The sequence below is a fragment of the Petromyzon marinus genome, chromosome 67, assembly GCF_048934315.1.
Source record: "Petromyzon marinus isolate PM22_M1 ecotype Great Lakes invasive population chromosome 67, UKy_Petmar_22M1.pri1.0, whole genome shotgun sequence".
NCBI classification, from domain to species: Eukaryota; Metazoa; Chordata; class Hyperoartia; order Petromyzontiformes; family Petromyzontidae; genus Petromyzon; species Petromyzon marinus.
This window is the reverse complement of record NC_133733.1, coordinates 456,686-528,774: the sequence shown is the minus strand read 5'-3', so window position 1 is coordinate 528,774 and position 72,089 is coordinate 456,686.

Below are 72,089 nucleotides of genomic sequence, written 5' to 3'. Positions count from 1 at the left end.
GGAAGTTTCATGCCGTTCGTATGCAATGTGGCAACACGAAAATGACCCGTTTTCCCATTCCGAGGGATTTCTGTGCGACCCTAACAGCCCCGTGACCCACAATAGAGACATCCCTGCCAATTTCTAGCGTTTGACGGGGTCTATCCGTGAAAAATATTCAATTTTTTTAGTTCACATGCATTTCTGCTGCAAATGCCTCTGGAAGTTTCATGCCGTTCGTATGCAATGTGGCAACACGAAAATGACCCGTTTTCCCATTCCGAGGGATTTCTGTGCGATCCTAACAGCCCCGTGACCCACAAGAGAGACATCCCCTCCAATTTCTAGCGTTTGACGGTGTCTATCCGTGACAAATATTAAATTGTTTGAATGCACATGCATTTCTGCTGCAAATGCCTCTGGAAGTTTCATGCCGTTCGTATGCAATGTGGCAACACGAAAATGACCCGTTTTCCCATTCCGAGGGATTTCTGTGCGACACTAATAGCCCCGTGACCCACAAGAGAGACATCCCCACCAATTTCTAGCGTTTGACGGGGTCTATCCGTGAAAAATATTAAATTTTTTGAGTGCACATGCATTTCTACTGCAAATGCCTCTGGAAGTTTCATGCCGTTCGTATGCAATGTGGCAACACGAAAATGACCCGTTTTCCCATTCCGAGGGATTTCTGTGCGACCCTAACAGCCCCGTGACCCACAAGAGAGACATCCCCGTCAATTTCTAGCGTTTGACGGGGTCTATCCGTGAAAAATATTAATTTGTTTGAGTGGACATGCATTTCTGCTGCAAATGCTTCTGGAAGTTTCATGCCGTTCGTATGCAATGTAGCAACACGAAAATGACCCGTTTTCTCATTCCTAGGGATTTCTGTGTGACCCTAACAGCCTCGTGACCCACAAGAGAGACATCCCCGCCAATTTCTAGAGTTTGACGGGGTCTATCCGTGAAAAATATTACATTTTTTGAGTGCACATGCATTTCTGCTGCAAATGCCTCTGGAAGTTTCACGCCATTCGTATGAAATGTGGCAACACGAAAATGACCCGTTTTCCCATTCTGAGGGATTTCTGTGCGACCCTAACAGCCCCGTGACCCACAAGAGAGACGTCCCCGCCAATTTCTAACGTTTGACGGGGTCTATCCGTGAAAAATATTTAATTTTTTGAGTGCACATGCATTTCTACTGCAAATGCCTCTGGAAGTTTCATACCGTTCGTATGCAATGTGGCAACACGAAAATGACCCGTTTTCCCATTCCGAGGGATTTCTGTGCGACCCTAACAGCCCCGTGACCCACAAGAGAGACATCCCCGTCAATTTCTAGTGTTTGACGGGGTCTATCCGTGAAAAATATTAATTTGTTTGAGTGGACATGCATTTCTGCTGCAAATGCTTCTGGAAGTTTCATGCCGTTCGTATGCAATGTGGCAACACGAAAATGACCCGTTTTCCCATTCCGAGGGATTTCTGTGCGACCCTAACAGCCCCGTGACCCACAAGAGAGACATCCCCGTCAATTTCTAGCGTTTGACGGGGTCTATCCGTGAAAAATATTAATTTGATTGAATGGACATGCATTTCTGCTGCAAATGCTTCTGGAAGTTTCATGCCGTTCGTATGCAATGTGGCAACACGAAAATGACCCGTTTTCCCATTCCGAGGGATTTCTGTGCGACCCTAACAGCCCCGTGACCCACAAGAGAGACATCCCCGCCAATTTCTAGCGTTTCACGGGGTCTATCCGTGAAAAATATTCAATTTTTTGAGTGCACATGCATTTCTGCTGCAAATGCCTCTGGAAGTTTCATGCCATTCATATGCAATGTGGCAACACGAAAATTTACCCGTTTTCCCATTCCGAGGGATTTCTGTGCGACCCTAACAGCCCCGTGACCCACAATAGAGACATCCCCGCCAATTTCTAGCGTTTGACGGGGTCTATCCGTGAAAAATATTCAATTTTTTTAGTTCACATGCATTTCTGCTGCAAATGCCTCTAGAAGTTTCATGCCGTTCGTATGCAATGTGGCAACACGAAAATGACCCGTTTTCCCATTCCGAGGGATTTCTGTGCAACCCTAACAGCCCCGTGACCCACAAGAGAGACATCCCCGCCAATTTCTAGTGTTTGACGGTGTCTATCCGTGAAAAATATTACATTTTTTGAGTGCACATGCATTTCTACTGCAAATGCCTCTGGAAGTTTCATGCCGTTCGTATGCAATGTGGCAACACGAAAATGACCCGTTTTCCCATTGCGAGGGATTTCTGTGCGACCCTAACAGCCCCGTGACCCACAAGAGAGACATCCCCGTCAATTTCTAGCGTTTGACGGGGTCTATCCGTGAAAAATATTAATTTGATTGAGTGGACATGCATTTCTGCTGCAAATGCTTCTGGAAGTTTCATGCCGTTCGTATGCAATGTGGCAACACGAAAATGACCCGTTTTCCCATTCCGAGGGATTTCTGTGCGACCCTAACAGCCCCGTGACCCACAAGAGAGACATCCCCGCCAATTTCTAGCGTTTCACGGGGTCTATCCGTGAAAAATATTCAATTTTTTGAGTGCACATGCATTTCTGCTGCAAATGCCTCTGGAAGTTTCATGCCGTTCATATGCAATGTGGCAACACGAAAATTTACCCGTTTTCCCATTCCGAGGGATTTCTGTGCGACCCTAACAGCCCCGTGACCCACAATAGAGACATCTCCGCCAATTTCTAGCGTTTGACGGGGTCTATCCGTGAAAAATATTCAATTTTTTTAGTTCACATGCATTTCTGCTGCAAATGCCTCTAGAAGTTTCATGCCGTTCGTATGCAATGTGGCAACACGAAAATGACCCGTTTTCCCATTCCGAGGGATTTCTGTGCAACCCTAACAGCCCCGTGACCCACAAGAGAGACATCCCCGCCAATTTCTAGTGTTTGACGGTGTCTATCCGTGAAAAATATTACATTTTTTGAGTGCACATGCATTTCTACTGCAAATGCCTCTGGAAGTTTCATGCCGTTCGTATGCAATGTGGCAACACGAAAATGACCCGTTTTCCCATTACGAGCGATTTCTGTGCGATCCTAACAGCCCCGTGACCCACAAGAGAGACATCCCCGCCAATTTCTAGCGTTTGACGGTGTCTATCCGTGACAAATATTAAATTTTTTGAGTGCACATGCATTTCTGCTGCAAATGCCTCTGGAAGTTTCATGCCGTTCGTATGCAATGTTGCAACACGAAAATGACCCGTTTTCCCATTCCGAGGGATTTCTGTGCGACCCTAATAGCCCCGTGACCCACAAGAGAGACATCCCCCCAATTTCTAGCGTTTGACGGGGTCTATCCGTGAAAAATATTAAATTTTTTGAGTGCACATGCATTTCTACTGCAAATGCCTCTGGAAGTTTCATGCCGTTCGTATGCAATGTGGCAACACAAAAATGACCCGTTTTCCCATTCCGAGGGATTTCTGTGCGACCCTAACAGCCCCGTGACCCACAAGAGAGACATCCCCGCCAATTTCTAGCGTTTGACGGGGTCTATCCGTGAAAAATATAAAATTTTTTGAATGCACATGCATTTCTGCTGCAAATGCCTCTGGAAGTTTCATGCCGTTCGTATGCAATGTGGCAACACGAAAATGACCCGTTTTCCCATTCCGAGGGATTTCTGTCCGACCCTAACAGCCCCGTGACCCAGAAGAGAGACATCCCCGTCAATTTCTAGCGTTTGACGGGGTCTATCCGTGAATAATATTAAATTTGTTTGAGTGGACATGCATTTCTGCTGCAAATGCCTCTGGAAGTTTCATGCCGTTCGTGTGCAATGTGGCAACACGAAAATGACCCGTTTTCCCATTCCGAGGGATTTCTGTGCGACCCTAACAGCCCCGTGACCCACAAGAGAGACATCCCCTCCAATTTCTAGCGTTTGACGGGGTCTATCCGTGAAAAATATTAAATTTTTTGAATGCACATGCATTTCTCTGCAAATGCCTCTGGAACTTTCATGCGGTTCGTATGCAATGTGGCAACACGAAAAGGACCCGTTTTCCCATTCCGAGGGATTTCTGTCCGACCCTAACAGCCCCGTGACCCAGAAGAGAGACATCCCCTTCAATTTCTAGCGTTTGACGGGGTCTATCCGTGAAAAATATTAATTTGTTTGAGTGGACATGCATTTCTGCTGCAAATGCCTCTGGAAGTTTCATGCCGTTCGTGTGCAATGTGGCAACACGAAAATGACCCGTTTTCCCATTCCGAGGGATTTCTGTGCGACCCTAACAGCCCCGTGACCCACAATAGAGACATCCCCGCCAATTTCTAGCGTTTGACGGGGTCTATCCGTGAAAAATATTCAATTTTTTTAGTTCACATGCATTTCTGCTGCAAATGCCTCTGGAAGTTTCATGCCGTTCGTATGCAATGTGGCAACACGAAAATGACCCGTTTTCCCATTCCGAGGGATTTCTGTGCAACCCTAACAGCCCCGTGACCAACAAGAGAGACATCCCCGCCAATTTCTAGTGTTTGACGGGGTCTATCCGTGAAAAATATTACATTTTTTGAGTGCACATGCATTTCTACTGCAAATGCCTCTGGAAGTTTCATGCCATTCGTATGCAATGTGGCAACACGAAAATGACCCGTTTTCCCATTCCGAGGGATTTCTGTGCGATCCTAACAGCCCCGTGACCCACAAGAGAGACATCCCCGCCAATTTCTAGCGTTTGACGGTGTCTATCCGTGACAAATATTAAATTTTTTGAGTGCACATGCATTTCTGTTGCAAATGCCTCTGGAAGTTTCATGCCGTTCGTATGCAATGTGGCAACACGAAAATGACCCGTTTTCCCATTCCGAGGGATTTCTGTGCGACCCTAATAGCCCCGTGACCCACAAGAGAGACATCCCCGCCAATTTCTAGCGTTTGACGGGGTCTATCCGTGAAAAATATTAAATTTTTTGAATGGACATGCATTTCTCTGCAAATGCCTCTGGAACTTTCATGCGGTTCGTATGCAATGTGGCAACACGAAAATGACCCGTTTTCCCATTCTGAGGGATTTCTGTGCGACCCTAACAGCCCCGTGACCCACAATAGAGACATCCCCACAAATTTCTAGCGTTTGACGGGGTCTATCCGTGAAAAATATTCAATTTTTTGAGTGCACATGCATTTCTGCTGCAAATGCCTCTGGAAGTTTCATGCCGTTCGTATGCAATGTGGCAACACGAAAATGAACCGTTTTCCCATTCCGAGGGATTTCTGTGCGACCCTAACAGCCCCGTGACCCACAAGAGAGACATCCCCGCCAATTTCTAGCGTTTGACGGGGTCTATCCGTGAAAAATATAAAAAATTTTGAGTGCACATGCATTTCTGCTGCAAATGCCTCAGGAAGTTACATGCCGTTCCTATGCAATGTGGCAACAACAAAATGACCCGTTTTCCCATTCCGAGGGATTTCTGTGCGACCCTAACAGCCCCGTGACCCACAATAGAGACATCCCCACCAATTTATAGCGTTTGACAGGGTCTATCCGTGAAAAATATTAATTTTTTTGAGTGCACATGAATTTCTGCTGCAAATGCCTCTGGAAGTTTCATGCCGTTCGTATGCAATGTGGCAACACGAAAATTTACCCGTTTTCCCATTCCGAGGGATTTCTGTGCGACCCTAACAGCCCCGTGACCCACAAGAGAGACATCCCCGCCAATTTCTAGCGTTTGACGGGGTCTATCCGTGACAAATATTCAATTTTTTAAGTGCACATGCATTTCTGCTGAAAATACCTCTGCAAGTTTCATGCCGTTCGTATGCAATGTGGTAACACGAAAATTACCCGTTTTCCCATTCCGAGGGATTTCTGTGCGACCCTAACAACCCCGTGACCCACAAGAGAGACATCACCCCCAATTTCTAGCGTTTGACGGGGTCTATCCGTGAAAAATATTAAATTTTTTGAGTGCACATGCATTTCTGCTGCAAATGCCTCTGGAAGTTTCATGCCGTTCGTATGCAATGTGGCAACACGAAAATGACCCGTTTTCCCATTCCGAGGGATTTCTGTGCGACCCTAACAGCCCCGTGACCCACAAGAGAGACATCCCCTTCAAGTTCTAGCGTTTGACGGGGTCTATCCCTGAAAAATATTAATTTGTTTGAGTGGACATGCATTTCTGCTGCAAATGCCTCTGGAAGTTTCATGCCGTTCGTATGCAATGTGGCAACACGAAAATGACCCGTTTTCCCATTCCGAGGGATTTCTGTGCGACCCTAACAGCCCCGTGACCCACAATAGAGACATCCCCGCCAATTTCTAGCGTTTGACGGGGTCTATCCGTGAAAAATATTCAATTTTTTTAGTTCACATGCATTTCTGCTGCAAATGCCTCTGGAAGTTTCATGCCGTTCGTATGCAATGTGGCAACACGAAAATGACCCGTTTTCCCATTCCGAGGGATTTCTGTGCGACCCTAACAGCCCCGTGACCCACAAGAGAGACATCCCCCCCAATTTATAGCATTTGACGGGGTCTATCCGTGAATAATATTCAATTTTTTGAGTGCACATGCAAATGCCTCTGGAAGTTTCATGCCGTTCGTATGCAATGTGGCAACACGAAAATTACCCGTTTTCCCATTCCGAGGGATTTCTGTGCGACCCTAACAAACCCCGTGACCCACAAGAGAGACATCACCGCCAATTTCTAGCGTTTGACGGGGTCTATCCGTGAAAAATATTAATTTGTTTGAGTGGACATGCATTTCTGCTGCAAATGCCTCTGGAAGTTTCATGCCGTTCGTATGCAATGTGGCAACACGAAAATGACCCGTTTTCCCATTCCGAGGGATTTCTGTGCGACCCTAACAGCCCCGTGACCCACAATAGAGACATCTCCGCCAATTTCTAGCGTTTGACGGGGTCTATCCGTGAAAAATATTCAATTTTTTTAGTTCACATGCATTTCTGCTGCAAATGCCTCTGGAAGTTTCATGCCGTTCGTATGCAATGTGGCAACACGAAAATGACCCGTTTTCCCATTCCGAGGGATTTCTGTGCGACCCTAACAGCCCCGTGACCCACAATAGAGACATCTCCGCCAATTTCTAGCGTTTGACGGGGTCTATCCGTGAAAAATATTCAATTTTTTTAGTTCACATGCATTTCTGCTGCAAATGCCTCTGGAAGTTTCATGCCGTTCGTATGCAATGTGGCAACACGAAAATGACCCGTTTTCCCATTCCGAGGGATTTCTGTGCGACCCTAACAGCCCCGTGACCCACAAGAGAGACATCCCCCCCAATTTCTAGCATTTGACGGGGTCTATCCGTGAAAAATATTAAATTTTTTGAGTGCACATGCATTTCTGCTGCAAATGCCTCTGGAAGTTTCATGCCGTTCGTATGCAATGTGGCAACACGAAAATGACCCGTTTTCCCATTCCGAGGGATTTCTGTGCAACCCTAACAGCCCCGTGACCCACAAGAGAGACATCCCCGCAAATTTCTAGTGTTTGACGGGGTCTATCCGTGAAAAATATTACATTTTTTGAGTGCACATGCATTTCTACTGCAAATGCCTCTGGAAGTTTCATGCCGTTCGTATGCAATGTGGCAACACGAAAATGACCCGTTTTCCCATTCCGAGGGATTTCTGTGCGATCCTAACAGCCCTGTGACCCACAAGAGAGACATCCCCGCCAATTTCTAGCGTTTGACGGTGTCTATCCATGACAAATATTAAATTTTTTGAGTGCACATGCATTTCTGCTGCAAATGCCTCTGGAAGTTTCATGCCGTTCGTATGCAATGTGGCAACACGAAAATGACCCGTTTTCCCATTCCGAGGGATTTCTGTGCGACCCTAATAGCCCCGTGACCCACAAGAGAGACATCCCCGCCAATTTCTAGCGTTTGACGGGATCTATCCGTGAAAAATATTAAATTTTTTGAGTGCACACGCATTTCTACTGCAAATGCCTCTGGAAGTTTCATGCCGTTCGTATGCAATGTGGCAACACAAAAATGACCCGTTTTCCCATTCCGAGGGATTTCTGTGTGACCCTAACAGCCCCGTGACCCAGAAGAGAGACATCCCCGTCAATTTCTAGCGTTTGACGGGGTCTATCCGTGAAAAATATTAATTTGTTTGAGTGGACATGCATTTCTGCTGCAAATGCCTCTGGAACTTTCATGCGGTTCGTATGCAATGTGGCAACACGAAAATGACCCGTTTTCTCATTCCGAGGGATTTCTGTGCGACCCTAACAGCCTCGTGACCCACAAGAGAGACATCCCCGCCAATTTCTAGAGTTTGACGGGGTCTATCCGTGAAAAATATTAATTTTTTTGAGTGCACATGCATTTCTACTGCAAATGCCTCTGGAAGTTTCATGCCGTTCGTATGCAATGTGGCAACACAAAAATGACCCGTTTTCCCATTCCGAGGGATTTCTGTGCGACCCTAACAGCCCCGTGACCCACAAGAGAGACATCCCCGCCAATTTCTAGCGTTTGACGGGGTCTATCCGTGAAAAATATTAAATTTTTTGAATGCACATGCATTTCTGCTGCAAATGCCTCTGGAAGTTTCATGCCGTTCGTATGCAATGTGGCAACACAAAAATGACCCGTTTTCCCATTCCGAGGGATTTCTGTGCGACCCTAACAGCCCCGTGACCCAGAAGAGAGACATCCCCGTCAATTTCTAGCGTTTGACGGGGTCTATCCGTGAAAAATATTCAATTTTTTTAGTTCACATGCATTTCTGCTGCAAATGCCTCTGGAAGTTTCATGCCGTTCGTATGCAATGTGGCAACACGAAAATGACCCGTTTTCCCATTCCGAGGGATTTCTGTGCGACCCTAACAGCCCCGTGACCCACAAGAGAGACATCCCCCCCAATTTCTAGCATTTGACGGGGTCTATCCGTGAATAATATTCAATTTTTTGAGTGCACATGCAAATGCCTCTGGAAGTTTCATGCCGTTCGTATGCAATGTGGCAACACGAAAATTACCCGTTTTCCCATTCCGAGGGATTTCTGTGCGACCCTAACAAACCCCGTGACCCACAAGAGAGACATCACCGCCAATTTCTAGCGTTTGACGGGGTCTATCCGTGAAAAATATTAATTTGTTTGAGTGGACATGCATTTCTGCTGCAAATGCCTCTGGAAGTTTCATGCCGTTCGTATGCAATGTGGCAACACGAAAATGACCCGTTTTCCCATTCCGAGGGATTTCTGTGCGACCCTAACAGCCCCGTGACCCACAATAGAGACATCTCCGCCAATTTCTAGCGTTTGACGGGGTCTATCCGTGAAAAATATTCAATTTTTTTAGTTCACATGCATTTCTGCTGCAAATGCCTCTGGAAGTTTCATGCCGTTCGTATGCAATGTGGCAACACGAAAATGACCCGTTTTCCCATTCCGAGGGATTTCTGTGCGACCCTAACAGCCCCGTGACCCACAATAGAGACATGTCCGCCAATTTCTAGCGTTTGACGGGGTCTATCCGTGAAAAATATTCAATTTTTTTAGTTCACATGCATTTCTGCTGCAAATGCCTCTGGAAGTTTCATGCCGTTCGTATGCAATGTGGCAACACGAAAATGACCCGTTTTCCCATTCCGAGGGATTTCTGTGTGACCCTAACAGCCCCGTGACCCACAAGAGAGACATCCCCCCCAATTTCTAGCATTTGACGGGGTCTATCCGTGAAAAATATTAAATTTTTTGAGTGCACATGCATTTCTGCTGCAAATGCCTCTGGAAGTTTCATGCCGTTCGTATGCAATGTGGCAACACGAAAATGACCCGTTTTCCCATTCCGAGGGATTTCTGTGCAACCCTAACAGCCCCGTGACCCACAAGAGAGACATCCCCGCAAATTTCTAGTGTTTGACGGGGTCTATCCGTGAAAAATATTACATTTTTTGAGTGCACATGCATTTCTACTGCAAATGCCTCTGGAAGTTTCATGCCGTTCGTATGCAATGTGGCAACACGAAAATGACCCGTTTTCCCATTCCGAGGGATTTCTGTGCGATCCTAACAGCCCTGTGACCCACAAGAGAGACATCCCCGCCAATTTCTAGCGTTTGACGGTGTCTATCCATGACAAATATTAAATTTTTTGAGTGCACATGCATTTCTGCTGCAAATGCCTCTGGAAGTTTCATGCCATTCGTATGCAATGTGGCAACACGAAAATGACTCGTTTTCCCATTCCGAGGGATTTCTGTGCGACCCTAATAGCCCCGTGACCCACAAGAGAGACATCCCCGCCAATTTCTAGCGTTTGACGGGATCTATCCGTGAAAAATATTAAATTTTTTGAGTGCACACGCATTTCTACTGCAAATGCCTCTGGAAGTTTCATGCCGTTCGTATGCAATGTGGCAACACAAAAATGACCCGTTTTCCCATTCCGAGGGATTTCTGTGTGACCCTAACAGCCCCGTGACCCAGAAGAGAGACATCCCCGTCAATTTCTAGCGTTTGACGGGGTCTATCCGTGAAAAATATTCAATTTTTTTAGTTCACATGCATTTCTGCTGCAAATGCCTCTGGAAGTTTCATGCCGTTCGTATGCAATGTGGCAACACGAAAATGACCCGTTTTCCCATTCCGAGGGATTTCTGTGCGACCCTAACAGCCCCGTGACCCACAAGAGAGACATCCCCCCCAATTTCTAGCATTTGACGGGGTCTATCCGTGAATAATATTCAATTTTTTGAGTGCACATGCAAATGCCTCTGGAAGTTTCATGCCGTTCGTATGCAATGTGGCAACACGAAAATTACCCGTTTTCCCATTCCGAGGGATTTCTGTGCGACCCTAACAAACCCCGTGACCCACAAGAGAGACATCACCCCCAATTTCTAGCGTTTGACGGGGTCTATCCGTGAAAAATATTAATTTGTTTGAGTGGACATGCATTTCTGCTGCAAATGCCTCTGGAAGTTTCATGCCGTTCGTATGCAATGTGGCAACACGAAAATGACCCGTTTTCCCATTCCGAGGGATTTCTGTGCGACCCTAACAGCCCCGTGACCCACAATAGAGACATCTCCGCCAATTTCTAGCGTTTGACGGGGTCTATCCGTGAAAAATATTCAATTTTTTTAGTTCACATGCATTTCTGCTGCAAATGCCTCTGGAAGTTTCATGCCGTTCGTATGCAATGTGGCAACACGAAAATGACCCGTTTTCCCATTCCGAGGGATTTCTGTGCGACCCTAACAGCCCCGTGACCCACAATAGAGACATCTCCGCCAATTTCTAGCGTTTGACGGGGTCTATCCGTGAAAAATATTCAATTTTTTTAGTTCACATGCATTTCTGCTGCAAATGCCTCTGGAAGTTTCATGCCGTTCGTATGCAATGTGGCAACACGAAAATGACCCGTTTTCCCATTCCGAGGGATTTCTGTGCGACCCTAACAGCCCCGTGACCCACAAGAGAGACATCCCCCCCAATTTCTAGCATTTGACGGGGTCTATCCGTGAAAAATATTAAATTTTTTGAGTGCACATGCATTTCTGCTGCAAATGCCTCTGGAAGTTTCATGCCGTTCGTATGCAATGTGGCAACACGAAAATGACCCGTTTTCCCATTCCGAGGGATTTCTGTGCAACCCTAACAGCCCCGTGACCCACAAGAGAGACATCCCCGCAAATTTCTAGTGTTTGACGGGGTCTATCCGTGAAAAATATTACATTTTTTGAGTGCACATGCATTTCTACTGCAAATGCCTCTGGAAGTTTCATGCCGTTCGTATGCAATGTGGCAACACGAAAATGACCCGTTTTCCCATTCCGAGGGATTTCTGTGCGATCCTAACAGCCCTGTGACCCACAAGAGAGACATCCCCGCCAATTTCTAGCGTTTGACGGTGTCTATCCATGACAAATATTAAATTTTTTGAGTGCACATGCATTTCTGCTGCAAATGCCTCTGGAAGTTTCATGCCGTTCGTATGCAATGTGGCAACACGAAAATGACCCGTTTTCCCATTCCGAGGGATTTCTGTGCGACCCTAATAGCCCCGTGACCCACAAGAGAGACATCCCCGCCAATTTCTAGCGTTTGACGGGATCTATCCGTGAAAAATATTAAATTTTTTGAGTGCACACGCATTTCTACTGCAAATGCCTCTGGAAGTTTCATGCCGTTCGTATGCAATGTGGCAACACAAAAATGACCCGTTTTCCCATTCCGAGGGATTTCTGTGTGACCCTAACAGCCCCGTGACCCAGAAGAGAGACATCCCCGTCAATTTCTAGCGTTTGACGGGGTCTATCCGTGAAAAATATTAATTTGTTTGAGTGGACATGCATTTCTGCTGCAAATGCCTCTGGAACTTTCATGCGGTTCGTATGCAATGTGGCAACACGAAAATGACCCGTTTTCTCATTCCGAGGGATTTCTGTGCGACCCTAACAGCCTCGTGACCCACAAGAGAGACATCCCCGCCAATTTCTAGAGTTTGACGGGGTCTATCCATGAAAAATATTAATTTTTTTGAGTGCACATGCATTTCTACTGCAAATGCCTCTGGAAGTTTCATGCCGTTCGTATGCAATGTGGCAACACAAAAATGACCCGTTTTCCCATTCCGAGGGATTTCTGTGCGACCCTAACAGCCCCGTGACCCACAAGAGAGACATCCCCGCCAATTTCTAGCGTTTGACGGGGTCTATCCGTGAAAAATATTAAATTTTTTGAGTGCACATGCATTTCTGCTGCAAATGCCTCAGGAAGTTACATGCCGTTCCTATGCAATGTGGCAACACCAAAATGACCCGTTTTCCCATTCCGAGGGATTTCTGTGCGACCCTAACAGCCCCGTGACCCACAATAGAGACATCCCCACCAATTTCTAGCGTTTGACGGGGTCTATCCGTGAAAAATATTAAATTTTTTGAGTGCACATGCGTTTCTGCTGCAAATGCCTCTGGAAGTTTCATGCCGTTCGTATGCAATGTGGCAACACGAAAATTTACCCGTTTTCCCATTCCGAGGGATTTCTGTGCGACCCTAACAGCCCCGTGACCCACAAGAGAGACATCCCCGCCAATTTCTAGCGTTTGACGGGGTCTATCCGTGAAAAATATTAAATTTTTTGAGTGCACATGCATTTCTACTGCAAATGCCTCTGGAAGTTTCATGCCGTTCGTATGCAATGTGGCAGCACAAAAATGAACCGTTTTCCCATTCCGAGGGATTTCTGTGAGACCCTAATAGCCCCGTGACCCACAAGAGAGACATCCCCGCCAATTTCTAGCGTTTGACGGGGTCTATCCGTGAAAAATATTAAATTTTTTGAATGCACATGCATTTCTGCTGCAAATGCCTCTGGAAGTTTCATGCCGTTCGTATGCAATGTGGCAACACGAAAATGACCCGTTTTCCCATTCCGAGGGATTTCTGTGCGACCCTAACAGCCCCGTGACCCACAAGAGAGACATCCCCGCCAATTTCTAGAGTTTGACGGGGTCTATCCGTGAAAAATATTAAAATTTTTGAGTGCACATGCATTTCTGCTGTAAATGCCTCTGGAAGTTTCATGCCGTTCGTATGCAATGTGGCAACACGAAAATGAACCATTTTCCCATTCCGAGGGATTTCTGTGCGACCCTAACAGCCCCGTGACCCACAAGAGAGACATCCCCGCCAATTTCTAGCGTTTGACGGGGTCTATCCGTGAAAAATATTAAATTTTTTGAGTGCACATGCATTTCTGCTGCAAATGCCTCACGAAGTTACATGCCGTTCCTATGCAATGTGGCAACACCAAAATGACCCGTTTTCCCATTCCGAGGGATTTCTGTGCGACCCTAACAGCCCCGTGACACTTAATAGAGACATCCCCACCAATTTCTAGCGTTTGACGGGGTCTATCCGTGAAAAATATTAATTTTTTTGAGTGCACATGCATTTCTGCTGCAAATGCCTCTGGAAGTTTCATGCCGTTCGTATGCAATGTGGCAACACGAAAATTTACCCGTTTTCCCATTCCGAGGGATTTCTGTGCGACCCTAACAGCCCCGTGATCCACAAGAGAGACATCCCCGCCAATTTCTAGCGTTTGACGGGGTCTATCCGTGACAAATATTAAATTTTTTGAGTGCACATGCATTTCTACTGCAAATGCCTCTGGAAGTTTCATGCCGTTCGTATGCAATGTGGCAACACAATAATGACCCGTTTTCCCATTCCGAGGGATTTCTGTGCGACCCTAACAGCCCCGTGACCCACAAGAGAGACATCCCCGCCAATTTCTAGCGTTTGACGGGGTCTATCCGTGAAAAATATTAAATTTTTTGAATGCACATGCATTTCTGCTGCAAATGCCTCTGGAAGTTTCATGCCGTTCGTATGCAATGTGGCAACACGAAAATGACCCGTTTTCCCATTCCGAGGGATTTCTGTGCGACCCTAACAGCCCCGTGACCCACAAGAGAGACATCCCCGCCAATTTCTAGCGTTTGACGGGGTCTATCCGTGACAAATATTAATTTTTTTGAGTGCACATGCATTTCTCTGCAAATGCCTCTGGAACTTTCATGCGGTTCGTATGCAATGTGGCAACACGAAAATGACCCGTTTTCCCATTCTGAGTGATTTCTGTGCGACCCTAACAGCCTCGTGACCCACAAGAGAGACATCCCCGCCAATTTCTAGAGTTTGACGGGGTCTATCCGTGAAAAATATAAAATTTTTTGAGTGCACATAAATTTCTGCTGCAAATGCCTCTGGAAGTTTCATGCCGTTCGTATGCAATGTGGCAACACGAAAATGACCCGTTTTCCCATTCCGAGGGATTTCTGTGCGACCCTAACAGCCCCGTGACCCACAAGAGAGACATCCCCGCCAATTTCTAGCGTTTGACGGGGTCTATCCGTGAAAAATGTTAAATTTTTTGAGTGCACATGCATTTGTGCTGCAAATGCCTCTGGAAGTTTCATGCCGTTCGTATGCAATGTGGCAACACGAAAATGACCCGTTTTCCCATTCCGAGGGATTTCTGTGCGACCCTAACAGCCCCGTGACCCACAAGAGAGACATCCCCGCCAATTTCTAGCGTTTGACGGGGTCTATCCGTGAAAAATATTAAATTTTTTGAGTGCACATGCATTTCTGCTGCAAATGCCTCAGGAAGTTACATGCCGTTCCTATGCAATGTGGCAACACCAAAATGACCCGTTTTCCCATTCCGAGGGATTTCTGTGCGACCCTAACAGCACCGTAACCCACAATAGAGACATCCCCACCAGATTCTAGCGTTTGACGGGGTCTATCCGTGAAAAATATTAATTTTTTTGAGTGCACATGCATTTTTGCTGCAAATGCCTCTGGAAGTTTCATGCCGTTCGTATGCAATGTGGCAACACGAAAATTTACCCGTTTTCCCATTCCGAGGGATTTCTGTGCGACCCTAACAGCCCCGTGACCCACAAGAGAGACATCCCCACAAATTTCTAGCGTTTGACGGGGTCTATCCGTGAAAAATATTCAATTTTTTGAGTGCACATGCATTTCTGCTGCAAATGCCTCTGGAAGTTTCATGCCGTTCGTATGCAATGTGATAACACGAAAATTACCCGTTTTCCCATTCCGAGGGATTTCTGTGCGACCCTAACAACCCCGTGACCCACAAGAGAGACATCACCGCCAATTTCTAGCGTTTGACGGGGTCTATCCGTGAAAAATATTAAATTTTTTGAGTGCACATGCATTTCTGCTGCAAATGCCTCTGGAAGTTTCATGCCGTTCGTATGCAATGTGGCAACACGAAAATGACCCGTTTTCCCATTCCGAGGGATTTCTGTGCGACCCTAACAGCCCCGTGACCCACAAGAGAGACATCCCCGTCAAGTTCTAGCGTTTGACGGGGTCTATCCGTGAAAAATATTAATTTGTTTGAGTGGACATGCATTTCTGCTGCAAATGCCTCTGGAAGTTTCATGCCATTCGTATGCAATGTGGCAACACGAAAATGACCCGTTTTCCCATTCTGAGGGATTTCTGTCCGACCCTAACAGCCCCGTGACCTACAATAGAGACATCCCCGCCAATTTCTAGCGTTTGACGGGGTCTATCCGTGAAAAATATTCATTTTTTTTAGTTCACATGCATTTCTGCTGCAAATGCCTTTGGAAGTTTCATGCCGTTCGTATGCAATGTGGCAACACGAAAATGACCCGTTTTCCCATTCCGAGGGATTTCTGTGCGACCCTAACAGCCCCGTGACCCACAAGAGAGACATCCCCCCCAATTTCTAGCATTTGACGGGGTCTATCCGTGAAAAATATTCAATTTTTTGAGTGAACATGCATTTCTGCTGCAAATGCCTCTGGAAGTTTCATGCCGTTCGTATGCAATGTGGCAACACGAAAATTACCCGTTTTCCCATTCTGAGGGATTTCTGTGCGACCCTAACAACCCCGTGACCCACAAGAGAGACATCACCGCCAATTTCTAGCGTTTGACGGGGTCTATCCGTGAAAAATGTTAAATTTTTTGAGTGCACATGCATTTCTGCTGCAAATGCCTCTGGAAGTTTCATGCCGTTCGTATGCAATGTGGCAACACGAAAATGACCCGTTTTCCCATTCCGAGGGATTTCTGTGCGACCCTAACAGCCCCGTGACCCACAAGAGAGACATCCCCGTCAAGTTCTAGCGTTTGACGGGGTCTATCCGTGAAAAATATTAATTTGTTTGAGTGGACATGCATTTCTGCTGCAAATGCCTCTGGAAGTTTCATGCCATTCGTATGCAATGTGGCAACACGAAAATGACCCGTTTTCCCATTCTGAGGGATTTCTGTGCGACCCTAACAGCCCCGTGACCCACAATAGAGACATCCCCACAAATTTCTAGCGTTTGACGGGGTCTATCCGTGAAAAATATTCAATTTTTTGAGTGCACATGCATTTCTGCTGCAAATGCCTCTGGAAGTTTCATGCGGTTCGTATGCAATGTGGCAACACGAAAATGACCCGTTTTCCCATTCCGAGGGATTTCTGTGCGACCCTAACAGCCCCGTGACCCACAAGAGAGACATCCCCACAAATTTCTAGCGTTTGACGGGGTCTATCCATGAAAAATATTCAATTTTTTGAGTGCACATGCATTTCTGCTGCAAATGCCTCTGGAAGTTTCATGCCGTTCGTATGCAATGTGGTAACACGAAAATGAACCGTTTTCCCATTCCGAGGGATTTCTGTGCGACCCTAACAACCCCGTGACCCACAAGAGAGATATCACCGCCAATTTCTAGCGTTTGACGGGGTCTATCCGTGAAAAATATTAAATTTTTTGAGTGCACATGCATTTCTGCTGCAAATGCCTCTGGAAGTTTCATGCCGTTCGCATGCAATGTGGCAACACGAAAATGACCCGTTTTCCCATTCCGAGGGATATCTGTGCGACCCTAACAGCCCCGTGACCCACAAGAGAGACATCCCCGTCAAGTTCTAGCGTTTGACGGGGTCTATCCGTGAAAAATATTAATTTGTTTGAGTGGACATGCATTTCTGCTGCAAATGCCTCTGGAAGTTTCATGCCGTTCGTATGCAATGTGGCAACACGAAAATGACCCGTTTTCCCATTCCGAGGGATTTCTGTGCGACCCTAACAGCCCCGTGACCCACAATAGAGACATCCCCGCCAATTTCTAGCGTTTGACGGGGTCTATCCGTGGAAAATATTCAATTTTTTTAGTTCACATGCATTTCTGCTGCAAATGCCTTTGGAAGTTTCATGCCGTTCGTATGCAATGTGGCAACACGAAAATGACCCGTTTTCCCATTCCGAGGGATTTCTGTGCGACCCTAACAGCCCCGTGACCCACAAGAGAGACATCCCCCCCAATTTCTAGCATTTGACGGGGTCTATCCGTGAAAAATATTCAATTTTTTGAGTGAACATGCATTTCTGCTGCAAATGCCTCTGGAAGTTTCATGCCGTTCGTATGCAATGTGGCAACACGAAAATTACCCGTTTTCCCATTCTGAGGGATTTCTGTGCGACCCTAACAACCCCGTGACCCACAAGAGAGACATCACCGCCAATTTCTAGCGTTTGACGGGGTCTATCCGTGAAAAATGTTAAATTTTTTGAGTGCACATGCATTTCTGCTGCAAATGCCTCTGGAAGTTTCATGCCGTTCGTATGCAATGTGGCAACACGAAAATGACCCGTTTTCCCATTCCGAGGGATTTCTGTCCGACCCTAACAGCCCCGTGACCCAGAAGAGAGACATCCCCGTCAATTTCTAGCGTTTGACGGGGTCTATCCGTGAAAAATATTAATTTGTTTGAGTGGACATGCATTTCTGCTGCAAATGCCTCTGGAAGTTTCATGCCGTTCGTATGCAATGTGGCAACACGAAAATGACCCGTTTTCCCATTCCGAGGGATTTCTGTGCGACCCTAACAGCCCCGTGACCCACAAGAGAGACATCCCCGCCAATTTCTAGCGTTTGACGGGGTCTATCCGTGAAAAATATTAAATTTTTTGAGTGCACATGCATTTCTGCTGCAAATGCCTCTGGAAGTTTCATGCCGTTCGTATGCAATGTGGCAACACGAAAATGACCCGTTTTCCCATTCCGAGGGATTTCTGTGCGACCCTAACAGCCCCGTGACCCACAAGAGAGACATCCCCGTCAAGTTCTAGCGTTTGACGGGGTCTATCCGTGAAAAATATTAATTTGTTTGAGTGGACATGCATTTCTGCTGCAAATGCCTCTGGAAGTTTCATGCCATTCGTATGCAATGTGGCAACACGAAAATGACCCGTTTTCCCATTCTGAGGGATTTCTGTGCGACCCTAACAGCCCCGTGACCCACAATAGAGACATCCCCACAAATTTCTAGCGTTTGACGGGGTCTATCCGTGAAAAATATTCAATTTTTTGAGTGCACATGCATTTCTGCTGCAAATGCCTCTGGAAGTTTCATGCGGTTCGTATGCAATGTGGCAACACGAAAATGACCCGTTTTCCCATTCCGAGGGATTTCTGTGCGACCCTAACAGCCCCGTGACCCACAAGAGAGACATCCCCACAAATTTCTAGCGTTTGACGGGGTCTATCCATGAAAAATATTCAATTTTTTGAGTGCACATGCATTTCTGCTGCAAATGCCTCTGGAAGTTTCATGCCGTTCGTATGCAATGTGGTAACACGAAAATGAACCGTTTTCCCATTCCGAGGGATTTCTGTGCGACCCTAACAACCCCGTGACCCACAAGAGAGATATCACCGCCAATTTCTAGCGTTTGACGGGGTCTATCCGTGAAAAATATTAAATTTTTTGAGTGCACATGCATTTCTGCTGCAAATGCCTCTGGAAGTTTCATGCCGTTCGCATGCAATGTGGCAACACGAAAATGACCCGTTTTCCCATTCCGAGGGATATCTGTGCGACCCTAACAGCCCCGTGACCCACAAGAGAGACATCCCCGTCAAGTTCTAGCGTTTGACGGGGTCTATCCGTGAAAAATATTAATTTGTTTGAGTGGACATGCATTTCTGCTGCAAATGCCTCTGGAAGTTTCATGCCGTTCGTATGCAATGTGGCAACACGAAAATGACCCGTTTTCCCATTCCGAGGGATTTCTGTGCGACCCTAACAGCCCCGTGACCCACAATAGAGACATCCCCGCCAATTTCTAGCGTTTGACGGGGTCTATCCGTGGAAAATATTCAATTTTTTTAGTTCACATGCATTTCTGCTGCAAATGCCTCTGGAAGTTTCATGCCGTTCGTATGCAATGTGGCAACACGAAAATGACCCGTTTTCCCATTCCGAGGGATTTCTGTCCGACCCTATCAGCCCCGTGACCCAGAAGAGAGACATCCCCGTCAATTTCTAGCGTTTGACGGGGTCTATCCGTGAAAAATATTAATTTGTTTGAGTGGACATGCATTTCTGCTGCAAATGCCTCTGGAAGTTTCATGCCGTTCGTATGCAATGTGGCAACACGAAAATGACCCGTATTCCCATTCCGAGGGATTTCTGTGCGACCCTAACAACCCCGTGACCCACAAGAGAGACATCACCGCCAATTTCTAGCGTTTGACGGGGTCTATCCGTGAAAAATATTAAATTTTTTGAGTGCACATGCATTTCTGCTGCAAATGCCTCTGGAAGTTTCATGCCGTTCGTATGCAATGTGGCAACACGAAAATTACCCGTTTTCCCATTCTGAGGGATTTCTGTGCGACCCTAACAACCCCGTGACCCACAAGAGAGACATCACCGCCAATTTCTAGCGTTTGACGGGGTCTATCCGTGAAAAATGTTAAATTTTTTGAGTGCACATGCATTTCTGCTGCAAATGCCTCTGGAAGTTTCATGCCGTTCGTATGCAATGTGGCAACACGAAAATGACCCGTTTTCCCATTCCGAGGGATTTCTGTCCGACCCTAACAGCCCCGTGACCCAGAAGAGAGACATCCCCGTCAATTTCTAGCGTTTGACGGGGTCTATCCGTGAAAAATATTAATTTGTTTGAGTGGACATGCATTTCTGCTGCAAATGCCTCTGGAAGTTTCATGCCGTTCGTATGCAATGTGGCAACACGAAAATGACCCGTTTTCCCATTCCGAGGGATTTCTGTGCGACCCTAACAGCCCCGTGACCCACAAGAGAGACATCCCCGCCAATTTCTAGCGTTTGACGGGGTCTATCCGTGAAAAATATTAAATTTTTTAAGTGCACATGCATTTCTGCTGCAAATGCCTCTGGAAGTTTCATGCCGTTCGTATGCAATGTGGCAACACGAAAATGACCCGTTTTCCCATTCCGAGGGATTTCTGTGCGACCCTAACAGCCCCGTGACCCACAAGAGAGACATCCCCGTCAAGTTCTAGCGTTTGACGGGGTCTATCCGTGAAAAATATTAATTTGTTTGAGTGGACATGCATTTCTGCTGCAAATGCCTCTGGAAGTTTCATGCCATTCGTATGCAATGTGGCAACACGAAAATGACCCGTTTTCCCATTCTGAGGGATTTCTGTGCGACCCTAACAGCCCCGTGACCCACAATAGAGACATCCCCACAAATTTCTAGCGTTTGACGGGGTCTATCCGTGAAAAATATTCAATTTTTTGAGTGCACATGCATTTCTGCTGCAAATGCCTCTGGAAGTTTCATGCGGTTCGTATGCAATGTGGCAACACGAAAATGACCCGTTTTCCCATTCCGAGGGATTTCTGTGCGACCCTAACAGCCCCGTGACCCACAAGAGAGACATCCCCACAAATTTCTAGCGTTTGACGGGGTCTATCCATGAAAAATATTCAATTTTTTGAGTGCACATGCATTTCTGCTGCAAATGCCTCTGGAAGTTTCATGCCGTTCGTATGCAATGTGGTAACACGAAAATGAACCGTTTTCCCATTCCGAGGGATTTCTGTGCGACCCTAACAACCCCGTGACCCACAAGAGAGATATCACCGCCAATTTCTAGCGTTTGACGGGGTCTATCCGTGAAAAATATTCAATTTTTTGAGTGCACATGCATTTCTGCTGCAAATGCCTCTGGAAGTTTCATGCCGTTCGCATGCAATGTGGCAACACGAAAATGACCCGTTTTCCCATTCCGAGGGATATCTGTGCGACCCTAACAGCCCCGTGACCCACAAGAGAGACATCCCCGTCAAGTTCTAGCGTTTGACGGGGTCTATCCGTGAAAAATATTAATTTGTTTGAGTGGACATGCATTTCTGCTGCAAATGCCTCTGGAAGTTTCATGCCGTTCGTATGCAATGTGGCAACACGAAAATGACCCGTTTTCCCATTCCGAGGGATTTCTGTGCGACCCTAACAGCCCCGTGACCCACAATAGAGACATCCCTGCCAATTTCTAGCGTTTGACGGGGTCTATCCGTGGAAAATATTCAATTTTTTTAGTTCACATGCATTTCTGCTGCAAATGCCTCTGGAAGTTTCATGCCGTTCGTATGCAATGTGGCAACACGAAAATGACCCGTTTTCCCATTCCGAGGGATTTCTGTCCGACCCTATCAGCCCCGTGACCCAGAAGAGAGACATCCCCGTCAATTTCTAGCGTTTGACGGGGTCTATCCGTGAAAAATATTAATTTGTTTGAGTGGACATGCATTTCTGCTGCAAATGCCTCTGGAAGTTTCATGCCGTTCGTATGCAATGTGGCAACACGAAAATGACCCGTATTCCCATTCCGAGGGATTTCTGTGCGACCCTAACAACCCCGTGACCCACAAGAGAGACATCACCGCCAATTTCTAGCGTTTGACGGGGTCTATCCGTGAAAAATATTAAATTTTTTGAGTGCACATGCATTTCTGCTGCAAATGCCTCTGGAAGTTTCATGCCGTTCGTATGCAATGTGGCAACACGAAAATGACCCGTTTTCCCATTCCGAGGGATTTCTGTGCGACCCTAACAGCCCCGTGACCCACAAGAGAGACATCCCTGTCAAGTTCTAGCGTTTGACGGGGTCTATCCGTGAAAAATATTAATTTGTTTGAGTGGACATGCATTTCTGCTGCAAATGCCTCTGGAAGTTTCATGCCGTTCGTATGCAATGTGGCAACACGAAAATGACCCGTTTTCCCATTCCGAGGGATTTCTGTGCGACCCTAACAGCCCCGTGACCCACAATAGAGACATCCCCGCCAATTTCTAGCGTTTGACGGGGTCTATCCGTGATAAATATTCAATTTTTTTAGTTCACATGCATTTCTGCTGCAAATGCCTCTGGAAGTTTCATGCCGTTCGTATGCAATGTGGCAACACGAAAATGACCCGTTTTCACATTCCGAGGGATTTCTGTCCGACCCTAACAGCCCCGTGACCCACAGTAGAGACATCCCCGCCAATTTCTAGTGTTTGACGGGGTCTATCCGTGAAAAATATTACATTTTTTGAGTGCACATGCATTTCTACTGCAAATGCCTCTGGAGGTTTCATGCCGTTCGTATGCAATGTGGCAACACGAAAATGACCCGTTTTCCCATTCCGAGGGATTTCTGTGCGATCCTAACAGCCCCGTGACCCACAAGAGAGACATCCCCGCCAATTTCTAGCGTTTGACGGTGTCTATCCGTGACAAATATAAAATTTTATGAGTGCACATGCATTTCTGCTGCAAATGCCTCTGGAAGTTTCATGCCGTTCGTATGCAATGTGGCAACACGAAAATGACCCGTTTTCCCATTCCGAGGGATTTCTGTGAGACCCTAATAGCCCCGTGACCCACAAGAGAGACATCCCCGCCAACTTCTAGCGTTTGACGGGGTCTATCTGTGAAAAATATTAAATTTTTTGAGTGCACATGCATTTCTACTGCAAATGCCTCTGGAAGTTTCATGCCGTTCGTATGCAATGTGGCAACACAAAAATGACCCGTTTTCCCATTCCGAGGGATTTCTGTGCGACCCTAACAGCCCCGTGACCCACAAGAGAGACATCCCCGCCAATTTCTAGCGTTTGACGGGGTCTATCCGTGAAAAATATTAAATTTTTTGAATGCACATGCATTTCTGCTGCAAATGCCTCTGGAAGTTTCATGCCGTTCGTATGCAATGTGGCAACACGAAAATGACCCGTTTTCCCATTCCGAGGGATTTCTGTGCGACCCTAATAGCCCCGTCACCCACAAGAGAGACATCCCCGCCAATTTCTAGCGTTTGACGGTGTCTATCCGTGACAAATATTTAATTTTTTGAGTGCACATGCATTTCTGCTGCAAATGCCTCTGGAAGTTTCATGCCGTTCGTATGCAATGTGGCAACACGAAAATGACCCGTTTTCCCATTCCGAGGGATTTCTATGAGACCCTAACAGCCCCGTGACCCACAAGAGAGACATCCCCGCCAATTTCTAGCGTTTGACGGGGTCTATCTGTGAAAATTTTTAAATTTTTTGAGTGCACATGCATTTCTACTGCAAATGCCTCTGGAAGTTTCATGCCGTTCGTATGCAATGTGGCAACACGAAAATGACCCGTTTTCCCATTCCGAGGGATTTCTGTGCGACCCTAACAGCCCCGTGACCCACAAGAGAGACATCCCCGCCAATTTCTAGCGTTTGACGGGGTCTATCCGTGAAAAATATTACATTTTTTGAATGCACATGCATTTCTCTGCAAATGCCTCTGGAACTTTCATGCGGTTCGTATGCAATGTGGCAACACGAAAATGACCCGTTTTCCCATTCTGAGGGATTTCTGTGCGACCCTAACAGCCCCGTGACCCACAATAGAGACATCCCCACAAATTTCTAGCGTTTGACGGGGTCTATCCGTGAAAAATATTCAATTTTTTGAGTGCACATGCATTTCTGCTGCAAATGCTTCAGGAAGTTACATGCCGTTCCTATGCAATGTGGCAACACCAAAATGACCCGTTTTCCCATTCCGAGGGATTTCTGTGCGACCCTAACAGCCCCGTGACCCGCAATAGAGACATCCCCACCAATTTCTAGCGTTTGACGGGGTCTATCCGTGAAAAATATTAAATTTTTTGAGTGCACATGCATTTCTGCTGCAAATGCCTCTGGAAGTTTCATGCCGTTCGTATGCAATGTGGCAACACGAAAATTTACCCGTTTTCCCATTCCGAGGGATTTCTGTGCGACCCTAACAGCCCCGTGTCCCACAAGAGAGACATCCCCGCCAATTTCTAGCGTTTGACGGGGTCTATGCGTGACAAATATTCAATTTTTTGAGTGCACATGCATTTTTGCTGCAAATGCCTCTGGAAGTTTCATGCCATTCGTATGCAATGTGGTAACACGAAAATTACCCGTTTTCCCATTCCGAGGGATTTCTGTGCGACCCTAACAACCCCGAGACCCACAAGAGAGACATCACCGCCAATTTCTAGCGTTTGACGGGGTCTATCCGTGAAAAATATTAAATTTTTTGAGTGGACATGCATTTCTGCTGCAAATGCCTCTGGAAGTTTCATGCCGTTCGTATGCAATGTGGCAACACGAAAATGACCCGTATTCCCATTCCGAGGGATTTCTGTGCGACCCTAACAACCCCGTGACCCACAAGAGAGACATCACCGCCAATTTCTAGCGTTTGACGGGGTCTATCCGTGAAAAATATTAAATTTTTTGAGTGCACATGCATTTCTGCTGCAAATGCCTCTGGAAGTTTCATGCCGTTCGTATGCAATGTGGCAACACGAAAATGACCCGTTTTCCCATTCCGAGGGATTTCTGTGCGACCCTAACAGCCCCGTGACCCACAAGAGAGACATCCCTGTCAAGTTCTAGCGTTTGACGGGGTCTATCCGTGAAAAATATTAATTTGTTTGAGTGGACATGCATTTCTGCTGCAAATGCCTCTGGAAGTTTCATGCCGTTCGTATGCAATGTGGCAACACGAAAATGACCCGTTTTCCCATTCCGAGGGATTTCTGTGCGACCCTAACAGCCCCGTGACCCACAATAGAGACATCCCCGCCAATTTCTAGCGTTTGACGGGGTCTATCCGTGATAAATATTCAATTTTTTTAGTTCACATGCATTTCTGCTGCAAATGCCTCTGGAAGTTTCATGCCGTTCGTATGCAATGTGGCAACACGAAAATGACCCGTTTTCACATTCCGAGGGATTTCTGTCCGACCCTAACAGCCCCGTGAACCACAGTAGAGACATCCCCGCCAATTTCTAGTGTTTGACGGGGTCTATCCGTGAAAAATATTACATTTTTTGAGTGCACATGCATTTCTACTGCAAATGCCTCTGGAGGTTTCATGCCGTTCGTATGCAATGTGGCAACACGAAAATGACCCGTTTTCCCATTCCGAGGGATTTCTGTGCGATCCTAACAGCCCCGTGACCCACAAGAGAGACATCCCCGCCAATTTCTAGCGTTTGACGGTGTCTATCCGTGACAAATATAAAATTTTTTGAGTGCACATGCATTTCTGCTGCAAATGCCTCTGGAAGTTTCATGCCGTTCGTATGCAATGTGGCAACACGAAAATGACCCGTTTTCCCATTCCGAGGGATTTCTGTGAGACCCTAATAGCCCCGTGACCCACAAGAGAGACATCCCCGCCAACTTCTAGCGTTTGACGGGGTCTATCTGTGAAAAATATTAAATTTTTTGAGTGCACATGCATTTCTACTGCAAATGCCTCTGGAAGTTTCATGCCGTTCGTATGCAATGTGGCAACACAAAAATGACCCGTTTTCCCATTCCGAGGGATTTCTGTGCGACCCTAACAGCCCCGTGACCCACAAGAGAGACATCCCCGCCAATTTCTAGCGTTTGACGCGGTCTATCCGTGAAAAATATTAAATTTTTTGAATGCACATGCATTTCTGCTGCAAATGCCTCTGGAAGTTTCATGCCGTTCGTATGCAATGTGGCAACACGAAAATGACCCGTTTTCCCATTCCGAGGGATTTCTGTGCGACCCTAATAGCCCCGTCACCCACAAGAGAGACATCCCCGCCAATTTCTAGCGTTTGACGGTGTCTATCCGTGACAAATATTTAATTTTTTGAGTGCACATGCATTTCTGCTGCAAATGCCTCTGGAAGTTTCATGCCGTTCGTATGCAATGTGGCAACACGAAAATGACCCGTTTTCCCATTCCGAGGGATTTCTGTGAGACCCTAACAGCCCCGTGATCCACAAGAGAGACATCCCCGCCAATTTCTAGCGTTTGACGGGGTCTATCTGTGAAAATTTTTAAATTTTTTGAGTGCACATGCATTTCTACTGCAAATGCCTCTGGAAGTTTCATGCCGTTCGTATGCAATGTGGCAACACGAAAATGACCCGTTTTCCCATTCCGAGGGATTTCTGTGCGACCCTAACAGCCCCGTGACCCACAAGAGAGACATCGCCGCCAATTTCTAGCGTTTGACGGGGTCTATCCGTGAAAAATATTACATTTTTTGAATGCACATGCATTTCTCTGCAAATGCCTCTGGAACTTTCATGCGGTTCGTATGCAATGTGGCAACACGAAAATGACCCGTTTTCCCATTCTGAGGGATTTCTGTGCGACCCTAACAGCCCCGTGACCCACAATAGAGACATCCCCACAAATTTCTAGCGTTTGACGGGGTCTATCCGTGAAAAATATTCAATTTTTTGAGTGCACATGCATTTCTGCTGCAAATGCTTCAGGAAGTTACATGCCGTTCCTATGCAATGTGGCAACACCAAAATGACCCGTTTTCTTATTCCGAGGGATTTCTGTGCGACCCTAACAGCCCCGTGACCCGCAATAGAGACATCCCCACCAATTTCTAGCGTTTGACGGGGTCTATCCGTGAAAAATATTAAATTTTTTGAGTGCACATGCATTTCTGCTGCAAATGCCTCTGGAAGTTTCATGCCGTTCGTATGCAATGTGGCAACACGAAAATTTACCCGTTTTCCCATTCCGAGGGATTTCTGTGCGACCCTAACAGCCCCGTGTCCCACAAGAGAGACATCCCCGCCAATTTCTAGCGTTTGACGGGGTCTATGCGTGACAAATATTCAATTTTTTGAGTGCACATGCATTTTTGCTGCAAATGCCTCTGGAAGTTTCATGCCATTCGTATGCAATGTGGTAACACGAAAATTACCCGTTTTCCCATTCCGAGGGATTTCTGTGCGACCCTAACAACCCCGAGACCCACAAGAGAGACATCACCGCCAATTTCTAGCGTTTGACGGGGTCTATCCGTGAAAAATATTAAATTTTTTGAGTGCACATGCATTTCTGCTGCAAATGCCTCTGGAAGTTTCATGCCATTCGTATGCAATGTGGCAACACAAAAATGACCCGTTTTCCCATTCCGAGGGATTTCTGTGCGACCCTAACAGCCCCGTGACCCACAAGAGAGACATCCCCGTCAAGTTCTAGCGTTTGACTGTGTCTATCCGTGACAAATATTAATTTTTTGAGTGCACATGCATTTCTGCTGCAAATGCCTCTGGAAGTTTCATGCCGTTCGTATGCAATGTGGCAACACGAAAATGACCCGTTTTCCCATTCCGAGGGATTTCTGTGAGACCCTAATAGCCCCGTGACCCACAAGAGAGACATCCCCGCCAATTTCTAGCGTTTGACGGGGTCTATCTGTGAAAAATTTTAAATTTTTTGAGTGCACATGCATTTCTACTGCAAATGCCTCTGGAAGTTTCATCCCGTTCGTATACAATGTGGCAACACGAAAATGACCCGTTTTCCCATTCCGAGGGATTTCTGTGCGACCCTAACAGCCCCGTGACCCACAAGAGAGACATCCCCGCCAATTTCTAGCGTTTGACGGGGTCTATCCGTGAAAAATATTACATTTTTTGAATGCACATGCATTTCTCTGCAAATGCCTCTGGAACTTTCATGCGGTTCGTATGCAATGTGGCAACACGAAAATGACCCGTTTTCTCATTCCGAGGTATTTCTGTGCGACCCTAACAGCCTCGTGACCCACAAGAGAGACATCCCCGCCAATTTCTAGAGTTTGACAGGGTCTATCCGTGAAAAATATTAAATTTTTTGAGTGCACATGCATTTCTGCTGCAAATGCCTCTGGAAGTTTCATGCTGTTCGTATGCAATGTGGCAACACGAAAATGACCCGTTTTCCCATTCTGAGGGATTTCTGTGCGACCCTAACAGCCCCGTGACTCACAATAGAGACATCCCCACAAATTTCTAGCGTTTGACGGGGTCTATCCGTGAAAAATATTCAATTTTTTGAGTGCACATGCATTTCTGCTGCAAATGCTTCAGGAAGTTACATGCCGTTCCTATGCAATGTGGCAACACCAAAATGACCCGTTTTCCCATTCCGAGGGATTTCTGTGCGACCCTAACAGCCCCGTGACCCACAATAGAGACATCCCCACCAATTTCTAGTGTTTGACGGGGTCTATCCGTGAAAAATATTCAATTTTTTGAGTGCACATGCATTTCTGCTGCAAATGCCTCTGGAAGTTTCATGCCATTCGTATGCAATGTGGTAACACGAAAATTACCCGTTTTCCCATTCCGAGGGATTTCTGTGCGACCCTAACAACCCCGTGACCCACAAGAGAGACATCACCGCCAATTTCTAGCGTTTGACGGGGTCTATCCGTGAAAAATATTAAATTTTTTGAGTGCACATGCATTTCTGCTGCAAATGCCTCTGGAAGTTTCATGCCATTCGTATGCAATGTGGCAACACAAAAATGACCCGTTTTCCCATTCCGAGGGATTTCTGTGCGACCCTAACAGCCCCGTGACCCACAAGAGAGACATCCCCGTCAAGTTCTAGCGTTTGACGATGTCTATCCGTGACAAATATTAAATTTTTTGAGTGCACATGCATTTCTGCTGCAAATGCCTCTGGAAGTTTCATGCTGTTCGTATGCAATGTGGCAACACGAAAATGACCCGTTTTCCCATTCCGAGGGATTTCTGTGAGACCCTAATAGACCCGTGACCCACAAGAGAGACATCCCCGCCAATTTCTAGCGTTTGACGGGGTCTATCTGTGAAAATTTTTAAATTTTTTGAGTGCACATGCATTTCTACTGCAAATGCCTCTGGAAGTTTCATGCCATTCGTATGCAATGTGGCAACACGAAAATGACCCGTTTTCCCATTCCGAGGGATTTCTGTGCGACCCTAACAGCCCCGTGACCCACAAGAGAGACATCCCCGCCAATTTCTAGCGTTTGACGGGGTCTATCCGTGAAAAATATTACATTTTTTGAATGCACATGCATTTCTCTGCAAATGCCTCTGGAACTTTCATGCGGTTCGTATGCAATGTGGCAACACGAAAATGACCCGTTTTCTCATTCCGAGGGATTTGTGTGCGACCCTAACAGCCTCGTGACCCACAAGAGAGACATCCCCGCCAATTTCTAGAGTTTGACAGGGTCTATCCGTGAAAAATATTAAATTTTTTGAGTGCACATGCATTTCTGCTGCAAATGCCTCTGGAAGTTTCATGCTGTTCGTATGCAATGTGGCAACACGAAAATGACCCGTTTTCCCATTCTGAGGGATTTCTGTGCGACCCTAACAGCCCCGTGACTCACAATAGAGACATCCCCACAAATTTCTAGCGTTTGACGGGGTCTATCCGTGAAAAATATTCAATTTTTTGAGTGCACATGCATTTCTGCTGCAAATGCTTCAGGAAGTTACATGCCGTTCCTATGCAATGTGGCAACACCAAAATGACCCGTTTTCCCATTCCGAGGGATTTCTGTGCGACCCTAACAGCCCCGTGACCCACAATAGAGACATCCCCACCAATTTCTAGCGTTTGACGGGGTCTATCCGTGAAAAATATTAAATTTTTTGAGTGCACATGCATTTCTGCTGCAAATGCCTCTGGAAGTTTCATGCCGTTCGTATGCAATGTGGCAACACGAAAATTTACCCGTTTTCCCATTCCGAGGGATTTCTGTGCGACCCTAACAGCCCCGTGTCCCACAAGAGAGACATCCCCGCCAATTTCTAGCGTTTGACGGGGTCTATCCGTGACAAATATTCAATTTTTTGAGTGCACATGCATTTCTGCTGCAAATGCCTCTGGAAGTTTCATGCCATTCGTATGCAATGTGGTAACACGAAAATTACCCGTTTTCCCATTCCGAGGGATTTCTGTGCGACCCTAACAACCCCGTGACCCACAAGAGAGACATCACCGCCAATTTCTAGCGTTTGACGGGGTCTATCCGTGAAAAATATTAAATTTTTTGAGTGCACATGCATTTCTGCTGCAAATGCCTCTGGAAGTTTCATGCCATTCGTATGCAATGTGGCAACACAAAAATGACCCGTTTTCCCATTCCGAGGGATTTCTGTGCGACCCTAACAGCCCCGTGACCCACAAGAGAGACATCCCCGTCAAGTTCTAGCGTTTGACGGGGTCTATCCGTGAAAAATATTAATTTGTTTGAGTGGACATGCATTTCTGCTGCAAATGCCTCTGGAAGTTTCATGCCATTCGAATGCAATGTGGCAACACGAAAATGACCCGTTTTCCCATTCCGAGGGATTTCTGTGAGACCCTAATAGCCCCGTGACCCACAAGAGAGACATCCCCACCAATTTCTAGCGTTTGACGGGGTCTATCTGTGAAAAATTTAAAATTTTTTGAGTGCACATGCATTTTTACTGCAAATGCCTCTGGAAGTTTCATGCCGTTCGTATGCAATGTGGCAACACGAAAATGACCCGTTTTCCCATTCCGAGGGATTTCTGTGCGACCCTAACAGCCCCGTGACCCACAAGAGAGACATCCCCGCCAATTTCTAGCGTTTGACGGGGTCTATCCGTGAAAAATATTACATTTTTTGAATGCACATGCATTTCTCTGCAAATGCCTCTGGAACTTTCATGCGGTTCGTATGCAATGTGGCAACACGAAAATGACCCGTTTTCTCATTCCGAGGGATTTCTGTGCGACCCTAACAGCCTCGTGACCCACAAGAGAGACATCCCCGCCAATTTCTAGAGTTTGACAGGGTCTATCCGTGAAAAATATTAAATTTTTTGAGTGCACATGCATTTCTGCTGCAAATGCCTCTGGAAGTTTCATGCTGTTCGTATGCAATGTGGCAACACGAAAATGACCCGGTTTCCCATTCTGAGGGATTTCTGTGCGACCCTAACAGCCCCGTGACCCACAATAGAGACATCCCCACAAATTTCTAGCGTTTGACGGGGTCTATCCGTGAAAAATATTCAATTTTTTGAGTGCACATGCATTTCTGCTGCAAATGCTTCAGGAAGTTACATGCCGTTCCTATGCAATGTGGCAACACCAAAATGACCCGTTTTCCCATTCCGAGGGATTTCTGTGCGACCCTAACAGCCCCGTGACCCACAATAGAGACATCCCCACCAATTTCTAGCGTTTGACGGGGTCTATCCGTGACAAATATTACATTTTTTGAGTGCACATGCATTTCTGCTGCAAATGCCTCTGGAAGTTTCATGCCGTTCGTATGCAATGTGGCAACACGAAAATTTACCCGTTTTCCCATTCCGAGGGATTTCTGTGCGACCCTAACAGCCCCGTGTCCCACAAGAGAGACATCCCCGCCAATTTCTAGCGTTTGACGGGGTCTATCCGTGACAAATATTCAATTTTTTGAGTGCACATGCATTTCTGCTGCAAATGCCTCTGGAAGTTTCATGCCATTCGTATGCAATGTGGTAACACGAAAATTACCCGTTTTCCCATTCCGAGGGATTTCTGTGCGACCCTAACAACCCCGTGACCCACAAGAGAGACATCACCGCCAATTTCTAGTGTTTGACGGGGTCTATCCGTGAAAAATATTAAATTTTTTGAGTGCACATGCATTTCTGCTGCAAATGCCTCTGGAAGTTTCATGCCATTCGTATGCAATGTGGCAACACAAAAATGACCCGTTTTCCCATTCCGAGGGATTTCTGTGCGACCCTAACAGCCCCGTGACCCACAAGAGAGACATCCCCGTCAAGTTCTAGCGTTTGACGGGGTCTATCCGTGAAAAATATTAATTTGTTTGAGTGGACATGCATTTCTGCTGCAAATGCCTCTGGAAGTTTCATGCCGTTCGTATGCAATGTGGCAACACGAAAATGACCCGTTTTCCCATTCCGAGAGATTTCTGTGAGACCCTAATAGCCCCGTGACCCACAAGAGAGACATCCCCGCCAATTTCTAGCGTTTGACGGGGTCTATCTGTGAAAAATTTTAAATTTTTTGAGTGCACATGCATTTCTACTGCAAATCCTTCTGGAAGTTTCATGCCGTTCGTATGCAATGTGGCAACACGAAAATGACCCGTTTTCCCATTCCGAGGGATTTCTGTGCGACCCTAACAGCCCCGTGACCCACAAGAGAGACATCCCCGCCAATTTCTAGCGTTTGACGGGGTCTATCCGTGAAAAATATTACATTTTTTGAATGCACATGCATTTCTCTGCAAATGCCTCTGGAACTTTCATGCGGTTCGTATGCAATGTGGCAACACGAAAATGACCCGTTTTCTCATTCCGAGGGATTTCTGTGCGACCCTAACAGCCTCGTGACCCACAAGAGAGACATCCCCGCCAATTTCTAGAGTTTGACAGGGTCTATCCGTGAAAAATATTAAATTTTTTGAGTGCACATGCATTTCTGCTGCAAATGCCTCTGGAAGTTTCATGCTGTTCGTATGCAATGTGGCAACACGAAAATGACCCGTTTTCCCATTCTGAGGGATTTCTGTGCGACCCTGACAGCCCCGTGACCCACAATAGAGACATCCCCACAAATTTCTAGCGTTTGACGGGGTCTATCCGTGAAAAATATTCAATTTTTTGAGTGCACATGCATTTCTGCTGCAAATGCTTCAGGAAGTTACATGCCGTTCCTATCCAATGTGGCAACACCAAAATGACCCGTTTTCCCATTCCGAGGGATTTCTGTGCGACTCTAACAGCCCCGTGACCCACAATAGAGACATCCCCACCAATTTCTAGCGTTTGACGGGGTCTATCCGTGAAAAATATTAAATTTTTTGAGTGCACATGCATTTCTGCTGCAAATGCCTCTGGAAGTTTCATGCCGTTCGTATGCAATGTGGCAACACGAAAATTGACCCGTTTTCCCATTCCGAGGGATTTCTGTGCGACCCTAACAGCCCCGTGTCCCACAAGAGAGACATCCCCACCAATTTCTAGCGTTTGACGGGGTCTATCCGTGACAAATATTAAATTTTTTGAGTGCACATGCATTTCTGCTGCAAATGCCTCTGGAAGTTTCATGCCATTCGTATGCAATGTGGTAACACGAAAATTACCCGTTTTCCCATTCCGAGGGATTTCTGTGCGACCCTAACAACCCCGTGACCCACAAGAGAGACATCCCCGCCAATTTCTAGCGTTTGACGGGGTCTATCCGTGAAAAATATTAAATTTTTTGAGTGCACATGCATTTCTGCTGCAAATGCCTCTGGAAGTTTCATGCCATTCGTATGCAATGTGGCAACACAAAAATGACCCGTTTTCCCATTCCGAGGGATTTCTGTGCGACCCTAACAGCCCCGTGACCCACAAGAGAGACATCCCCGTCAAGTTTTAGCGTTTGACGTGGTCTATCCGTGAAAAATATTAATTTGTTTGAGTGGACATGCATTTCTGCTGCAAATGCCTCTGGAAGTTTCATGCCGTTCGTATGCAATGTGGCAACACGAAAATGACCCGTTTTCCCATTCCGAGGGATTTCTGTGCGACCCTAACAGCCCCGTGACCCACAAGAGAGACATCCCTGTCAAGTTCTAGCGTTTGACGGGGTCTATCCGTGAAAAATATTAATTTGTTTGAGTGGACATGCATTTCTGCTGCAAATGCCTCTGGAAGTTTCATGCCGTTCGTATGCAATGTGGCAACACGAAAATGACCCGTTTTCCCATTCCGAGGGATTTCTGTGCGACCCTAACAGCCCCGTGACCCACAATAGAGACATCCCCGCCAATTTCTAGCGTTTGACGGGGTCTATCCGTGAAAAATATTCAATTTTTTTAGTTCACATGCATTTCTGCTGCAAATGCCTCTGGAAGTTTCATGCCGTTCGTATGCAATGTGGCAACACGAAAATGACCCGTTTTCACATTCCGAGGGATTTCTGTCCGACCCTAACAGCCCCGTGACCCAGAAGAGAGACATCCCCGTCAATTTCCAGCGTTTGACGGGGTCTATCCGTGAAAAATATTAATTTGTTTGAGTGGACATGCATTTCTGCTGCAAATGCCTCTGGAAGTTTCATGCCGTTCGTATGCAATGTGGCAACACGAAAATGACCCGTTTTCCCATTCCGAGGGATTTCTGTGCGACCCTAACAGCCCCGTGACCCACAAGAGAGACATCCCCGTCAAGTTCTAGCGTTTGACGGTGTCTATCCGTGACAAATATTAAATTTTTTGAGTGCACATGCATTTCTGCTGCAAATGCCTCTGGAAGTTTCATGCTGTTCGTATGCAATGTGGCAACACGAAAATGACCCGTTTTCCCATTCCGAGGGATTTCTGTGAGACCCTAATAGACCCGTGACCCACAAGAGAGACATCCCCGCCAATTTCTAGCGTTTGACGGGGTCTATCTGTGAAAATTTTTAAATTTTTTGAGTGCACATGCATTTCTACTGCAAATGCCTCTGGAAGTTTCATGCCATTCGTATGCAATGTGGCAACACGAAAATGACCCGTTTTCCCATTCCGAGGGATTTCTGTGCGACCCTAACAGCCCCGTGACCCACAAGAGAGACATCCCCGCCAATTTCTAGCGTTTGACGGGGTCTATCCGTGAAAAATATTACATTTTTTGAATGCACATGCATTTCTCTGCAAATGCCTCTGGAACTTTCATGCGGTTCGTATGCAATGTGGCAACACGAAAATGACCCGTTTTCTCATTCCGAGGGATTTGTGTGCGACCCTAACAGCCTCGTGACCCACAAGAGAGACATCCCCGCCAATTTCTAGAGTTTGACAGGGTCTATCCGTGAAAAATATTAAATTTTTTGAGTGCACATGCATTTCTGCTGCAAATGCCTCTGGAAGTTTCATGCTGTTCGTATGCAATGTGGCAACACGAAAATGACCCGTTTTCCCATTCTGAGGGATTTCTGTGCGACCCTAACAGCCCCGTGACTCACAATAGAGACATCCCCACAAATTTCTAGCGTTTGACGGGGTCTATCCGTGAAAAATATTCAATTTTTTGAGTGCACATGCATTTCTGCTGCAAATGCTTCAGGAAGTTACATGCCGTTCCTATGCAATGTGGCAACACCAAAATGACCCGTTTTCCCATTCCGAGGGATTTCTGTGCGACCCTAACAGCCCCGTAACCCACAATAGAGACATCCCCACCAATTTCTAGCGTTTGACGGGGTCTATCCGTGAAAAATATTAAATTTTTTGAGTGCACATGCATTTCTGCTGCAAATGCCTCTGGAAGTTTCATGCCGTTCGTATGCAATGTGGCAACACGAAAATTTACCCGTTTTCCCATTCCGAGGGATTTCTGTGCGACCCTAACAGCCCCGTGTCCCACAAGAGAGACATCCCCGCCAATTTCTAGCGTTTGACGGGGTCTATCCGTGACAAATATTCAATTTTTTGAGTGCACATGCATTTCTGCTGCAAATGCCTCTGGAAGTTTCATGCCATTCGTATGCAATGTGGTAACACGAAAATTACCCGTTTTCCCATTCCGAGGGATTTCTGTGCGACCCTAACAACCCCGTGACCCACAAGAGAGACATCACCGCCAATTTCTAGCGTTTGACGGGGTCTATCCGTGAAAAATATTAAATTTTTTGAGTGCACATGCATTTCTGCTGCAAATGCCTCTGGAAGTTTCATGCCATTCGTATGCAATGTGGCAACACAAAAATGACCCGTTTTCCCATTCCGAGGGATTTCTGTGCGACCCTAACAGCCCCGTGACCCACAAGAGAGACATCCCCGTCAAGTTCTAGCGTTTGACGGGGTCTATCCGTGAAAAATATTAATTTGTTTGAGTGGACATGCATTTCTGCTGCAAATGCCTCTGGAAGTTTCATGCCATTCGAATGCAATGTGGCAACACGAAAATGACCCGTTTTCCCATTCCGAGGGATTTCTGTGGGACCCTAATAGCCCCGTGACCCACAAGAGAGACATCCCCACCAATTTCTAGCGTTTGACGGGGTCTATCTGTGAAAAATTTAAAATTTTTTGAGTGCACATGCATTTTTACTGCAAATGCCTCTGGAAGTTTCATGCCGTTCGTATGCAATGTGGCAACACGAAAATGACCCGTTTTCCCATTCCGAGGGATTTCTGTGCGACCCTAACAGCCCCGTGACCCACAAGAGAGACATCCCCGCCAATTTCTAGCGTTTGACGGGGTCTATCCGTGAAAAATATTACATTTTTTGAATGCACATGCATTTCTCTGCAAATGCCTCTGGAACTTTCATGCGGTTCGTATGCAATGTGGCAACACGAAAATGACCCGTTTTCTCATTCCGAGGGATTTCTGTGCGACCCTAACAGCCTCGTGACCCACAAGAGAGACATCCCCGCCAATTTCTAGAGTTTGACAGGGTCTATCCGTGAAAAATATTAAATTTTTTGAGTGCACATGCATTTCTGCTGCAAATGCCTCTGGAAGTTTCATGCTGTTCGTATGCAATGTGGCAACACGAAAATGACCCGGTTTCCCATTCTGAGGGATTTCTGTGCGACCCTAACAGCCCCGTGACCCACAATAGAGACATCCCCACAAATTTCTAGCGTTTGACGGGGTCTATCCGTGAAAAATATTCAATTTTTTGAGTGCACATGCATTTCTGCTGCAAATGCTTCAGGAAGTTACATGCCGTTCCTATGCAATGTGGCAACACCAAAATGACCCGTTTTCCCATTCCGAGGGATTTCTGTGCGACCCTAACAGCCCCGTGACCCACAATAGAGACATCCCCACCAATTTCTAGCGTTTGACGGGGTCTATCCGTGACAAATATTACATTTTTTGAGTGCACATGCATTTCTGCTGCAAATGCCTCTGGAAGTTTCATGCCGTTCGTATGCAATGTGGCAACACGAAAATTTACCCGTTTTCCCATTCCGAGGGATTTCTGTGCGACCCTAACAGCCCCGTGTCCCACAAGAGAGACATCCCCGCCAATTTCTAGCGTTTGACGGGGTCTATCCGTGACAAATATTCAATTTTTTGAGTGCACATGCATTTCTGCTGCAAATGCCTCTGGAAGTTTCATGCCATTCGTATGCAATGTGGTAACACGAAAATTACCCGTTTTCCCATTCCGAGGGATTTCTGTGCGACCCTAACAACCCCGTGACCCACAAGAGAGACATCACCGCCAATTTCTAGTGTTTGACGGGGTCTATCCGTGAAAAATATTAAATTTTTTGAGTGCACATGCATTTCTGCTGCAAATGCCTCTGGAGGTTTCATGCCATTCGTATGCAATGTGGCAACACAAAAATGACCCGTTTTCCCATTCCGAGGGATTTCTGTGCGACCCTAACAGCCCCGTGACCCACAAGAGAGACATCCCCGTCAAGTTCTAGCGTTTGACGGGGTCTATCCGTGAAAAATATTAATTTGTTTGAGTGGACATGCATTTCTGCTGCAAATGCCTCTGGAAGTTTCATGCCGTTCGTATGCAATGTGGCAACACGAAAATGACCCGTTTTCCCATTCCGAGGGATTTCTGTGAGACCCTAATAGCCCCGTGACCCACAAGAGAGACATCCCCGCCAATTTCTAGCGTTTGACGGGGTCTATCTGTGAAAAATTTTAAATTTTTTGAGTGCACATGCATTTCTACTGCAAATCCTTCTGGAAGTTTCATGCCGTTCGTATGCAATGTGGCAACACGAAAATGACCCGTTTTCCCATTCCGAGGGATTTCTGTGCGACCCTAACAGCCCCGTGACCCACAAGAGAGACATCCCCGCCAATTTCTAGCGTTTGACGGGGTCTATCCGTGAAAAATATTACATTTTTTGAATGCACATGCATTTCTCTGCAAATGCCTCTGGAACTTTCATGCGGTTCGTATGCAATGTGGCAACACGAAAATGACCCGTTTTCTCATTCCGAAGGATTTCTGTGCGACCCTAACAGCCTCGTGACCCACAAGAGAGACATCCCCGCCAATTTCTAGAGTTTGACAGGGTCTATCCGTGAAAAATATTAAATTTTTTGAGTGCACATGCATTTCTGCTGCAAATGCCTCTGGAAGTTTCATGCTGTTCGTATGCAATGTGGCAACACGAAAATGACCCGTTTTCCCATTCTGAGGGATTTCTGTGCGACCCTGACAGCCCCGTGACCCACAATAGAGACATCCCCACAAATTTCTAGCGTTTGACGGGGTCTATCCGTGAAAAATATTCAATTTTTTGAGTGCACATGCATTTCTGCTGCAAATGCTTCAGGAAGTTACATGCCGTTCCTATCCAATGTGGCAACACCAAAATGACCCGTTTTCCCATTCCGAGGGATTTCTGTGCGACTCTAACAGCCCCGTGACCCACAATAGAGACATCCCCACCAATTTCTAGCGTTTGACGGGGTCTATCCGTGAAAAATATTAAATTTTTTGAGTGCACATGCATTTCTGCTGCAAATGCCTCTGGAAGTTTCATGCCGTTCGTATGCAATGTGGCAACACGAAAATTGACCCGTTTTCCCATTCCGAGGGATTTCTGTGCGACCCTAACAGCCCCGTGTCCCACAAGAGAGACATCCCCGCCAATTTCTAGCGTTTGACGGGGTCTATCCGTGACAAATATTCAATTTTTTGAGTGCACATGCATTTCTGCTGCAAATGCCTCTGGAAGTTTCATGCCATTCGTATGCAATGTGGTAACACGAAAATTACCCGTTTTCCCATTCCGAGGGATTTCTGTGCGACCCTAACAACCCCGTGACCCACAAGAGAGACATCACCGCCAATTTCTAGCGTTTGACGGGGTCTATCCGTGAAAAATATTAAATTTTTTGAGTGCACATGCATTTCTGCTGCAAATGCCTCTGGAAGTTTCATGCCATTCGTATGCAATGTGGCAACACAAAAATGACCCGTTTTCCCATTCCGAGGGATTTCTGTGCGACCCTAACAGCCCCGTGACCCACAAGAGAGACATCCCCGTCAAGTTTTAGCGTTTGACGTGGTCTATCCGTGAAAAATATTAATTTGTTTGAGTGGACATGCATTTCTGCTGCAAATGCCTCTGGAAGTTTCATGCCGTTCGTATGCAATGTGGCAACACGAAAATGACCCGTTTTCCCATTCCGAGGGATTTCTGTGCGACCCTAACAGCCCCGTGACCCACAAGAGAGACATCCCTGTCAAGTTCTAGCGTTTGACGGGGTCTATCCGTGAAAAATATTAATTTGTTTGAGTGGACATGCATTTCTGCTGCAAATGCCTCTGGAAGTTTCATGCCGTTCGTATGCAATGTGGCAACACGAAAATGACCCGTTTTCCCATTCCGAGGGATTTCTGTGCGACCCTAACAGCCCCGTGACCCACAATAGAGACATCCCCGCCAATTTCTAGCGTTTGACGGGGTCTATCCGTGAAAAATATTCAATTTTTTTAGTTCACATGCATTTCTGCTGCAAATGCCTCTGGAAGTTTCATGCCGTTCGTATGCAATGTGGCAACACGAAAATGACCCGTTTTCACATTCCGAGGGATTTCTGTCCGACCCTAACAGCCCCGTGACCCAGAAGAGAGACATCCCCGTCAATTTCCAGCGTTTGACGGGGTCTATCCGTGAAAAATATTAATTTGTTTGAGTGGACATGCATTTCTGCTGCAAATGCCTCTGGAAGTTTCATGCCGTTCGTATGCAATGTGGCAACACGAAAATGACCCGTTTTCCCATTCCGAGGGATTTCTGTGCGACCCTAACAGCCCCGTGACCCACCATAGAGACATCCCCGCCAATTTCTAGCGTTTGACGGGGTCTATCCGTGAAAAATATTCAATTTTTTTAGTTTACATGCATTTCTGCTGCAAATGCCTCTGGAAGTTTCATGCCGTTCGTATGCAATGTGGCAACACGAAAATTACCCGTTTTCCCATTCCGAGGGATTTCTGTGCAACCCTAACAGCCCCGTGACCCGCAAGAGAGACATCCCCGCCTATTTCTAGTGTTTGACGGGGTCTATCCGTGAAAAATATTACATTTTTTGAGTGCACATGCATTTCTACTGCAAATGCCTCTGGAGGTTTCATGCCATTCGTATGCAATGTGGCAACACGAAAATGACCCGTTTTCCCATTCCGAGGGATTTCTGTGCGATCCTAACAGCCCCGTGACCCACAAGAGAGACATCCCCACCAATTTCTAGCGTTTGACGGTGTCTATCCGTGACAAATATTAAATTTTTTGAGTGCACATGCATTTCTGCTGCAAATGCCTCTGGAAGTTTCATGCCGTTCGTATGCAATGTGGCAACACGAAAATGACCCGTTTTCCCATTCCGAGGGATTTCTGTGAGACCCTAATAGCCCCGTGACCCACAAGAGAGACATCCCCGCCAACTTCTAGCGTTTGACGGGGTCTATCTGTGAAAAATATTAAATTTTTTGAGTGCACATGCATTTCTACTGCAAATGCCTCTGGAAGTTTCATGCCGTTCGTATGCAATGTGGCAACACAAAAATGACCCGTTTTCCCATTCCGAGGGATTTCTGTGCGACCCTAACAGCCCCGTGACCCACAAGAGAGACATCCCCGCCAATTTCTAGCGTTTGACGGGGTCTATCCGTGAAAAATATTAAATTTTTTGAATGCACATGCATTTCTGCTGCAAATGCCTCTGGAAGTTTCATGCCGTTCGTATGCAATGTGGCAACACGAAAATGACCCGTTTTCCCATTCCGAGGGATTTCTGTGCGACCCTAACAGCCCCGTGACCCACAAGAGAGACATCCCCGCCAATTTCTAGCGTTTGACGGTGTCTATCCGTGACAAATATTAAATTTTTTGAGTGCACATGCATTTCTGCTGCAAATGCCTCTGGAAGTTTCATGCCGTTCGTATGCAATGTGGCAACACGAAAATGACCCGTTTTCCCATTCCGAGGGATTTCTGTGAGACCCTAATAGCCCCGTGACCCACAAGAGAGACATCCCCGCCAATTTCTAGCGTTTGACGGGGTCTATCTGTGAAAATTTTTTTGAGTGCACATGCATTTCTACTGCAAATGCCTCTGGAAGTTTCATGCCGTTCGTATGCAATGTGGCAACACAAAAATGACCCGTTTTCCCATTCCGAGGGATTTCTGTGCGACCCTAACAGCCCCGTGACCCACAAGAGAGACATCCCCGCCAATTTCTAGCGTTTGACGGGGTCTATCCGTGAAAAATATTAAATTTTTTGAATGCACATGCATTTCTGCTGCAAATGCCTCTGGAAGTTTCATGCCGTTCGTATGCAATGTGGCAACACGAAAATGACCCGTTTTCCCATTCCGAGGGATTTCTGTGCGACCCTAACAGCCCCGTGACCCACAAGAGAGACATCCCCGCCAATTTCTAGCGTTTGACGGTGTCTATCCGTGACAAATATTAAATTTTTTGAGTGCACATGCATTTCTGCTGCAAATGCCTCTGGAAGTTTCATGCCGTTCGTATGCAATGTGGCAACACGAAAATGACCCGTTTTCCCATTCCGAGGGATTTCTGTGAGACCCTAATAGCCCCGTGACCCACAAGAGAGACATCCCCGCCAATTTCTAGCGTTTGACGGGGTCTATCTGTGAAAATTTTTTTGAGTGCACATGCATTTCTACTGCAAATGCCTCTGGAAGTTTCATGCCGTTCGTATGCAATGTGGCAACACGAAAATGACCCGTTTTCCCATTCCGAGGGATTTCTGTGCGACCCTAACAGCCCCGTGACCCACAAGAGAGACATCCCCGCCAATTTCTAGCGTTTGACGGGGTCTATCCGTGAAAAATATTACATTTTTAGAATGCACATGCATTTCTCTGCAAATGCCTCTGGAACTTTCATGCGGTTCGTATGCAATGTGGCAACACGAAAATGACCCGTTTTCTCATTCCGTGGGATTTCTGTGCGACCCTAACAGCCTCGTGACCCACAAGAGAGACATCCCCGCCAATTTCTAGAGTTTGACAGGGTCTATCCGTGAAAAATATTAAATTTTTTGAGTGCACATGCATTTCTGCTGCAAATGCCTCTGGAAGTTTCATGCTGTTCGTATGCAATGTGGCAACACGAAAATGACCCGTTTTCCCATTCTGAGGGATTTCTGTGCGACCCTAACAGCCCCGTGACCCACAATAGAGACATCCCCACAAATTTCTAGCGTTTGACGGGGTCTATCCGTGAAAAATATTCAATTTTTTGAGTGCACATGCATTTCTGCTGCAAATGCTTCAGGAAGTTACATGCCGTTCCTATGCAATGTGGCAACACCAAAATGACCCGTTTTCCCATTCCGAGGGATTTCTGTGCGACCCTAACAGCCCCGTGACCCACAATAGAGACATCCCCACCAATTTCTAGCGTTTGACGGGGTCTATCCGTGAAAAATATTAAATTTTTTGAGTGCACATGCATTTCTGCTGCAAATGCCTCTGGAAGTTTCATGCCATTCGTATGCAATGTGGTAACACGAAAATTACCCGTTTTCCCATTCCGAGGGATTTCTGTGCGACCCTAACAACCCCGTGACCCACAAGAGAGACATCACCTCCAATTTCTAGCGTTTGACGGGGTCTATCCGTGAAAAATATTATTTTTTTTGAGTGCACATGCATTTCTGCTGCAAATGCCTCTGGAAGTTTCATGCCATTCGTATGCAATGTGGCAACACAAAAATGACCCGTTTTCCCATTCCGAGGGATTTCTGTGCGACCCTAACAGCCCCGTGACCCACAAGAGAGACATCCCCGTCAAGTTCTAGCGTTTGACGGGGTCTATCCGTGAAAAATATTAATTTGTTTGAGTGGACATGCATTTCTGCTGCAAATGCCTCTGGAAGTTTCATGCCGTTCGTATGCAATGTGGCAACACGAAAATGACCCGTTTTCCCATTCCGAGGGATTTCTGTGCGACCCTAACAGCCCCGTGACCCACAAGAGAGACATCCCCGTCAAGTTCTAGCGTTTGACGGGGTCTATCCGTAAAAAAATATTAATTTGTTTGAGTGGACATGCATTTCTGCTGCAAATGCCTCTGGAAGTTTCATGCCGTTCGTATGCAATGTGGCAACACGAAAATGACCCGTTTTCCCATTCCGAGGGATTTCTGTGCGACCCTAACAGCCCCGTGACCCACAATAGAGACATCCCCGCCAATTTCTACCGTTTGACGGGGTCTATCCGTGAAAAATATTAATTTTTTTTAGTTCACATGCATTTCTGCTGCAAATGCCTCTGGAAGTTTCATGCCGTTCGTATGCAATGTGGCAACACGAAAATGACCCGTTTTCCCATTCCGAGGGATTTCTGTGCGACCCTAACAGCCCCGTGACCCACAAGAGAGACATCCCCGCCAATTTCTAGTGTTTGACGGGGTCTATCCGTGAAAAATATTACATTTTTTTAGTGCACATGCATTTCTACTGCAAATGCCTCTGGAAGTTTCATGCCGTTCGTATGCAATGTGGCAACACGAAAATGACCCGTTTTCCCATTCCGAGGGATTTCTGTGCGATCCTAACAGCCCCGTGACCCACAAGAGAGACATCCCCTCCAATTTCTAGCGTTTGACGGGGTCTATCCGTGACAAATATTACATTTTTTGAGTGCACATGCATTTCTGCTGCAAATGCCTCTGGAAGTTTCATGCCGTTCGTATGCAATGTGGCAACACGAAAATGACCCGTTTTCCCATTCCGAGGGATTTCTGTGCGACCCTAATAGCCCCGTGACCCACAAGAGAGACATCCCCGCCAATTTCTAGTGTTTGACGGGGTTTATCCATGAAAAATATTAATTTTTTTGAGTGCACATGCATTTCTACTGCAAATGCCTCTGGAAGTTTCATGCCGTTCGTATGCAATGTGGCAACACAAAAATGACCCGTTTTCCCATTCCGAGGGATTTCTGTGCGACCCTAACAGCCCCATGACCCACAAGAGAGACATCCCCGCCAATTTCTAGCGTTTGACGGGGTCTATCAGTGAAAAATATTAAATTTTTTGAGTGCACATGCATTTCTGCTGCAAATGCCTCTGGAAGTTTCATGCCGTTCGTATGCAATGTGGCAACACGAAAATTTACCCGTTTTCCCATTCCGAGGGATTTCTGTGCGACCCTAACAGCCCCGTGACCCACAAGAGAGACATCCCCGCCAATTTCTAGCGTTTGACGGGGTCTATCCGTGAAAAATATTAAATTTTTTGAGTGCACATGCATTTCTGCTGCAAATGCCTCTGGAAGTTTCATGCCGTTCGTATGCAATGTGGCAACACGAAAATGACCCGTTTTCCCATTCCGAGGGATTTCTGTGCGACCCTAACAGCCCCGTGACCCACAAGAGAGACATCCCCGTCAAGTTCTAGCGTTTGACGGGGTCTATCCGTAAAAAATATTAATTTGTTTGAGTGGACATGCATTTCTGCTGCAAATGCCTCTGGAAGTTTCATGCCGTTCGTATGCAATGTGGCAACACGAAAATTACCCGTTTTCCCATTCCGAGGGATTTCTGTGCGACCCTAACAGCCCCGTGACCCACAATAGAGACATCCCCGCCAATTTCTAGCGTTTGACGGGGTCTATCCGTGAAAAATATTCAATTTTTTTAGTTCACATGCATTTCTGCTGCAAATGCCTCTGGAAGTTTCATGCCGTTCGTATGCAATGTGGCAACACGAAAATGACCCGTTTTCCCATTCCGAGGGATTTCTGTGCGACCCTAACAGCCCCGTGACCCACAAGAGAGACATCCCCGCCAATTTCTAGTGTTTGACGGGGTCTATCCGTGAAAAATATTACATTTTTTTAGTGCACATGCATTTCTACTGCAAATGCCTCTGGAAGTTTCATGCCATTCGTATGCAATGTGGCAACACGAAAATGACCCGTTTTCCCATTCCGAGGGATTTCTGTGCGATCCTAACAGCCCCGTGACCCACAAGAGAGACATCCCCGCCAATTTCTAGCGTTTGACGGGGTCTATCCGTGACAAATATTACATTTTTTGAGTGCACATGCATTTCTGCTGCAAATGCCTCTGGAAGTTTCATGCCGTTCGTATGCAATGTGGCAACACGAAAATGACCCGTTTTCCCATTCCGAGGGATTTCTGTGCGACCCTAATAGCCCCGTGACCCACAAGAGAGACATCCCTGCCAATTTCTAGCGTTTGACGGGGTCTATCCATGAAAAATATTAATTTTTTTGAGTGCACATGCATTTCTACTGCAAATGCCTCTGGAAGTTTCATGCCGTTCGTATGCAATGTGGCAACACAAAAATGACCCGTTTTCCCATTCCGAGGGATTTCTGTGCGACCCTAACAGCCCCATGACCCACAAGAGAGACATCCCCGCCAATTTCTAGCGTTTGACGGGGTCTATCCGTGAAAAATATTAAATTTTTTGAGTGCACATGCATTTCTGCTGCAAATGCCTCTGGAAGTTTCATGCCGTTCGTATGCAATGTGGCAACACGAAAATTTACCCGTTTTCCCATTCCGAGGGATTTCTGTGCGACCCTAACAGCCCCGTGACCCAAAAGAGAGACATCCCCGCCAATTTCTAGCGTTTGACGGGGTCTATCCGTGACAAATATTCAATTTTTTGAGTGCACATGCATTTCTGCTGCAAATGCCTCCGGAAGTTTCATGCCATTCGTATGCAATGTGGTAACACGAAAATTACCCGTTTTCCCATTCCGAGGGATTTCTGTGTGACCCTAACAACCCCGTGACCCACAAGAGAGACATCACCGCCAATTTCTAGCGTTTGACGGGGTCTATCCGTGAAAAATATTAAATTTTTTGAGTGCACATGCATTTCTGCTGCAATGCCTCTGGAAGTTTCATGCCATTCGTATGCAATGTGGTAACACGAAAATTACCCGTTTTCCCATTCCGAGGGATTTCTGTGCGACCCTAACAGCCCCGTGACCCACAAGAGAGACATCCCCGCCAATTTCTAGCGTTTGACAGGGTCTATCCGTGAAAAATATTCAATTTTTTGAGTGCACATGCATTTCTGCTGCAAATGCCTCTGGAAGTTTCATGCCGTTCGTATGCAATGTGGCAACACGAAAATGACCCGTTTTCCCATTCCGAGGGATTTCTGTGCGACCCTAACAGCCCCGTGACCCACAAGAGAGACATCCCCGTCAAGTTCTAGCGTTTGACGGGGTCTATCCGTAAAAAATATTAATTTGTTTGAGTGGACATGCATTTCTGCTGCAAATGCCTCTGGAAGTTTCATGCCGTTCGTATGCAATGTGGCAACACGAAAATGACCCGTTTTCCCATTCCGAGGGATTTCTGTGCGACCCTAACAGCCCCGTGACCCACAAGAGAGACATCCCCGCCAATTTCTAGTGTTTGACGGGGTCTATCCGTGAAAAATATTACATTTTTTTAGTGCACATGCATTTCTACTGCAAATGCCTCTGGAAGTTTCATGCCGTTCGTATGCAATGTGGCAACACGAAAATGACCCGTTTTCCCATTCCGAGGGATTTCTGTGCGATCCTAACAGCCCCGTGACCCACAAGAGAGACATCCCCGCCAATTTCTAGCGTTTGACGGGGTCTATCCGTGACAAATATTACATTTTTTGAGTGCACATGCATTTCTGCTGCAAATGCCTCTGGAAGTTTCATGCCGTTCGTATGCAATGTGGCAACACGAAAATGACCCGTTTTCCCATTCCGAGGGATTTCTGTGCGACCCTAACAGCCCCGTGACCCACAAGAGAGACATCCCCGCCAATTTCTAGTGTTTGACGGGGTCTGTCCGTGAAAAATATTACATTTTTTGAGTGCACATGCATTTCTACTGTAAATGCCTCTGGAAGTTTCATGCCGTTCGTATGCAATGTGGCAACACGAAAATGACCCGTTTTCCCATTCCGAGGGATTTCTGTGCGATCCTAACAGCCCCGTGACCCACAAGAGAGACATCCCCGCCAATTTCTAGCGTTTGACGGTGTCTATCCGTGACAAATATTAAATTTTTTGAGTGCACATGCATTTCTGCTGCAAATGCCTCTGGAAGTTTCATGCCGTTCGTATGCAATGTGGCAACACGAAAATGACCCGTTTTCCCATTCCGAGGGATTTCTGTGCGACCCTAACAACCCCGTGACCCACAAGAGAGACATCACCGCCAATTTCTAGCGTTTGACGGGGTCTATCCGTGAAAAATATTCAATTTTTTGAGTGCACATGCATTTCTGCTGCAAATGCCTCTGGAAGTTTCATGCCGTTCGTATGCAATGTGGCAACACGAAAATGACCCGTTTTCCCATTCCGAGGGATTTCTGTGCGACCCTAACAACCCCGTGACCCACAAGAGAGACATCACCGCCAATTTCTAGCGTTTGACGGGGTCTATCCGTGAAAAATATTACATTTTTTGAGTGCACATGCATTTCTGCTGCAAATGCCTCTGGAAGTTTCATGCCGTTCGTATGCAATGTGGCAACACGAAAATGACCCGTTTTCCCATTCCGAGGGATTTCTGTGCGACCCTAACAGCCCCGTGACCCACAAGAGAGACATCCCCGTCAAGTTCTAGCGTTTGACGGGGTCTATCCGTAAAAAAATATTAATTTGTTTGAGTGGACATGCATTTCTGCTGCAAATGCCTCTGGAAGTTTCATGCCGTTCGTATGCAATGTGGCAACACGAATATGACCCGTTTTCCCATTCCGAGGGATTTCTGTGCGACCCTAACAGCCCCGTGACCCACAATAGAGACATCCCCGCCAATTTCTAGCGTTTGACGGGGTCTATCCGTGAAAAATATTAAATTTTTTTAGTTCACATGCATTTCTGCTGCAAATGCCTCTGGAAGTTTAATGCCGTTCGTATGCAATGTGGCAACACGAAAATGACCCGTTTTCCCATTCCGAGGGATTTCTGTGCGACCCTAACAGCCCCGTGACCCACAAGAGAGACATCCCCGCCAATTTCTAGCGTTTGACGGGGTCTATCCGTGACAAATATTACATTTTTTGAGTGCACATGCATTTCTGCTGCAAATGCCTCTGGAAGTTTCATGCCGTTCGTATGCAATGTGGCAACACGAAAATGACCCGTTTTCCCATTCCGAGGGATTTCTGTGCGACCCTAATAGCCCCGTGACCCACAAGAGAGACATCCCTGCCAATTTCTAGCGTTTGACGGGGTCTATCCATGAAAAATATTATTTTTTTTGAGTGCACATGCATTTCTACTGCAAATGCCTCTGGAAGTTTCATGCCGTTCGTATGCAATGTGGCAACACAAAAATGACCCGTTTTCCCATTCCGAGGGATTTCTGTGCGACCCTAACAGCCCCATGACCCACAAGAGAGACATCCCCGCCAATTTCTAGCGTTTGACGGGGTCTATCCGTGAAAAATATTAAATTTTTTGAGTGCACATGCATTTCTGCTGCAAATGCCTCTGGAAGTTTCATGCCGTTCGTATGCAATGTGGCAACACGAAAATGACCCGTTTTCCCATTCCGAGGGATTTCTGTGCGACCCTAACAGCCCCGTGACCCACAAGAGAGACATCCCCGCCAATTTCTAGCGTTTGACGGGGTCTATCCGTGACAAATATTCAATTTTTTGAGTGCACATGCATTTCTGCTGCAAATGCCTCCGGAAGTTTCATGCCATTCGTATGCAATTTGGTAACACGAAAATTACCCGTTTTCCCATTCCGAGGGATTTCTGTGTGACCCTAACAACCCCGTGACCCACAAGAGAGACATCACCGCCAATTTCTAGCGTTTGACGGGGTCTATCCGTGAAAAATATTACATTTTTTGAGTGCACATGCATTTCTGCTGCAAATGCCTCTGGAAGTTTCATGCCATTCGTATGCAATGTGGTAACACGAAAATTACCCGTTTTCCCATTCCGAGGGATTTCTGTGCGACCCTAACAACCCCGTGACCCACAAGAGAGACATCACCGCCAATTTCTAGCGTTTGACGGGGTCTATCCGTGAAAAATATTAAATTTTTTGAGTGCACATGCATTTCTGCTGCAAATGCCTCTGGAAGTTTCATGCCGTTCGTATGCAATGTGGCAACACGAAAATGACCCGTTTTCCCATTCCGAGGGATTTCTGTGCGACCCTAACAGCCCCGTGACCCACAAGAGAGACATCCCCGTCAAGTTCTAGCGTTTGACGGGGTCTATCCGTAAAAAAATATTAATTTGTTTGAGTGGACATGCATTTCTGCTGCAAATGCCTCTGGAAGTTTCATGCCGTTCGTATGCAATGTGGCAACACGAATATGACCCGTTTTCCCATTCCGAGGGATTTCTGTGCGACCCTAACAGCCCCGTGACCCACAATAGAGACATCCCCGCCAATTTCTAGCGTTTGACGGGGTCTATCCGTGAAAAATATTAAATTTTTTTAGTTCACATGCATTTCTGCTGCAAATGCCTCTGGAAGTTTAATGCCGTTCGTATGCAATGTGGCAACACGAAAATGACCCGTTTTCCCATTCCGAGGGATTTCTGTGCGACCCTAACAGCCCCGTGACCCACAAGAGAGACATCCCCGCCAATTTCTAGCGTTTGACGGGGTCTATCCGTGACAAATATTACATTTTTTGAGTGCACATGCATTTCTGCTGCAAATGCCTCTGGAAGTTTCATGCCGTTCGTATGCAATGTGGCAACACGAAAATGACCCGTTTTCCCATTCCGAGGGATTTCTGTGCGACCCTAATAGCCCCGTGACCCACAAGAGAGACATCCCTGCCAATTTCTAGCGTTTGACGGGGTCTATCCATGAAAAATATTATTTTTTTTGAGTGCACATGCATTTCTACTGCAAATGCCTCTGGAAGTTTCATGCCGTTCGTATGCAATGTGGCAACACAAAAATGACCCGTTTTCCCATTCCGAGGGATTTCTGTGCGACCCTAACAGCCCCATGACCCACAAGAGAGACATCCCCGCCAATTTCTAGCGTTTGACGGGGTCTATCCGTGAAAAATATTAAATTTTTTGAGTGCACATGCATTTCTGCTGCAAATGCCTCTGGAAGTTTCATGCCGTTCGTATGCAATGTGGCAACACGAAAATGACCCGTTTTCCCATTCCGAGGGATTTCTGTGCGACCCTAACAGCCCCGTGACCCACAAGAGAGACATCCCCGCCAATTTCTAGCGTTTGACGGGGTCTATCCGTGACAAATATTCAATTTTTTGAGTGCACATGCATTTCTGCTGCAAATGCCTCCGGAAGTTTCATGCCATTCGTATGCAATTTGGTAACACGAAAATTACCCGTTTTCCCATTCCGAGGGATTTCTGTGTGACCCTAACAACCCCGTGACCCACAAGAGAGACATCACCGCCAATTTCTAGCGTTTGACGGGGTCTATCCGTGAAAAATATTACATTTTTTGAGTGCACATGCATTTCTGCTGCAAATGCCTCTGGAAGTTTCATGCCATTCGTATGCAATGTGGTAACACGAAAATTACCCGTTTTCCCATTCCGAGGGATTTCTGTGCGACCCTAACAACCCCGTGACCCACAAGAGAGACATCACCGCCAATTTCTAGCGTTTGACGGGGTCTATCCGTGAAAAATATTAAATTTTTTGAGTGCACATGCATTTCTGCTGCAAATGCCTCTGGAAGTTTCATGCCGTTCGTATGCAATGTGGCAACACGAAAATGACCCGTTTTCCCATTCCGAGGGATTTCTGTGCGACCCTAACAGCCCCGTGACCCACAAGAGAGACATCCCCGCCAATTTCTAGCGTTTGACAGGGTCTATCCGTGACAAATATTAAATTTTTTGAGTGGACATGCATTTCTGCTGCAAATGCCTCTGGAAGTTTCATGCCGTTCGTATGCAATGTGGCAACACGAATATGACCCGTTTTCCCATTCCGAGGGATTTCTGTGCGACCCTAACAGCCCCGTGACCCACAATAGAGACATCCCCGCCAATTTCTAGCGTTTGACGGGGTCTATCCGTGAAAAATATTCAATTTTTTTAGTTCACATGCATTTCTGCTGCAAATGCCTCTGGAAGTTTAATGCCGTTCGTATGCAATGTGGCAACACGAAAATGACCCGTTTTCCCATTCCGAGGGATTTCTGTGCGACCCTAACAGCCCCGTGACCCACAAGAGAGACATCCCCGCCAATTTCTAGCGTTTGACGGGGTCTATCCGTGACAAATATTACATTTTTTGAGTGCACATGCATTTCTGCTGCAAATGCCTCTGGAAGTTTCATGCCGTTCGTATGCAATGTGGCAACACGAAAATGACCCGTTTTCCCATTCCGAGGGATTTCTGTGCGACCCTAATAGCCCCGTGACCCACAAGAGAGACATCCCTGCCAATTTCTAGCGTTTGACGGGGTCTATCCATGAAAAATATTATTTTTTTTGAGTGCACATGCATTTCTACTGCAAATGCCTCTGGAAGTTTCATGCCGTTCGTATGCAATGTGGCAACACAAAAATGACCCGTTTTCCCATTCCGAGGGATTTCTGTGCGACCCTAACAGCCCCATGACCCACAAGAGAGACATCCCCGCCAATTTCTAGCGTTTGACGGGGTCTATCCGTGAAAAATATTAAATTTTTTGAGTGCACATGCATTTCTGCTGCAAATGCCTCTGGACGTTTCATGCCGTTCGTATGCAATGTGGCAACACGAAAATGACCCGTTTTCCCATTCCGAGGGATTTCTGTGCGACCCTAACAGCCCCGTGACCCACAAGAGAGACATCCCCGCCAATTTCTAGCGTTTGACGGGGTCTATCCGTGACAAATATTCAATTTTTTGAGTGCACATGCATTTCTGCTGCAAATGCCTCCGGAAGTTTCATACCATTCGTATGCAATGTGGTAACACGAAAATTACCCGTTTTCCCATTCCGAGGGATTTCTGTGTGACCCTAACAACCCCGTGACCCACAAGAGAGACATCACCGCCAATTTCTAGCGTTTGACGGGGTCTATCCGTGAAAAATATTACATTTTTTGAGTGCACATGCATTTCTGCTGCAAATGCCTCTGGAAGTTTCATGCCATTCGTATGCAATGTGGTAACACGAAAATTACCCGTTTTCCCATTCCGAGGGATTTCTGTGCGACCCTAACAACCCCGTGACCCACAAGAGAGACATCACCGCCAATTTCCAGCGTTTGACGGGGTCTATCCGTGAAAAATATTAAATTTTTTGAGTGCACATGCATTTCTGCTGCAAATGCCTCTGGAAGTTTCATGCCGTTCGTATGCAATGTGGCAACACGAAAATGACCCGTTTTCCCATTCCGAGGGATTTCTGTGCGACCCTAACAGCCCAGTGACCCACAAGAGAGACATCCCCGCCAATTTCTAGCGTTTGACAGGGTCTATCCGTGACAAATATTAAATTTTTTGAGTGCACATGCATTTCTGCTGCAAATGCCTCTGGAAGTTTCATGCCGTTCGTATGCAATGTGGCAACACGAAAATGACCCGTTTTCCCATTCCGAGGGATTTCTGTGCGACCCTAACAGCCCCGTGACCCACAAGAGAGACATCCCCGCCAATTTCTAGTGTTTGACGGGGTCTATCCGTGAAAAATATTACATTTTTTTAGTGCACATGCATTTCTACTCAAATGCCTCTGGAAGTTTCATGCCGTTCGTATGCAATGTGGCAACACGAAAATGACCCGTTTTCCCATTCCGAGGGATTTCTGTGCGATCCTAACAGCCCCGTGACCCACAAGAGAGACATCCCCGCCAATTTCTAGCGTTTGACGGGGTCTATCCGTGACAAATATTACATTTTTTGAGTGCACATGCATTTCTGCTGCAAATGCCTCTGGAAGTTTCATGCCGTTCGTATGCAATGTGGCAACACGAAAATGACCCGTTTTCCCATTCCGAGGGATTTCTGTGCGACCCTAACAGCCCCGTGACCCACAAGAGAGACATCCCCGCCAATTTCTAGTGTTTGACGGGGTCTGTCCGTGAAAAATATTACATTTTTTGAGTGCACATGCATTTCTACTGCAAATGCCTCTGGAAGTTTCATGCCGTTCGTATGCAATGTGGCAACACGAAAATGACCCGTTTTCCCATTCCGAGGGATTTCTGTCCGACCCTAACAGACCCGTGACCCAGAAGAGAGACATCCCCGTCAATTTCTAGCATTTGACGGGGTCTATCCGTGAAAAATATTAATTTGTTTGAGTGGACATGCATTTCTGCTGCAAATGCCTCTGGAAGTTTCATGCCGTTCGTATGCAATGTGGCAACATGAAAATGACCCGTTTTCCCATTCCGAGGGATTTCTGTGCGACCCTAACAACCCCGTGACCCACAAGAGAGACATCACCGCCAATTTCTAGCGTTTGACGGGGTCTATCCGTGAAAAATATTACATTTTTTGAGTGCACATGCATTTCTGCTGCAAATGCCTCTGGAAGTTTCATGCCGTTCGTATGCAATGTGGCAACACGAAAATGACCCGTTTTCCCATTCCGAGGGATTTCTGTGTGACCCTAACAGCCCCGTGACCCACAAGAGAGACATCCCTGTCAAGTTCTAGCGTTTGACGGGGTCTATCCGTGAAAAATATTAATTTGTTTGAGTGGACATGCATTTCTGCTGCAAATGCCTCTGGAAGTTTCATGCCGTTCGTATGCAATGTGGCAACACGAAAATGACCCGTTTTCCCATTCCGAGGGATTTCTGTGCGATCCTAACAGCCCCGTGACCCACAAGAGAGACATCCCCGCCAATTTCTAGCGTTTGACGGTGTCTATCCGTGACAAATATTAAATTTTTTGAGTGCACATGCATTTCTGCTGCAAATGCCTCTGGAAGTTTCATGCCGTTCGTATGCAATGTGGCAACACGAAAATGACCCGTTTTCCCATTCCGAGGGATTTCTGTCCGACCCTAACAGACCCGTGACCCAGAAGAGAGACATCCCCGTCAATTTCTAGCATTTGACGGGGTCTATCCGTGAAAAATATTAATTTGTTTGAGTGGACATGCATTTCTGCTGCAAATGCCTCTGGAAGTTTCATGCCTTTCGTATGCAATGTGGCAACATGAAAATGACCCGTTTTCCCATTCCGAGGGATTTCTGTGCGACCCTAACAACCCCGTGACCCACAAGAGAGACATCACCGCCAATTTCTAGCGTTTGACGGGGTCTATCCGTAAAAAATATTACATTTTTTGAGTGCACATGCATTTCTGCTGCAAATGCCTCTGGAAGTTTCATGCCGTTCGTATGCAATGTGGCAACACGAAAATGACCCGTTTTCCCATTCCGAGGGATTTCTGTGTGACCCTAACAGCCCCGTGACCCACAAGAGAGACATCCCTGTCAAGTTCTAGCGTTTGACGGGGTCTATCCGTGAAAAATATTAATTTGTTTGAGTGGACATGCATTTCTGCTGCAAATGCCTCTGGAAGTTTCATGCCGTTCGTATGCAATGTGGCAACACGAAAATGACCCGTTTTCCCATTCCGAGGGATTTCTGTGCGACCCTAACAGCCCCGTGACCCACAATAGAGACATCCCCGCCAATTTCTAGCGTTTGACGGGGTCTATCCGTGAAAAATATTAATTTGTTTGAGTGGACATGCATTTCTGCTGCAAATGCCTCTGGAAGTTTCATGCCGTTCGTATGCAATGTGGCAACACGAAAATGACCCGTTTTCCCATTCCGAGGGATTTCTGTCCGACCCTAACAGCCCCGTGACCCAGAAGAGAGACATCCCCGTCAATTTCTAGCGTTTGACGGGGTCTATCCGTGAAAAATATTAATTTGTTTGAGTGGACATGCATTTCTTCTGCAAATGCCTCTGGAAGTTTCATGCCGTTCGTATGCAATGTGGCAACACGAAAATGACCCGTTTTCCCATTCCGAGGGATTTATGTGCGACCCTAACAGCCCCGTGACCCACAATAGAGACATCCCCGCCAATTTCTAGCGTTTGACGGGGTCTATCCGTGAAAAATATTACATTTTTTGAGTGCACATGCATTTCTACTACAAATGCCTCTGGAAGTTTCATGCCATTCGTATGCAATGTGGCAACACGAAAATGACCCGTTTTCCCATTCCGAGGGATTTCTGTGCGATCCTAACAGCCCCGTGACCCACAAGAGAGACATCCCCGCCAATTTCTAGCGTTTGACGGTGTCTATCCGTGACAAATATTAAATTTTTTGAGTGCACATGCATTTCTGCTGCAAATGCCTCTGGAAGTTTCATGCCGTTCGTATGCAATGTGGCAACACGAAAATGACCCGTTTTCCCATTCCGAGGGATTTCTGTGCGATCCTAACAGCCCCGTGACCCACAAGAGAGACATCCCCGCCAATTTCTAGCGTTTGACGGTGTCTATCCGTGACAAATATTAATTTTTTTGAGTGCACATGCATTTCTGCTTCAAATGCCTCTGGAAGTTTCATGCCGTTCGTATGCAATGTGGCAACACGAAAATGACCCGTTTTCCCATTCCGAGGGATTTCTGTGAGACCCTAATAGCCCCGTGACCCACAAGAGAGACATCCCCGCCAATTTCTAGCGTTTGACGGGGTCTATCTGTGAAAAATATTAAATTTTTTGAGTGCACATGCATTTCTACTGCAAATGCCTCTGGAAGTTTCATGCCGTTCGTATGCAATGTGGCAACACGAAAATGACCCGTTTTCCCATTCCGAGGGATTTCTGTGCGACCCTAACCGCCCCGTGACCCACAAGAGAGACATCCCCGCCAATTTCTAGTGTTTGACGGGGTCTATCCGTGACAAATATTACATTTTTTGAGTGCACATGCATTTCTGCTGCAAATGCCTCTGGAAGTTTCATGCCGTTCGTATGCAATGTGGCAACACGAAAATGACCCGTTTTCCCATTCCGAGGGATTTCTGTGAGACCCTAATAGCCCCGTGACCCACAAGAGAGACATCCCCGCCAACTTCTAGCGTTTGACGGGGTCTATCTGTGAAAAATATTAAATTTTTTGAGTGCACATGCATTTCTACTGCAAATGCCTCTGGAAGTTTCATGCCGTTCGTATGCAATGTGGCAACACAAAAATGACCCGTTTTCCCATTCCGAGGGATTTCTGTGCGACCCTAACAGCCCCGTGACCCACAAGAGAGACATCCCCGCCAATTTCTAGCGTTTGACGGGGTCTATCCGTGAAAAATATAAAATTTTTTGAATGCACATGCATTTCTGCTGCAAATGCCTCTGGAAGTTTCATGCCGTTCGTATGCAATGTGGCAACACGAAAATGACCCGTTTTCCCATTCCGAGGGATTTCTGTGCGACCCTAACAGCCCCGTGACCCACAAGAGAGACATCCCCACCAATTTCTAGCGTTTGACGGGGTCTATCCGTGAAAAATATTACATTTTTTGAATGCACATGCATTTCTCTGCAAATGCCTCTGGAACTTTCATGCGGTTCGTATGCAATGTGGCAACACGAAAATGACCCGTTTTCTCATTCCGAGGGATTTCTGTGCGACCCTAACAGCCTCGTGACCCACAAGAGAGACATCCCCGCCAATTTCTAGAGTTTGACAGGGTCTATCCGTGAAAAATATTAAATTTTTTGAGTGCACATGCATTTCTGCTGCAAATGCCTCTGGAAGTTTCATGCTGTTCGTATGCAATGTGGCAACACGAAAATGACCCGTTTTCCCATTCTGAGGGATTTCTGTGCGACCCTAACAGCCCCGTGACCCACAATAGAGACATCCCCACAAATTTCTAGCGTTTGACGGGGTCTATCCGTGAAAAATATTCAATTTTTTGAGTGCACATGCATTTCTGCTGCAAATGCTTCAAGAAGTTACATGCCGTTCCTATGCAATGTGGCAACACCAAAATGACCCGTTTTCCCATTCCGAGGGATTTCGGTGCGACCCTAACAGCCCCGTGACCCACAATAGAGACATCCCCACCAATTTCTAGCGTTTGACGGGGTCTATCCGTGAAAAATATTAAATTTTTTGAGTGCACATGCATTTCTGCTGCAAATGCCTCTGGAAGTTTCATGCCGTTCGTATGCAATGTGGCAACACGAAAATTTACCCGTTTTCCCATTCCGAGGGATTTCTGTGCGACCCTAACAGCCCCGTGTCCCACAAGAGAGACATCCCCGCCAATTTCTAGCGTTTGACGGGGTCTATCCGTGACAAATATTCAATTTTTTGAGTGCACATGCATTTCTGCTGCAAATGCCTCTGGAAGTTTCATGCCATTCGTATGCAATGTGGTAACACGAAAATTACCCGTTTTCCCATTCCGAGGGATTTCTGTGCGACCCTAACAACCCCGTGACCCACAAGAGAGACATCACCGCCAATTTCCAGCGTTTGACGGGGTCTATCCGTGAAAAATATTCAATTTTTTGAGTGCACATGCATTTCTGCTGCAAATGCCTCTGGAAGTTTCATGCCGTTCGTATGCAATGTGGCAACACGAAAATGACCCGTTTTCCCATTCCGAGGGATTTCTGTGCGACCCTAACAGCCCCGTGACCCACAAGAGAGACATCCCCGTCAAGTTCTAGCGTTTGACGGGGTCTATCCGTAAAAAATATTAATTTGTTTGAGTGGACATGCATTTCTGCTGCAAATGCCTCTGGAAGTTTCATGCCGTTCGTATGCAATGTGGCAACACGAAAATGACCCGTTTTCCCATTCCGAGGGATTTCTGTGCGACCCTAACAGCCCCGTGACCCACAATAGAGACATCCCCGCCAATTTCTAGCGTTTGACGGGGTCTATACGTGAAAAATATTTAATTTTTTTAGTTCACATGCATTTCTGCTGCAAATGCCTCTGGAAGTTTCATGCCGTTCGTATGCAATGTGGCAACACGAAAATGACCCGTTTTCCCATTCCGAGGGATTTCTGTGCGACCCTAACAGCCCCGTGACCCACAAGAGAGACATCCCCGCCAATTTCTAGTGTTTGACGGGGTCTATCCGTGAAAAATATTACATTTTTTTAGTGTACATGCATTTCTACTGCAAATGCCTCTGGAAGTTTCATGCCGTTCGTATGCAATGTGGCAACACGAAAATGACCCGTTTTCCCATTCCGAGGGATTTCTGTGCAACCCTAACAGCCCCGTGACCCACAAGAGAGACATCCCCGCCAATTTCTAGTGTTTGACGGGGTTTATCCGTGAAAAATATTACATTTTTTGAGTGCACATGCATTTCTGCTGCAAATGCCTCTGGAAGTTTCATGCCGTTCGTGTGCAATGTGGCAACACGAAAATGACCCGTTTTCCCATTCCGAGGGATTTCTGTGCGACCCTAATAGCCCCGTGACCCACAAGAGAGACATCCCTGCCAATTTCTAGCGTTTGACGGGGTCTATCCATGAAAAATATTAAATTTTTTGAGTGCACATGCATTTCTGCTGCAAATGCCTCTGGAAGTTTCATGCCGTTCGTATGCAATGTGGCAACACGAAAATGACCCGTTTTCCCATTCCGAGGGATTTCTGTGCGACCCTAACAGCCCCGTGACCCACAAGAGAGACATCCCCGTCAAATTCTAGCGTTTGACGGGGTCTATCCGTAAAAAATATTAATTTGTTTGAGTGGACATGCATTTCTGCTGCAAATGCCTCTGGAAGTTTCATGCCGTTCGTATGCAATGTGGCAACACGAAAATGACCCGTTTTCCCATTCCGAGGGATTTCTGTGCGACCCTAACAGCCCCGTGACCCACAATAGAGACATCCCCGCCAATTTCTAGCGTTTGACGGGGTCTATCCGTGAAAAATATTTAATTTTTTTAGTTCACATGCATTTCTGCTGCAAATGCCTCTGGAAGTTTCATGCCGTTCGTATGCAATGTGGCAACACGAAAATGACCCGTTTTCCCATTCCGAGGGATTTCTGTGCGACCCTAACAGCCCCGTGACCCACAAGAGAGACATCCCCGTCAAATTCTAGCGTTTGACGGGGTCTATCCGTAAAAAATATTAATTTGTTTGAGTGGACATGCATTTCTGCTGCAAATGCCTCGGGAAGTTTCATGCCGTTCGTATGCAATGTGGCAACACGAAAATGACCCGTTTTCCCATTCCGAGGGATTTCTGTGCGACCCTAACAGCCCCGTGACCCACAATAGAGACATCCCCGCCAATTTCTAGCGTTTGACGGGGTCTATCCGTGAAAAATATTTAATTTTTTTAGTTCACATGCATTTCTGCTGCAAATGCCTCTGGAAGTTTCATGCCGTTCGTATGCAATGTGGCAACACGAAAATGACCCGTTTTCCCATTCCGAGGGATTTCTGTGCGACCCTAACAGCCCCGTGACCCACAAGAGAGACATCCCCATCAAATTCTAGCGTTTGACGGGGTCTATCCGTAAAAAATATTAATTTGTTTGAGTGGACATGCATTTCTGCTGCAAATGCCTCGGGAAGTTTCATGCCGTTCGTATGCAATGTGGCAACACGAAAATGACCCGTTTTCCCATTCCGAGGGATTTCTGTGCGACCCTAACAGCCCCGTGACCCACAATAGAGACATCCCCGCCAATTTCTAGTGTTTGACGGGGTCTATCCGTGAAAAATATTTAATTTTTTTAGTTCACATGCATTTCTGCTGCAAATGCCTCTGGAAGTTTCATGCCGTTCGTATGCAATGTGGCAACACGAAAATGACCCGTTTTCCCATTCCTAGGGATTTCTGTGCGACCCTAACAGCCCCGTGACCCACAAGAGAGACATCCCCGCCAATTTCTAGTGTTTGACGGGGTCTATCCGTGAAAAATATTACATTTTTTTAGTGCACATGCATTTCTACTGCAAATGCCTCTGGAAGTTTCATGCCGTTCGTATGCAATGTGGCAACACGAAAATGACCCGTTTTCCCATTCCGAGGGATTTCTGTGCAACCCTAACAGCCCCGTGACCCACAAGAGAGACATCCCCGCCAATTTCTAGTGTTTGACGGGGTCTATCCGTGAAAAATATTACATTTTTTGAGTGCACATGCATTTCTGCTGCAAATGCCTCTGGAAGTTTCATGCCGTTCGTATGCAATGTGGCAACACGAAAATGACCCGTTTTCCCATTCCGAGGGATTTCTGTGCGACCCTAATAGCCCCGTGACCCACAAGAGAGACATCCCTGCCAATTTCTAGCGTTTGACGGGGTCTATCCATGAAAAATATTAAATTTTTTGAGTGCACATGCATTTCTACTGCAAATGCCTCTGGAAGTTTCATGCCATTCGTATGCAATGTGGCAACACAAAAATGACCCGTTTTCCCATTCCGAGGGATTTCTGTGCGACCCTAACAGCCCCATGACCCACAAGAGAGACATCCCCGCCAATTTCTAGCGTTTGACGGGGTCTATCCGTGAAAAATATAAAAATTTTTGAGTGCACATGCATTTCTGCTGCAAATGCCTCTGGAAGTTTCATGCCGTTCGTATGCAATGTGGCAACACGAAAATTTACCCGTTTTCCCATTCCGAGGGATTTCTGTGCGACCCTAACAGCCCCGTGACCCACAAGAGAGACATCCCCGCCAATTTCTAGCGTTTGACGGGGTCTATCCGTGACAAATATTCAATTTTTTGAGTGCACATGCATTTCTGCTGCAAATGCCTCCGGAAGTTTCATGCCATTCGTATGCAATGTGGTAACACGAAAATGACCCGTTTTCCCATTCCGAGGGATTTATGTGTGACCCTAACAACCCCGTGACCCACAAGAGAGACATCACCGCCAATTTCTAGCGTTTGACGGGGTCTATCCGTGAAAAATATTAAATTTTTTGAGTGCACATGCATTTCTGCTGCAAATGCCTCTGGAAGTTTCATGCCATTCGTATGCAATGTGGTAACACGAAAATTACCCGTTTTCCCATTCCGAGGGATTTCTGTGCGACCCTAACAACCCCGTGACCCACAAGAGAGACATCACCGCCAATTTCTAGCGTTTGACGGGGTCTATCCGTGAAAAATATTAAATTTTTTGAGTGCACATGCATTTCTGCTGCAAATGCCTCTGGAAGTTTCATGCCGTTCGTATGCAATGTGGCAACACGAAAATGACCCGTTTTCCCATTCCGAGGGATTTCTGTGCGACCCTAACAGCCCCGTGACCCACAAGAGAGACATCCCCGCCAATTTCTAGTGTTTGACGGGGTCTATCCGTGAAAAATATTACATTTTTTTAGTGCACATGCATTTCTACTGCAAATGCCTCTGGAAGTTTCATGCCGTTCGTATGCAATGTGGCAACACGAAAATGACCCGTTTTCCCATTCCGAGGGATTTCTGTGCGATCCTAACAGCCCCGTGACCCACAAGAGAGACATCCCCGCCAATTTCTAGCGTTTGACGGGGTCTATCCGTGACAAATATTACATTTTTTGAGTGCACATGCATTTCTGCTGCAAATGCCTCTGGAAGTTTCATGCCGTTCGTATGCAATGTGGCAACACGAAAATGACCCGTTTTCCCATTCCGAGGGATTTCTGTGCGACCCTAACAGCCCCGTGACCCACAAGAGAGACATCCCCGCCAATTTCTAGTGTTTGACGGGGTCTATCCGTGAAAAATATTAAATTTTTTGAGTGCACATGCATTTCTGCTGCAAATGCCTCTGGAAGTTTCATGCCATTCGTATGCAATGTGGTAACACGAAAATTACCCGTTTTCCCATTCCGAGGGATTTCTGTGCGACCCTAACAACCCCGTGACCCACAAGAGAGACATCACCGCCAATTTCTAGCGTTTGACGGGGTCTATCCGTGAAAAATATTAAATTTTTTGAGTGCACATGCATTTCTGCTGCAAATGCCTCTGGAAGTTTCATGCCGTTCGTATGCAATGTGGCAACACGAAAATGACCCGTTTTCCCATTCCGAGGGATTTCTGTGCGACCCTAACAGCCCCGTGACCCACAAGAGAGACATCCCCGCCAATTTCTAGTGTTTGACGGGGTCTATCCGTGAAAAATATTACATTTTTTTAGTGCACATGCATTTCTACTGCAAATGCCTCTGGAAGTTTCATGCCGTTCGTATGCAATGTGGCAACACGAAAATGACCCGTTTTCCCATTCCGAGGGATTTCTGTGCGATCCTAACAGCCCCGTGACCCACAAGAGAGACATCCCCGCCAATTTCTAGCATTTGACGGGGTCTATCCGTGACAAATATTACATTTTTTGAGTGCACATGCATTTCTGCTGCAAATGCCTCTGGAAGTTTCATGCCGTTCGTATGCAATGTGGCAACACGAAAATGACCCGTTTTCCCATTCCGAGGGATTTCTGTGCGACCCTAACAGCCCCGTGACCCACAAGAGAGACATCCCCGCCAATTTCTAGTGTTTGACGGGGTCTATCCGTGAAAAATATTACATTTTTTTAGTGCACATGCATTTCTACTGCTAATGCCTCTGGAAGTTTCATGCCGTTCGTATGCAATGTGGCAACACGAAAATGACCCGTTTTCCCATTCCGAGGGATTTCTGTGCGATCCTAACAGCCCCGTGACCCACAAGAGAGACATCCCCGCCAATTTCTAGCGTTTGACGGGGTCTATCCGTGACAAATATTACATTTTTGAGTGCACATGCATTTCTGCTGCAAATGCCTCTGGAAGTTTCATGCCGTTCATATGCAATGTGGCAACACGAAAATGACCCGTTTTCCCATTCCGAGGGATTTCTGTGCGACCCTAATAGCCCCGTGACCCACAAGAGAGACATCCCTGCCAATTTCTAGCGTTTGACGGGGTCTATCCATGAAAAATATTAATTTTTTTGAGTGCACATGCATTTCTACTGCAAATGCCTCTGGAAGTTTCATGCCGTTCGTATGCAATGTGGCAACACGAAAATTTACCCGTTTTCCCATTCCGAGGGATTTCTGTGCGACCCTAACAGCCCCGTGACCCACAAGAGAGACATCCCCGCCAATTTCTAGCGTTTGACGGGGTCTATCCGTGACAAATATTAAATTTTTTGAGTGCACATGCATTTCTGCTGCAAATGCCTCCGGAAGTTTCATGCCATTCGTATGCAATGTGGTAACACGAAAATTACCCGTTTTCCCATTCCGAGGGATTTCTGTGTGACCCTAACAACCCCGTAACCCACAAGAGAGACATCACCGCCAATTTCTAGCGTTTGACGGGGTCTATCCGTGAAAAATATTTAATTTTTTGAGTGCACATGCATTTCTGCTGCAAATGCCTCTGGAAGTTTCATGCCATTCGTATGCAATGTGGTAACACGAAAATTACCCGTTTTCCCATTCCGAGGGATTTCTGTGCGACCCTAACAACCCCGTGACCCACAAGAGAGACATCACCGCCAATTTCTAGCGTTTGACGGGGTCTATCCGTGAAAAATATTTAATTTTTTGAGTGCACATGCATTTCTGCTGCAAATGCCTCTGGAAGTTTCATGCCGTTCGTATGCAATGTGGCAACACGAAAATGACCCGTTTTCCCATTCCGAGGGATTTCTGTGCGACCCTAACAGCCCCATGACCCACAAGAGAGACATCCCCTTCAAGTTCTAGCGTTTGACGGGGTCTATCCGTGAAAAATATTAATTTGTTTGAGTGGACATGCATTTCTGCTGCAAATGCCTCTGGAAGTTTCATGCCGTTCGTATGCAATGTGGCAACACGAAAATGACCCGTTTTCCCATTCCGAGGGATTTCTGTGTGACCCTAACAGCCCCGTGACCCACAATAGAGACATTACCGCCAATTTCTAGCATTTGACGGGGTCTATCCGTGAAAAATATTCAATTTTTTTAGTTCACATGCATTTCTGCTGCAAATGCCTCTGGAAGTTTCATGCCGTTCGTATGCAATGTGGCAACACGAAAATGACCCGTTTTCCCATTCTGAGGGATTTCTGTGCGACCCTAACAGCCCCGTGACCCACAATAGAGACATCCCCACAAATTTCTAGCGTTTGACGGGGTCTATCCGTGAAAAATATTCAATTTTTTGAGTGCACATGCATTTCTGCTGCAAATGCCTCTGGAAGTTTCATGCCGTTCGTATGCAATGTGGCAACACGAAAATGAACCGTTTTCCCATTCCGAGGGATTTCTGTGCGACCCTAACAGCCCCGTGACCCACAAGAGAGACATCCCCGCCAATTTCTAGCGTTTGACGGGGTCTATCCGTGAAAAATAATAAATTTTTTGAGTGCACATGCATTTCTGCTGCAAATGCCTCAGGAAGTTACATGCCGTTCCTATGCAATGTGGCAACACCAAAATGACCCGTTTTCCCATTCCGAGGGATTTCTGTGCGACCCTAACAGCCCCGTGACCCACAATAGAGACATCCCCACCAATTTCTAGCGTTTGACGGGGTCTATCCGTGAAAAATATTAAATTTTTTGAGTGCACATGCATTTCTGCTGCAAATGCCTCTGGAAGTTTCATGCCGTTCGTATGCAATGTGGCAACACGAAAATTTACCCGTTTTCCCATTCCGAGGGATTTCTGTGCGACCCTAACAGCCCCGTGACCCACAAGAGAGACATCCCCGCCAATTTCAAGCGTTTGACGGGGTCTATCCGTGACAAATATTCATTTTTTTGAGTGCACATGCATTTCTGCTGCAAATGCCTCTGGAAGTTTCATGCCGTTCGTATGCAATGTGGCAACACGAAAATGACCCGTTTTCCCATTCTGAGGGATTTCTGTGCGACCCTAACAGCCCCGTGACCCACAATAGAGACATCCCCACAAATTTCTAGCGTTTGACGGGGTCTATCCGTGAAAAATATTCAATTTTTTGAGTGCACATGCATTTCTGCTGCAAATGCCTCTGGAAGTTTCATGCCGTTCGTATGCAATGTGGCAACACGAAAATGACCCGTTTTCCCATTCCGAGGGATTTCTGTGCGATCCTAACAGCCCCGTGACCCACAAGAGAGACATCCCCGCCAATTTCTAGCGTTTGACGGGGTCTATCCGTGACAAATATTACATTTTTGAGTGCACATGCATTTCTGCTGCAAATGCCTCTGGAAGTTTCATGCCGTTCATATGCAATGTGGCAACACGAAAATGACCCGTTTTCCCATTCCGAGGGATTTCTGTGCGACCCTAATAGCCCCGTGACCCACAAGAGAGACATCCCTGCCAATTTCTAGCGTTTGACGGGGTCTATCCATGAAAAATATTAATTTTTTTGAGTGCACATGCATTTCTACTGCAAATGCCTCTGGAAGTTTCATGCCGTTCGTATGCAATGTGGCAACACGAAAATTTACCCGTTTTCCCATTCCGAGGGATTTCTGTGCGACCCTAACAGCCCCGTGACCCACAAGAGAGACATCCCCGCCAATTTCTAGCGTTTGACGGGGTCTATCCGTGACAAATATTAAATTTTTTGAGTGCACATGCATTTCTGCTGCAAATGCCTCCGGAAGTTTCATGCCATTCGTATGCAATGTGGTAACACGAAAATTACCCGTTTTCCCATTCCGAGGGATTTCTGTGTGACCCTAACAACCCCGTGACCCACAAGAGAGACATCACCGCCAATTTCTAGCGTTTGACGGGGTCTATCCGTGAAAAATATTTAATTTTTTGAGTGCACATGCATTTCTGCTGCAAATGCCTCTGGAAGTTTCATGCCATTCGTATGCAATGTGGTAACACGAAAATTACCCGTTTTCCCATTCCGAGGGATTTCTGTGCGACCCTAACAACCCCGTGACCCACAAGAGAGACATCACCGCCAATTTCTAGCGTTTGACGGGGTCTATCCGTGAAAAATATTTAATTTTTTGAGTGCACATGCATTTCTGCTGCAAATGCCTCTGGAAGTTTCATGCCGTTCGTATGCAATGTGGCAACACGAAAATGACCCGTTTTCCCATTCCGAGGGATTTCTGTGCGACCCTAACAGCCCCATGACCCACAAGAGAGACATCCCCTTCAAGTTCTAGCGTTTGACGGGGTCTATCCGTGAAAAATATTAATTTGTTTGAGTGGACATGCATTTCTGCTGCAAATGCCTCTGGAAGTTTCATGCCGTTCGTATGCAATGTGGCAACACGAAAATGACCCGTTTTCCCATTCCGAGGGATTTCTGTGTGACCCTAACAGCCCCGTGACCCACAATAGAGACATTACCGCCAATTTCTAGCATTTGACGGGGTCTATCCGTGAAAAATATTCAATTTTTTTAGTTCACATGCATTTCTGCTGCAAATGCCTCTGGAAGTTTCATGCCGTTCGTATGCAATGTGGCAACACGAAAATGACCCGTTTTCCCATTCTGAGGGATTTCTGTGCGACCCTAACAGCCCCGTGACCCACAATAGAGACATCCCCACAAATTTCTAGCGTTTGACGGGGTCTATCCGTGAAAAATATTCAATTTTTTGAGTGCACATGCATTTCTGCTGCAAATGCCTCTGGAAGTTTCATGCCGTTCGTATGCAATGTGGCAACACGAAAATGAACCGTTTTCCCATTCCGAGGGATTTCTGTGCGACCCTAACAGCCCCGTGACCCACAAGAGAGACATCCCCGCCAATTTCTAGCGTTTGACGGGGTCTATCCGTGAAAAATAATAAATTTTTTGAGTGCACATGCATTTCTGCTGCAAATGCCTCAGGAAGTTACATGCCGTTCCTATGCAATGTGGCAACACCAAAATGACCCGTTTTCCCATTCCGAGGGATTTCTGTGCGACCCTAACAGCCCCGTGACCCACAATAGAGACATCCCCACCAATTTCTAGCGTTTGACGGGGTCTATCCGTGAAAAATATTAAATTTTTTGAGTGCACATGCATTTCTGCTGCAAATGCCTCTGGAAGTTTCATGCCGTTCGTATGCAATGTGGCAACACGAAAATTTACCCGTTTTCCCATTCCGAGGGATTTCTGTGCGACCCTAACAGCCCCGTGACCCACAAGAGAGACATCCCCGCCAATTTCAAGCGTTTGACGGGGTCTATCCGTGACAAATATTCATTTTTTTGAGTGCACATGCATTTCTGCTGCAAATGCCTCTGGAAGTTTCATGCCGTTCGTATGCAATGTGGCAACACGAAAATGACCCGTTTTCCCATTCTGAGGGATTTCTGTGCGACCCTAACAGCCCCGTGACCCACAATAGAGACATCCCCACAAATTTCTAGCGTTTGACGGGGTCTATCCGTGAAAAATATTCAATTTTTTGAGTGCACATGCATTTCTGCTGCAAATGCCTCTGGAAGTTTCATGCCATTCGTATGCAATGTGGCAACACGAAAATGAACCGTTTTCCCATTCCGAGGGATTTCTGTGCGACCCTAACAGCCCCGTGACCCACAAGAGAGACATCCCCTCCAATTTCTAGCGTTTGACGGGGTCTATCCGTGAAAAATATTAAATTTTTTGAGTGCACATGCATTTCTGCTGCAAATGCCTCAGGAAGTTACATGCCGTTCCTATGCAATGTGGCAACACCAAAATGACCCGTTTTCCCATTCCGAGGGATTTCTGTGCGACCCTAACAGCCCCGTGACCCACAATAGAGACATCCCCACCAATTTCTAGCGTTTGACGGGGTCTATCCGTGAAAAATATTAAATTTTTTGAGTGCACATGCATTTCTGCTGCAAATGCCTCTGGAAGTTTCATGCCGTTCGTATGCAATGTGGCAACACGAAAATTTACCCGTTTTCCCATTCCGAGGGATTTCTGTGCGACCCTAACAGCCCCGTGACCCACAAGAGAGACATCCCCGCCAATTTCTAGCGTTTGACGGGGTCTATCCGTGACAAATATTCAATTTTTTGAGTGCACATGCATTTCTGCTGCAAATGGCTCTGGAAGTTTCATGCCATTCGTATGCAATGTGGTAACACGAAAATTACCCGTTTTCCCATTCCGAGGGATTTCTGTGCGACCCTAACAACCCCGTGACCCACAAGAGAGACATCACCGCCAATTTCTAGCGTTTGACGGGGTCTATCCGTGAAAAATATTAAATTTTTTGAGTGCACATGCATTTCTGCTGCAAATGCCTCTGGAAGTTTCATGCCGTTCGTATGCAATGTGGCAACACGAAAATGACCCGTTTTCCCATTCCGAGGGATTTCTGTGCGACCCTAACAGCCCCGTGACCCACAAGAGAGACATCCCCGTCAAGTTCTAGCGTTTGACGGGGTCTATCCGTGAAAAATATTAATTTGTTTGAGTGGACATGCATTTCTGCTGCAAATGCCTCTGGAAGTTTCATGCCGTTCGTATGCAATGTGGCAACACGAAAATGACCCGTTTTCCCATTCCGAGGGATTTCTGTGCGACCCTAACAGCCCCGTGACCCACAAGTGAGACATCCCCGCCAATTTCTAGTGTTTGACGGGGTCTATCCGTGAAAAATATTACATTTTTTTAGTGCACATGCATTTCTACTGCAAATGCCTTTGGAAGTTTCATGCCGTTCGTATGCAATGTGGCAACACGAAAATGACCCGTTTTCCCATTCCGAGGGATTTCTGTGCAATCCTAACAGCCCCGTGAACCGCAAGAGAGACATCCCCGCCAATTTCTAGCGTTTGACGTGGTCTATCCGTGACATATATTACATTTTTTGAGTGCACATGCATTTCTGCTGCAAATGACTCTGGAAGTTTCATGCCGTTCGTATGCAATGTGGCAACACGAAAATGACCCGTTTTCCCATTCCGAGGGATTTCTGTGCGACCCTAATAGCCCCGTGACCCACAAGAGAGACATCCCTGCTAATTTCTAGCGTTTGACGGGGTCTATCCATGAAAAATATTAAATTTTTTGAGTGCACATGCATTTCTACTGCAAATGCCTCTGGAAGTTTCATGCCATTCGTATGCAATGTGGTAACACAAAAATGACCCGTTTTCCCATTCCGAGGGATTTCTGTGCGACCCTAACAGCCCCGTGACCCACAAGAGAGACATCCCCGCCAATTTCTAGCGTTTGACGGGGTCTATCCGTGAAAAATATTAAATTTTTTGAGTGCACATGCATTTTTGCTGCAAATGCCTCTGGAAGTTTCATGCCGTTCGTATGCAATGTGGCAACACGAAAATTTACCCGTTTTCCCATTCCGAGGGATTTCTGTGCGACCCTAACAGCCCCGTGACCCACAAGAGAGACATCCCCTCCAATTTCTAGCGTTTGACGGGGTCTATCCGTGAAAAATATTAAATTTTTTGAGTGCACATGCATTTCTGCTGCAAATGCCTCTGGAAGTTTCATGCCATTCGTATGCAATCTGGTAACACGAAAATTACCCGTTTTCCCATTCCGAGGGATTTCTGTGCGACCCTAACAACCCCGTGACCCACAAGAGAGACATCACCGCCAATTTCTAGCGTTTGACGGGGTCTATCCGTGAAAAATATTAAATTTTTTGAGTGCACATGCATTTCTGCTGCAAATGCCTCTGGAAGTTTCATGCCATTCGTATGCAATGTGGTAACACGAAAATTACCCGTTTTCCCATTCCGAGGGATTTATGTGCGACCCTAACAACCCCGTGACCCAAAAGAGAGACATTACCGCCAATTTCTAGCGTTTGACGGGGTCTATCCGTGAAAAATATTAAATTTTTTGAGTGCACATGCATTTCTGCTGCAAATGCCTCTGGAAGTTTCATGCCGTTCGTATGCAATGTGGCAACACGAAAATGACCCGTTTTCCCATTCCGAGGGATTTCTGTGCGACCCTAACAGCCCCGTGACCCACAAGAGAGACATTTCCGTCAAGTTCTAGCGTTTGACGGGGTCTATCCGTGAAAAATATTAATTTGTTTGAGTGGACATGCATTTCTGCTGCAAATGCCTCTGGAAGTTTCATGCCATTCGTATGCAATGTGGCAACACGAAAATGACCCGTTTTCCCATTCCGAGGGATTTCTGTGCGACCCTAACAGCCCCGTGACCCACAATAGAGACATCCCCGCCAATTTCTAGCGTTTGACGGGGTCTATCCGTGAAAAATATTCAATTTTTTTAGTTCACATGCATTTCTGCTGCAAATGCCTCTGGAAGTTTCATGCCGTTCGTATGCAATGTGGCAACACGAAAATGACCCGTTTTCCCATTCTGAGGGATTTCTGTGCGACCCTAACAGGCCCGTGACCCACAATAGAGACATCCCCACAAATTTCTAGCGTTTGACGGGGTCTATCCGTGAAAAATATTCAATTTTTTGAGTGCACATGCATTTCTGCTGCAAATGCCTCTGGAAGTTTCATGCCGTTCGTATGCAATGTGGCAACACGAAAATGACCCGTTTTCCCATTCCGAGGGATTTCTGTGCGACCCTAACAGCCCCGTGACCCACAAGAGAGACATCCCCGCCAATTTCTAGCGTTTGACGGGGTCTATCCGTGAAAAATATTCAATTTTTTGAGTGCACATGCATTTCTGCTGCAAATGCCTCAGGAAGTTACATGCCGTTCCTATGCAATGTGGCAACACCAAAATGACCCGTTTTCCCATTCCGAGGGATTTCTGTGCGACCCTAACAGCCCCGTGACCCACAATAGAGACATCCCCACCAATTTCTAGCGTTTGACGGGGTCTATCCGTGAAAAATATTACATTTTTTGAGTGCACATGCATTTCTGCTGCAAATGACTCTGGAAGTTTCATGCCGTTCGTATGCAATGTGGCAACACGAAAATGACCCGTTTTCCCATTCCGAGGGATTTCTGTGCGACCCTAATAGCCCCGTGACCCAAAAGAGAGACATCCCTGCTAATTTCTAGCGTTTGACGGGGTCTATCCATGAAAAATATTAAATTTTTTGAGTGCACATGCATTTCTACTGCAAATGCCTCTGGAAGTTTCATGCCATTCGTATGCAATGTGGTAACACAAAAATGACCCGTTTTCCCATTCCGAGGGATTTCTGTGCGACCCTAACAGCCCCGTGACCCACAAGAGAGACATCCCCGCCAATTTCTAGCGTTTGACGGGGTCTATCCGTGAAAAATATTAAATTTTTTGAGTGCACATGCATTTTTGCTGCAAATGCCTCTGGAAGTTTCATGCCGTTCGTATGCAATGTGGCAACACGAAAATTTACCCGTTTTCCCATTCCGAGGGATTTCTGTGCGACCCTAACAGCCCCGTGACCCACAAGAGAGACATCCCCTCCAATTTCTAGCGTTTGACGGGGTCTATCCGTGAAAAATATTAAATTTTTTGAGTGCACATGCATTTCTGCTGCAAATGCCTCTGGAAGTTTCATGCCATTCGTATGCAATGTGGTAACACGAAAATTACCCGTTTTCCCATTCCAAGGGATTTCTGTGCGACCCTAACAACCCCGTGACCCACAAGAGAGACATCACCGCCAATTTC